At 46.0% G+C, this 66,169-nt stretch overlaps 2 protein-coding genes across 2 annotated transcripts in view; both read right to left on the minus strand.

The window, feature by feature from the left end:
- KLF11 (Kruppel like factor 11) overlaps positions 1-5,042 on the minus strand; it is a 13,191-nt gene extending 8,149 nt beyond the window's left edge. Inside the window, exons 1-2 of the mRNA XM_027690154.1 lie at positions 4,921-5,042; positions 2,345-2,599 (exon numbers count right to left, since the gene is read on the minus strand). Of these exons, the coding sequence (XP_027545955.1) occupies positions 2,345-2,599; positions 4,921-4,962 (297 nt within the window). The 5' untranslated portion in view covers positions 4,963-5,042. The remainder of the gene's footprint in view (positions 1-2,344; positions 2,600-4,920) is intronic.
- A 16,321-nt stretch (positions 5,043-21,363) lies between these two features.
- On the minus strand, positions 21,364-60,506 carry GRHL1 (grainyhead like transcription factor 1). The gene is made up of 16 exons (XM_027690152.1): positions 60,398-60,506; positions 56,663-56,849; positions 53,560-53,630; positions 51,677-52,067; positions 50,800-50,876; positions 49,841-49,997; positions 49,254-49,365; positions 48,246-48,340; positions 36,011-36,169; positions 30,144-30,231; positions 27,758-27,897; positions 26,873-26,910; positions 26,688-26,776; positions 24,841-24,926; positions 23,160-23,224; positions 21,364-22,017 (listed from the first exon to the last, which is right to left on the minus strand). The coding sequence occupies exons 1-16, from the start codon at positions 60,415-60,417 to the stop codon at positions 21,903-21,905; spliced, it is 1,890 nt and encodes a 629-aa protein (XP_027545953.1). The 5' UTR covers positions 60,418-60,506; the 3' UTR covers positions 21,364-21,902.
- Between the last annotated feature and the right edge of the window lie 5,663 nt (positions 60,507-66,169).

The following is a 66,169-nucleotide window of genomic DNA, read 5'->3' on the forward strand; positions in this document are numbered from 1 at the left end:
AGTTCTTGTGATGGCTCTTTACTAAACGAACTGACTTTCATGTCCATTTCTTCTAGTGTACAGGGACAACTGATAGCAGCACAGGCTCATCCTCTGGTTCGGCTGCATCATCCATCACCAGGGTCTGAGTAGTCACAGTGCCTGTCACCAGGGTCTGAGTAGCCACAAATAGCTGCTTAACCCTAAACTAGACCTGAACCACATTCACAGCTCCTGGTAATTCACAGACCATGCTAGTTTCAATATCCCAAGAATATTCAGAATTTTCAAAATTCCTAAACACAATTAATTAGCCTGGAGAAGGGGAAGATGCAGAAAGATGTCTTCTCCACAGATTGGCTCTCCGAGGAGAAAAGGTAAAAGGTGTAATTATTAGAAGTTTCTAACAGATGGCTCACCAAGTACAGAGGTGACGACAATGCTGAGTATGAAAACCAGATTAATTTCAAGACCAGCAATTCTATGCTATCATAATCCAGTGTTACAAAGTACAATAAAATGATAACCTTAGCCCAACCCTCAGAGATGATAAACACCACAACGGGGAACATACACAGCAAGCAAGGTGTTACATAACACAACAACTCTGAGAGCAAATAATTCAACACTGTGATCAACAACTATTAAATTAATAAAATGAATGCTGATAACAAATTTGTTTCAACACGCTCTGGTCAGATCTGTTACGGAGGAGAATCAAAAGATAAAACCCACGGGTTGAGATAAGAGCAAGTTCGTAACTGAAATAAAGCAAAATATAACAACGATAATAAAAACTGTAACAAAATGGAAGATAACAAAAAGAGAGAGAGGAATAAAACCCAAGAGAAACAAGTGATACACAGTACTACTGCTCACCACCCACTGATCAATACCCAGCGAGTCCCCAAGCAGTACTGGTCCTCCCAGTTTTGATGCTCTATGGTATGGAATATCCCCTTGGCCAGTTTGGTCAGTAGTGTCCTGGCCATGCTCCCTCATGGCTTCTTGTGCACTGGCAGCACACGGGAAACTGGAAAGTCCTGGAGTTGGGGTAAGCACTGCTCAGCATCAACTAGAACATCAGTCTGTTATCAACATTATTCTCATCCTAATTCTCAAACACAGCACTGTGCCACCTGCTAGGAAGAAAGTTAACTCTATCCCAGCCAAAACCAGGACACGTACATTGCCTCATCTCATGGTCATTTTGATCTTGCTTAAAAGCATATTAATAAAAGGGAGGCAATGAGGCAGCTGTAAATCTGCATAAAACACTGCAAGTCTGCTTACTGCACTACAAAAAGGATTCATTCCTTTCTCCTCAGCAATGAGCACAGCTATGAGAGGTTATGAGCACTCTGCTGTTCACAGAAAACAGACTAGCAATAGGTAGCAATACTGTACCTTTTCATTTCAAGCTCCCAGAAAGCCCTAGATCTTTTCTCAATGATTACCTTGTCAACTTGTGGCTACTTCTAAAATAAAGACAAATGGAACTGCTCTCTCCCTTCTTATTCACCCATTTCTCTCTATGATCTCTTCCTGCACCACCTCTCCTTCCTCCTTTACCAATGAAAACTATGTCCTGTGCTGCTCAAGAGACAGTGCTAACAGTGAGTGGCAGGAGATGAGAGCAGCCCATCATGATGAGAGCTGCCATACTATCTCAGCCTCTTTCCTCCATTTCTCTCTCTTTTCTCAACATAACTGCATACTAGAAGCCTCCTAGTTGAAATGGGCCTTAACCATCTAAAATCTGAATGACACCAAGCCCTTTTTTAATACCTACTTTTGTTGCAACATAAATTGCAACAAAAGAAAAAAAATTTGGATTCAACTGACATTAGTCAGCTGGAATAGACCAGTGTCTGGAGAAATAACAGACTACATGTACAAACACATAGCACAGAAACTAATTAAATTGTCTATTTCATAATGGTAATGTGTACTTTCTCTTATAATGACCAAAGTGAAGCCCAATGTCATCAAGAGTCTTTTTTCATACAGCATTTGCAGATACATTGATGCCAAATCACCGAGGCTCACTCTGCCATTCTTAGTCAAAGTGCTCCAAGAAACCTACAGCAGTCATCCTGACATCCCTGTCAAGTCAAATAACAAGTCAACAAGGGCTTTCACATCTACATTTAACAAGGGATCAACCCCTTACATTTGCCAAATCAGAGACGGTAGAAAAACCCAAGCTCAACATGCTCACCTCACTACTCTGAGCACACACAGAGAGCACAGGCTGTGCTGTAGGGACACCTGAGCAAGCTTATCTTTTCAAGAAGCTAAGGGACTGCAGAGATGTAACATCCAAGTGTTGGGCATATTTATTTTGTATTCATGTTTTCCTTACCAGTGTCGATAGGTAGTCCTTTGGTAACTCAGACGTAGCCTCGGTGTGCATTGTGAAATCCCCAGAATCCGAGAAGGGCGTGAGTGGCCTTATCTTTAATATGTCACCTTTCTGCGATCTTTGACCCCAGGAGCTCATACAAACAAGTGCTTCAACGGCTTCAATGTCGTTCTGCTCCAAGGTGCTGCAGGTAGACCTTTCACTGTCATGACGCTGCCTTTCACGGATAGACTCATAGATGTCCACAATGTCAACCTGAATGTAATCGGATTACTGGCCATCAGGACAAGTCAGAATACAAAGCCGACACCACCCACACGCTGTCTGCTCATGATGAAGGTCATCTGAAACAGATCCCATGCCAGTGGAAAGACTTTTACCAACTGGCTCCACTCTCACTCTCTCTTCTTTTAAAAAAAAAAATTAAAATAAAAAAAAAGAATGAAGTGTGATTTGCAGGAAAAGAACAGATATGTGTGTGTGGCTTACATTTCCAAAGCTACTTTCCTGGATTACACTACTCTGAATAAACACATCCCGTGCTTGCATAGAAGCAAAAAAGAGGAAAATCCTGACTTCCAACCTTGTTTAGACAAGGCTGTTCCCTAGACCCAAAAGACAACTGCTATTCAGCACTAATCTCATTCTGGTAACATCCAGAAGATAAAATTCAGCTGACAGTAGGATGCTTTAAGGTATGATCATTGACTTGGAGTACCACACCTTGCAAAAGCATTTTTGTCTTATTTTACCAACAGGGAAGCCAGGATGGGGGAAAGGATGGAAAATAGTCTTCAAAGTGCAGTAAGAACTGTTTGCATCATATGATCTGATAATACATGGGTGCTAGGTATCCAAAAGGCACTATGAGTAACATGAAGACAAACATAATCATATTGATTTGTTTCCAATTGCAAGCATCACAGAAAAGTCTTGTGTGCATACGTATGCATGCATGCAAAACACTTCACTTCTCTGCAGAAGGATGTCCAAAATTCACAAAGCTCTCACAGTGCTTGGCAGTGGCTCCAAAAGCTATGCTGCGCTCATAGTTCATTGCCCATGTGCCAGCTCATTCTCAACTAGGCCTCCAAACTCTTCCAGTCTTTACACACACCAACTAACTCAAAGGCTGGGAATCAGAAGCATGGATCATGATTCTTGAGCCTGCTGTTATTATAAAGAGTATATAAATACTGCAGCAAAAGCATTCTAATTTAGAAAGCACTACGACACTGCCAGCATGGCCTTGATCCCTAGAAGGAGCTCTACTCATTGGGTCACAGAACTCACACACCTTAGCCAATGAGTTTTGTTACTGAGTTAAGTATTGTGGAATGATACTCAACAGTGTCTCAAAGATGACTCTGTCTCTGCTATAGGGATGTGCAGGCAAACATGCTAAACATAAGGGGTCCAAAATGCCCGTACTGCACTCATAAAGGATTTTCACCTAAAACATGAGCTACCAGGCATGGAGATGTCAAGACTGGGGGCCAGGAAGGGGTTAAAGTACTCTAAAGCAATTAACTGCTCAGAGATCGACTTTTAAGAATTTCCCCTGAAAAAAAAATGAGAGTGGGAATGTGAGAATGAGGGCAAGACGGGCAGGGCCACACCAGGTGAGGCTCTGTACTGAGCAGACACAGAGACTGCAAATGTTCCTCAAAGTGTGTAGGCAAACAAGCCAGTAGGGTTTATTTTTTCCAACCCTACGTTTCAGGAGAGTAGTATTCCCCAAACAAACACGAAAAAAATATATACCTCCCTCCAAAAAAAACCCCAAACCCCACTAAAAAAGCCCTTTCTGCAGGCGAGCACTGCAGCCCGGGCTCCCTGGCTGCTGCCAGGGAAATGGCCAACCGCGTCGGCTGCCTGTCCTCACATCACCCCGCCGGGAACTACGTGCACGGGCTGCGCAGAATGGGGAGCGGGCAGGGAGGTGCGGGCAGGGAGGATGGGGAGCGGGCAGGGAGGTGCGGGCAGGTGCAGGCAGCCAGGATGGGAAGAGGGTCGGAGATGAGGGCAGAGAGGATGGGTCGCGAGTAGGGACGATGGGGAGAGGGCAGGAGATGCGGGCAGCGCGGGCTGCGGGCAGGATGGAGCGGGCGGGCAGTGCCGCGCTGGCCCCGCGGGTCCCCCCTCCAGGCAGCACCTCTTCCCGCCCGGAGGGGCCGCACCGCCCCCGCCCCTCTCCGCCCCACGGCGGCTGCCCCTGGCCGGGCGGCGCCGCCGAAGGGCGGATGGCGGGAAGGGAAGAAGGAGGAGGAGACGGAGGGCAGCTCCTACCCTGCCGCCGCCCCGCACGGCCGCTGCAGGAGGGCCGCTCCCCCCTTCTCCCCGCAGGTGTCCGGGGCAGCCCCCACCTCCGGGGGCTCTGCCCGGGCACGGCCGCCCTGTCCCCGCGGCCCCACCGACCCGCTCCCCGCGGGGTAAGCAGCGGTCCCCGCCGGCGGTCCCCGCGCCCTGCCCGCCGCCGAGCACGTGCCCGGCCCGGCCCGGCGCCGGCTGCCCCCGCCGCCCCCTCCTCCTTCCCTCCCTCCCTTCCTCCTTCCATCCGCCCGCCCGGTGCTCACCGTGGGCGCATCTCCCATGTCCGAGCAGGGCGAGCCGTGCATGGCGCGGCTGCGGCGGGTGGTGCTGGCGGCGGTGCTCCCGGGGAGCGGCAGCGGGAGCAGCAGCGGTGGACACAGCGGGATCGGCGGGCACAGCGGGATCGGCGCGCGCACGGCGGCGGGAACAGCGGGAGCGGCCCCGGCGGCACCGCCCCCTCGAGCCCCGCCCGGCGGGAGCGGCGCGGCCGCGCTAGGGGAGCGCTCCGAGCGCTCCAGCGCCAGGCAGCGCCGGGGGGGGGCCCAGCCAATCAGCGCCCGCCGCGGCCCGCGCCCGGCCAATGAGCGGCGGCGGGCGGCGTGATCGCGGCGTGCCCGCGGGAAGGGCGGCGCGTGGGCTCGGCCGGCGGGCGGGCGGGGAGGGGGCGGGGCCGGGGCGGGGGAGCGCGCGCTGGAAACTGGGGGAAAGGTCGAGGGCGGGGCGGCGGCCGGGAATGCCCCGCGCGCGCGGGGGGGCGGGGCCGGCGTGTGTTCTCCGTTCGTCCGCGGTGCGTGCGGAGCGGCACGCGCGCTCCCGCCAACCCCCGTCCGCGTGCGCGGGGAACGTCCTTGTTCTCGCAGCTTCCCGACACCGGCCTGCAGCTCTCCTGGTCTGGGGAACCGTCCCTGTTCTTGAAGCTTCCCGACACTCGCCTACAGCTCTCCCGTCGAGATCCCGCCAGCCACGTGCAGCGGGGAAGGCGCTCTTCCGCCCGCCTGATTATCCGGCCTTAAAAATAACCCTAAACCCCCACCCCAAAACCACGAAGGGTCGTTATTGTGGATTATTGGATTCAACCCAGCAAGCGTCTTTTAAATGGTCACAACATGTATTCTATGAAACAATGTGTGTTCTTCGGTTTTTCATCTTCCCCAGCCCCTTGTTTCCATTTTCCAATGGCAGCTGGAGTGTATCAGCCCTGTGGTTTCCAGCAGGGTTTGTGGTTGTACTGGGCGGCATCGAGTGTTGGTAGTGGCAGCACCGACCCCTTGTCTGTGGCCACAGCCAGGGCAGCTCTGGATGGGGCAGACTTCGGTCCCCTGGGATGGGACAGACATCGGTCCTGTGGGCCTCTGTTGGCTGCTGGCCATGCCAGCGTTTTCTCAGCCCAGCTCTCCCCCGAGCACCTCTCCTGACACAGAATGCACACAGTAAAAAGCATCCTGCTGAGTTATCTCTACTTGTTCCTTCCCCGGTTTCTCAAGATGTGACATCCCCAGTGTCCATGTAGAGGACATGGGAGGGATCACCTTGAATTTCCTCGCTCCTTTTGCTGTCAGCTTCACTTGGCCACCAGAGTTATCTTTTCCATTACAGCTCTTCTGTATCACCGTCCTTCCCTGCTGTCCACATGGTTTCTAAAGCTTCATTGTCCTGTGCTCATTCCTGATGCCTGTTACTTCACGTTTCGTGTACTTTAGCTTTCCCACCACTAGCACTTCCCAGCCCATCAAGCATCAAATTAAAAGGATCTCCCTGGCCAGCGCCTCATGCTGTTTATAGGTTACCAGCAGCTTTCTCGCTATGTTTGTGTGGTACCTGCCGTCCTGGAGCCCCAGTCTCTGCTGTGTGATGGTAAGGAAATAATAACAATTCAAAAAATTCAAACTGCAAATTGAGCTCTAACGTTAAAAAGTTGTGGTCAGAAAAGGGAATCAGTTGTGTGACATGGACTGAAACAAATTTTGGGAAAATGCTGTTGGTGACTAAAAAGCACTGTGGGGACACAGGGTTTGTGCCTCTCCTATAAATCACTAGTTTTACACTACATCCTTGTAAAACCAGAGCCGATTGCATAGACCCATTTCAAGGAAAACCTTTAGAGAATTGTAAAACTAGGAATATACCATGCTGTTCTATTTTGCATGTTCTCCAGTTCCACTGTAGTTGAGAAGTGACTTACGTTTGTCTCTTTGCTGCCTGTTGTAACATATGCAGTTTCTGCTCAGAGCACTTACACACACAGCCTTAGTCACTGACAGCATGGACTTTTAATTGAGTAAGAGCATCTGAAGGCAGCACAGCAACCTTACCAGGGAAGAAGCAGTTGCAGGAAAGAAGAGTGGATCACTTCTCCTCCCAACTCCCAGCAGGATATTTTCCCATGGCATGTACCACAGACCGCCTACATGTTCCAAGTCACCCAGGGGTCCTCACAGAATCACAGAATATGCTGAGTTAAAAGGGACCCACAAGGATCATCCAGTCCACCTCCTGGCCCTGCACAGGACCATCCCCAAGAGTCACACCACGTGCCTGAGAGTATTGTCCAAATGCTTCTTGAACTCTGTCAGGCTTGGTGCTGTGACCACTTCCCTGGGGACCCTGTTCCAGTGCCCAACCACTCTCTGGATGAAGAACCTTTTTCTAATATCCAACCTAAACCTCCCCTGACACAACTTCAGGCCATTCCCTCAGGTCCTGCCACTGGTCACCACAGAGAAGAGATCAGTGTCTGTCCCTCCTCTTCCCCTTACGAGGAAGTTGTAACTGCAATGAGGTCTTCCCTCAGTCTCCTCTTCTCCAGGCTGAACAGACCAAGTGCCCTCAGCTGCTCCTCATATGGCTTCCCCTCAAAGCCCTTCACGATCCTTGTTGCCCTCCTTTGGATGCTCTCCAATAACTTTATATTTTTCTTTTATTGCAGTGCCCAAACCTGCACTATTCCAGGTGAGGCCACACCAGTGCAGAGCAGAGCAGGACAATCACCTCGCTCCACCCCCTGGCGATGCTGTGCCTGGTGCCCCTCAGGACACAGTTGGCCCTCCTGGCTGCCAGGGCACTGCTGACTCATATTCAACTTGCCATTGACCATGACCCCCAGGTCCCTTTCTGTGGCACTGCTTTCCAGCATCTCATTCCCCAGTTTGTCCGTACATCCCAGGTTGTCCCATCCCAGGTGCAGAATCTGGCACTTTCCCATGTTAAACTTTATATGGCCCAGTCCTCTTAATTTGTCGAGGTCTCTCTGCAGGGCCTCCCTGCCTTTGAGGGAGTCAACAGCTCCTCCCAGTTTTGTGTCATCTGCCAAATTGCTTAGTATCCCTTCCAGTTCTGCATCCAAGTCATTTATGAAGATGTTGAAGAGCACAGGGCCCGAGATGGATCCCTGTGGAACCCCACTGGTGACAGGTCACCAGTCTGATGTTACCCCACTCACTGTTACCCTCTGTGCTCAACTCGTGAGCCAATTGCTCACCCAGCCCATGATGTGTTTATCCAGCTGTGTGCTGGACATTTTGTCCAGAAAGATCCTGTGAGAGACAGTATCAAAAACTTTACTGAAATCCAAAAAGATTACATCAGCTGGCTTCCCTTGATCAGTTAGGTGGGTTACCTTGTCATAAAAGGAAATCAGGTTTGATAAGCAGGACTTTCCTCTCATGAAGTCATGCTGGCTGTGACCAATGACTGCATTGTCTTTCAGGTGTTTTTCAGTAGTTCCCAGAATAATCTTCTCCATAACTTTACCAGGCACTGAAATTCATGGATGCAAGACCAGTTATAAGAAGTGATGTTACACATCAGTACTCCAACTTGTGCCATAGGGAAAATATATTTGATTATGTTCCCCTTCCTGAGCTAAAAATGGCAACTAAAGTTTTAAAATAAATCCTCAGAACTCTTACCAAAACCACCTTGTCTGCTTTGTTCTGCCACTACCAGCTGAGGCAGTGTTAGCTGAGAAACGAGCATCTTCATCCTCACATCGGATCTCTGTGGCAGAGCACGGGTCTGAACCCCATGGAGCCTGAGCCTCCAGCCTTGGCAGCCTAGAACTTCTCCTCTCCCCACTCTTACTTCTCCCTCCTCTCTTTCCCTTCCTGAGGCTGCACCAAGGTGAATAACAAAGCAGTTAACATTATCCTGCTTCTTTGTACTTGTGCTTACACCCACCGACTTCCCCATGGGTTCCAGCCAGCAGCTGGAACCAGCAGCTTCCTGAGCAGTGCATGAGTGAGCTCATCAGGATTATCCACGCTGGCTGTGGTTTCCCTCCTGAAGCTAGTAATCTGGAACAAGGCCCAGATATCCTCAAAGAGGATATCCAAAGAGCTTGGAGGAGCCTACTCATGTCGGTGGCTGCAGGATGCTGGTGTCCCTGCCCTGCCTGGCTGTGGCAGCGTGCTCCCCATCCTATCAGAGCCACCCTGTGCCAGCCTGCTCCTCCAGTGCTGCTGCTGCTCTGGTATCCTCTGGATTGGGCTCTCTGGGGACCGTTTGATTTTATAAAGGCCTGTTTAACTCAGACTGCTGGCAAACACTTCAGAGAAAAGCTTTCTTTGTTGGAGATAGACAATGTCTTTGTTCCAACCTGGGAAGGAGCAGATGTAAGAGGCTGCAGTAGAGGGTTGAGAAGGCTCTGCTCTGGTTATCTTATCCTTTCAGCTGGGATGACAAGAAAGAATCAAATGAATGTGAGTAGGAGGGAAAATATTTAGTACTGTAGACTGAAAACAACAAAAGGTCATGCAGGCAGCTCTCCCCCATTCCCTTTTTGCAGCTAATTATGCCATAAACAATTCAAAAGAGACTAGAAGGAGAATATTATGGGCTCAGACAGTTTCCCTAATATTTACCAGCAGTTAAAAATAGACCAAAGCAGTTGTCTGGGGTGCAGCTCTACAGTTAGTGCAATTTGGCAGCGGCATCTGGTCTGGCTGAATACAGCAGCGGGCTAGTGTAGCAAACACATAGAGCCTAGCAAATAGGACAGGATTAAATAAATATAGATAATTACAATCACAGCTCCTGTGCAGAGTATGTGAGAAGATACATGGGAAGAAATGAAAGACTGTGATATGTGTGTGTGAGGATGCATCTCTGTCCGCTCCTCCTCCTCTGTTGTGAAGGACAGAGCAGTCAGAGCTGCCATAGCCCCAGATTATCCCAAAATACACTTGCTTGGCCGACAGCAGCAGACAGAGGAGAAACTCCCCACCATGGAGGAAACTAAGGAGTTCTGCTAGGTGGTGTCTGTCACCAGCTGATGGAAATGGCTGCAGCAGCCCTTGGTCAAGGGCAGGAGCAGGACCAAAGGGATTCATCCAGAGGGTGAATGCACTGACATCAGTGGAAAGGTATTTATAGTCAGAGGGTATCTGTCAAGAAGAGTGGGGGGAAACGAGTATAAGGGATAACTATGAAGAATAGAGATGGGAAGAAAAAAGGGAATAAAAGAAAGCAGACAGGCTAACAAGGAGTATTTCTTGGTAGAATAATTCCTGAATGCAAAGTGATGATAAATCCATGGGGTTTTACACAGACTTTGGCCCAGCTGACATTGAATGTGTGTGTGAGGGATGTTTTGAGGGATTACCTCTTTCCTATGGAGTGAGCAGGTACAGCCATACAGACCATCCAGCCTTTGCTCCTCCTGCCTGTGACCATGCCCAGCAGCATCGCGGAGCTGGAGGGACACACTCCCAATGTGCCGAGAGAGGCGAGTGCGGTGCTAGACAGGGTGTCACAGGGAAGGGGGGTGCAGACGTGCCGTCCCCCGCACTGTCACGCTGCTTGTGGGCCAGCTGCCGATGGGGAGATCTCATTTATCACTGCAGGCTATCGGATAGCACAGCAAATCCCCCTCCCAGTCCTCCCCGGCAAACTGCCTACGTGTCTGCTAGCAGGGACAGGCTGTGACACAGCAGCCTTTGCCCACAGGGAGGACAAAACTCACAGTCCTCACGTGCCATCCCCAATTGGTTGAGTCAAAAGTCAAATTCTTCCTCGCCTGCATCTTTCATATTCATTTTCAGAAGCAGACTGAGCTTTCGGTGTGTGGATAAGCATCCAAGGAGTGGGTTAGCAGCCATCACAGCATAAGGAAACATAGCCAGGTTACAACAAAAGGAAGAGCTTTAAGTGAAGAGACACAAAAACTGTTTCCCACTCTATTTTGGACCCACAGTGCTTATAGAATAAACACACACTGCTAATTTTATTTTTTTTCTTCGCTCCCCAAAATATGTATCTACCTGAAAAAAGATTGACTGCATCAAACACTTTGTGAGATGTGGCAGTACTACAGGGAGAAATTACTACTCAAACAGATTTGCTACGAGTATGTAAAACATAGTGTTTACTGAATTAAAAAAAATGCAATCCACGAATATTGATTACAGGTGTGGACTGTCCACAGATCCACTGTAATAGAAATAATAAAGTGACAGTAATAAGTATGGTATGCTAGTGCACCATCTGCTCATTCTAGTGCACCATCTGGTTTTTCTACTGCTATTTGTGCCCTGATCCTATTTTAGTGGCACCAGGAGATGGATTCAAATACCAGCAAAAATTGAAATTACATGCTATTTATTTATTGTTCCGCTTAAGTGGATGTCTTCATCATTTTCACTGTTCCCTTGACCTCAGTATTACTGTTAGCTGAGCCCACGCGTATTTTCTGACACACAGTATATTAAAGCATTAGCAATGCTGATGGATGTTCCCCTCTTTTGGTCAACTCAGGACTTGCTGGGACAGGTATCAAGCCTTGTGCAAACGTGTTTCATCTTGAATCATCTTTCACATATTAACAACTCTGCAGTGTTTTCGTGCAGCGCTTAGATGCTGGAAAGACATCCTGTGCCACCAGGGACTGACTTCTGGACCATCAGGCATTGTTCCCAGCTGGGGGTGACTGGTTCCACAGAGTTCTAATGGCACAGCAGTGGCCCACACACAGCATTAGCAGTAACTCCTCCAGCACCAACACTGGCATCTCCTCTGGGATGTTGTCTATGTGCATCTGAGTACTTGTGCAGCACTGAGCACAGAACGGTGCCAAGCTCAAGGGAGGTCTGTGGGGCATGGTGGGGATTTTGGCTGATGGCAGGCGCCCAGATGTCTTCTCATATGTGTTCAGTTTTCTCTTCGCTGGCTCTTGGCCAAGGTCCATATGTGGTCAGAAGAGGTGGTCAATGTGTTCTTAACCACTGCAGGCAGCTCACTAAGGGTCATCTTTTTTGACACCAGATGGGGTTTGTTTAAGATCCTGTCACTTTTTCCTGTTCTTCACACACTGCTTCTGGATTACCTGGCTGATATCAGAGGGACTCTCTGCATAGTTCAGATGTATGATCTCTGTACCCTGTCATGTTTGATAATGTGAGACACTATGGAGCACCTTCAAAAGCTTCCCCCAACACCCCTTTCTGGGAATGGGCCCTTCTTATGTGCCTGAGAGGGGCCAAGACATCCTAGACCTTGTTGTACAATGAAAGGTTGCTGCCACTTGAGGTCACATCTCTAAGCAGACCTAAAAATAAGAGTCCATGTAACTTCTGGTCTACTGCCTTACCTGTATCCTTGCCCCCCTACCCACTCCCTGGGACCCCATCTTCAGGGTGAACTCCTAACCCTGCACTTCCTGGGGAATTAATCATTCACATATCCCTGGTCCACACTGTCCATTTTGCAGCCTCCCCTCCTCCTCCTCCTCCCTGGAGCTACGTGTCTCACCCTTTCCTTCCCCAGCCCTGTACAATGAGCCTCTCCCTCTCCTTTCTTGGCTCTATCTTGGCAAAATATTCAGAATAAGGAACATCTCTGTAAAAATATAACTATCTTGGTTTGCAGTTAATGACTATCACTGAAAATCAAACAGTTGAGGGGGCTGAGGAGGGGCAGGAGACTAGCCAGAGCAACTTTGAACAGAGCTTGTGTGGAAGAGAAGGGGAAAAATGAGACAGCCACCTTCAAGGGACTGACCTTGGCACCAAGCATGACTCTACTGCTGCACATGGATCTCCTCATGGACACTCAGGCTCAGCCCTGCTTTTCTCCAGATGTGTTCTGGCCAGGGGTGAAGAACCTGGCTGTGGGGCCAACAGCACAGTGGGACCATGGCCTGCCCCACCTTGCTACTCACAGATGCACAGGGTCTGGAGGAGTAGATGAGCAAGAGACAAAAGCTGAGGTACCCCTGTTCTGAACACTCAGCTTCACTTGCTGCTTCCTACAACAACATAAACGCCTGAAATTATGTCAGAGTGAGTGTCACTGAGTTTTGCTGTACAAAATCCTCCCTGTGACAGCTAGCTACACACATCCAAACAGACATGAGATTGCTAACTTATCATGTTTATAAATGAACTCCTCAACAAACACTATGGCTATGACATCACCTTCTTCAGTCTCCTTGGGCTCTGCTGTGCCCACTCATTTCTGCTCCTCATCGCAGGGTCTCTGTTCACGCTCACCTGACACCTTCCTTTGCCTCCCCAGATGCTGCTCAGTGGGCACAACAGCAGTGCTCTTATAAAAGCACGTTGTCTCCAGCTAAGTCAGCCCATGCTCCCTCATGGGTGATGGGGTTTCTGTGCCCCTCTCCAAAGCCACATTTCTGCTGGGGGGCTGGAGAAGAGCTGCACCTGGCAGGACAGACACCAAAGCCAGGGACAGCCAAAGCAAAGGAGGGCATGAGCTGAGGAGATTGCTTACAAGGGTCATTTCCCCCCCGCATAGTTGTTGCACTCAAACTATGCCACTAATGATTATATACTCTGAGCACCCCTCCTTTATAACTACATATTAAAAGGACATGGTCAAGTTTAAGATTTTACTACTGACAAATACATTTTCCACTAAGAGCTAAATAAATAAAAGAGCCACCTCTGTTCTTCTGAGTTTTTGGGGGTTGAGGGGGGAAAGTCAGTAGCAATTGGCATTTTTAATCCTTGTCCTACTGTCTAAGGAGGGGTGTCTCACCCCATCAATGCCCACATCCCATCCCTGCTCCAGCTAAGGAGACGGAAAACTGCAATTCCTGCTGTTGTGATTCCTCCTTAGCAGTACTTCTGGTCATACATGACTCAGTCGGCTCCACCCACTTGCTCAGAAGCAGAGCAGACCCTGCTTGTTGTTTGGATAAGCTATCCCACCAGGCTGGGCTGCTGAACATGGCTTGATGCTTTTTATCATAACTGGTGCTTTCTTGGACTTACTCACTGCTAGTTCCCTTGCACAGTGGGGATCCTAATTCCTCCCTTCAGAGGCACTTTCCTACTTAGTTTTACACTGTTTACATTAAAAGGACAAGGAGTCCTCATTTTTTCCCAGCATGGGTAAATCCTTACATCAGCCTTGGGTGTGCACTTCCTCTCCACTGCTGCAGTTCTTCAGGATGTTAAGAGATGCAAAAAGATGACTAATGTGAAATAAACTCAGGTTCCAGTTGTGGGGCTGCAGCTCTTCTGGTTCGTAGCTGTGCTGTCTTTCCTTTGTGAGTACAGGCAATGCTGTTTACACTCAATTTCTTTCCCCTTGGGCATCCTTCCATGGTGCCAACAGAGCAGAGAAATGAGGTGGTGCCACGCCTTGCAGTGCTTTTCCAAGGGGTGAATGTTGTCCAGGGATGCCCCCAGCTGCACGCCCCACTTTAGGCTGCTCCACCTCTCTTCTCCATGGCTGCAGCTCATCTGAAGCAGCCCAAAATCACCACTTCATCTCTGATCTCTTGGTACCATTTCCTTCAGGAGATCCACCACGTACCTTCACAAGACAAAAGGCACAAACTGAAACACAGGAGTTTCTGAACATCAGGAAATACTTCTTCACTTTGAGGGCACTGGCACAGGTTGCCCAGGGAGGCTGTGGAATCTCTGTCCCTAGGGATATTCAGAAGTCATCTGGACAACTGACTGCAGGTGGCCCTGCTCAAGCAAAGAGGTTGGACCAGATGCCCTCCAGACATCCCTTCTGACCCCAACAATGCAGTGACCTGTGAAGAGCAGTCTGAGGCTGAACTTTCAAAGTTATGCTGGATGGGAAAGGCCCTGGACTGGGAGAAACACTGCTTTTACCCCAAAACCTTCCCCACACACCCAGTAATTTCCAGCCTTATGGTTGAGCCCTGGCCACAGCTCCTTCCGCTCTACAAGCACCACCTCTCCTTTTCTCCTGAGTGATTGACTGAAGTAAGCTGAGCTGTGAATACCCTGCCTGGATACTTAACCTGAAGGTTTGGGCTTCCATTCAGTGCCAAACACAGACTTGCCCAGTCGACAACTTAGTTTTTGCCCCAGCTCAGGTCAGGTCCTCCTTCTTCCTTCAGCAGGGGATGACATCCCAGCACCACTGCAGCCAGGCAGGTCCCCCCAGCCAGATTTCCACCTGCTATCTCTGCACTTTATGGCATTCACATGGTCCGTCACTCTGTATTACATCTACCCAAGCGCTGTCGCCAGGGAGCTCAAATATACTTCATAAAAGCCTCAAGATGTACCTTTGGAGCAAAATAACAGCGGAGTAATGGATAGATGTAATGCAGCATGAAGAAAACCTTGAGGAGAAAGAGGGTTTTCAAAGCTGGGCAACAGGGGGAAATTCCACCAAGAAGTTAAATATTGCACAATTTGATGGTGTTGAAGAGCATCATTAACCCCGAGCACTTAAGAATTGAAAGATGGACCTGAAGGGGAAATAAAAAACCAAAGGGAAGTGATTTAGGATCAAAATCATCATAATTTTTCTTCCTCTTGAGACATCTTTCAAATTTCCTCTGCAGTTCCTGAAGGGATGCTTAAAATTTTGAAGCAATGAAAAGCAATGAAAGTCAGCATGGGGTCTTAGGTGTGCTGCTAGCCATGGGTGTGGGGCACTGTTGTGGTCCCTGGCCCCACAGCACATACAGATGAGCAGGAACGAGCTGTGTCTCTACAGAGATGTGCTGGATTTGGGCCCTTCTCTCATCAAAACCATCACCCCTGCTGAGCCGGGGCAGCCCACAGGCAGCATCCCCACAGGAACAGCTCAGCCCCTGCTAAGGCCAGGTGGGGGGTCACTTGCAGGCAAAGCTCTGGACAGGACTGCCAGGAGGTGCCAGCTCATTTGGCAATGGCCACATAGCACAGCAAGAGGTGATTTAAGCAGTAATGGATTTTTTTTTTAGCTTGCTATCACTGATTTTATAACTGTCTCCTTTTGTCTCATGACCTGGGGCTTTGTAGGCAGCAAGCCTTGACCAGCCTCTTCCCTGCAGCCTGGGCTCTTCTTTAAGCACGCAGAGCAGAAGCAAATGGGGAGAGCAAGGGCAAGGTTTGGGGCCATTTAGGACACCCACAAGATGGGGGACCCAGCACTGCTGCCTCCCAGAAACCCTTGGCCAGCGCTAGCTGACAGGCTCAAAGCATTTCAAGTGAGAAGGAGCAGAGCTGACCACTGTGTGATCACTTTTCCTTTACTTATTCTTAATTTACAAAGGTCATGCAATTATTTAAGAAAAAATATCACAACAAGATTAGAAGCATCATCAAACCAAGCACTGGCAACAACCCCCGTGCCACTGGCACAGCTGCCTGGCAGAGCCAGTACCAATCCCTGCACTCCTGTGCCCTGATTCCAGGCACCTGTCACCCTCTGAGGAGGGCTGAGCATTGTCTCCAGAGCAGTCCCTGTGGACAGCAGCTGCTCCAGCCAACATGCCTCTCCAGGCAGGGGACTGGGCTCTGCCTGGGCACATGCCAATGCCTGGAGCAGGCAAGTTGGCTGAATCCAAACTCCTGGGCAGTGGCAGCAGGACTGCACCCTCTTTGCCCCAAATCACCAAGCTCAGAAGCTGGGGGTGCAGATTCAACAGGCTGGCAGGGGCAGTGCTGCCCAGCTGGGGCTCCATCCAGCTCTCTTCACCCACGGGGCACTGAGGAACCATGGGACTTGATTTCCCTGGTGCTGGGAACCACAGGATTCTTATCACCTGCCTTTCCCCATGTCACTTCCCCCCTCTCCAAATTTCATTCCAATTTACACTATCTTTACCAGCCTGGTAGCAGGAGCCACCCACCCAGCATGCTCCATCATTCCTCACTGCCATCAATCCCTGAGACCAGGGCTGTCCCCACCTCCAGGTATCAAATCCCCAAACACATTTCTCCACTGTGTTTCCACTCATTAGAGCTGCTGCCAGGCTCAGCCACACACCTTTCCTCTGCCTCGTGCCAGGCTCAGGATGCTCCCTGAGACGACCAACACTGCAGCAGGGGCACACAAATTCAACATTGTTGACACTGGTCACCAGCTGGTATTTGCACGTGCACCTGCAGCCTGCGGGATGGCCACGCTGGACGTGGCAAAATAAATAATGCTTGAGGCAGCAGGCACACTGGCCATCTCATGACCTGTGTGTGCAGGCAAACAGCTCAGTGGGGCAGTGGAGCACTGCCCTAAGCAAACAAGAAACTGAGATGTGCCAAAAACCCTGCAATCACCCCAGCCACAGCAGCTACTGAAAAGCCAAGGAGAAAAAAAAAAAAGGCCAAATATCCCCTCTACAGCATTGTGAACTATGCTACCCAGTGAAAAAGGTAGGGTAGTCCAAGGACAAACAGCAAAACAAGTATAAGAACTCATATATTGGACCAATTCATCTAGTTGAGGTGTTGTCTAAATATTGTCTAATATTTAATAACTTAATTATAAGTCAAATGATCTTAAGTACAAACAAACCAAAGAGAGGAGCATCTAAGTTCCATGCTCTTAGAAAAAGGTTTTGCAATTAATAGACAAAGCCCCATCATGAAGCTGGAGACTAATGCGAATTCAGCTTTCCTATAAGGAAAGTCAGATCTTAAAAGCCTAACTAAATGTTTGCAATAGTACAGCCCCAAGTCACGCCACAGGGAAGAGGCACAGATCTCCATGGAAGCCTGCCTGCCTTGAGAGTTCAAAGCTGCATCTCTGGGGGCTCACCTTCACGTCCTTTAAACTCACTTGAATAGAAAAGGGCTGACAGTGTCTCAGGAGGAGGGAGGGCTGGCACAGACATACACGTGCACACCACGTAAAGGCTGAGGAAAATGATGTCACATGCCCATGGGAGAGGAAGTTGCAGCCGTTTCACAGCTGGCCCTGCAGCCCATCCAGCCTCATGCTGAGGTTTGCTGTGTGAAGGCCACCATGCCACACGCCAACTTTATGAGGGCAACACCCTGCTCAGTCTTTCAGTGACACAGACTCAGGTGGAGATGACACAGAGCATCCCCCAGCACTTGTGCACCACCCAAGGCATGCCATGACTCGCCAGGTTACACGCTGCAGCATATTCCTACATCTGGGACACAGAACTACAGCACAGCCTGCATAGGAACTAGGAATAAATAAGGAAATAAATAAAAGTTTTACCTGCCTTTTTCTACCCCAGAAATCTTCTGCCACCCACACTGCTCCCCACCCAGCCCTGGGCATGTCGATGCAAACCCAGAGCTGGGAAGGTGCCAGCACAGAATCTGCCCCAGGACAGCACCCGCTGCAGGGGCTGGGAAGCCAGCTGGAGCCAAAGCTTGTTGAGACATTTCCTGACAGTGAAAAAGAGGAGGTGAACACCCCTCAAGACACCATGGCATTAGGGTTATCCTGCAGATATTAGCATGAACTTTGTTTTCAGCTTGGGAAAGTCAGTACCTGCAGCTTCACCAGTGGTCCCCGCGCCTCCCAGGAAGTGCCCATTACAACCAGCTCCTCCTGGAAGGACATCCAATACTCCCTGTAGCAATTGTGAGCTGGAAGTTACACGAAGCACCATGGACTGGCAGCCAGGGACAGCTGCCAGCACCACTATGAGCCCACACCTCACCTTCCACATCTACAGAGATAGCAGAGCCCATCCACTGCTGCACAGGGCCCAGAAGGTGGCAATGCCCCTCCAGCAGAGGCCACCAGGCATCACCGACCCAGCTGCACACCTGAGCTGGATGTTTTGCTCTCCTGCCAAAGGGTCCTATGGAAACAAAATACTGCACAGATTCCTCACATGCAAAATGAATTGAAAGGAATGTGTTGAAATAAAGCAGGGAGTGAGAATAGGAGTGACTATTTCTTATGCAGGAACAGCAGCAAGGCTGGCACTGGGATTATTTTTTTTTGGAAAAAAAACAAGGAAATGATCACTGAGGTTTTACAGATTCCCTGTCAAAGGAAAAACAAAGGGATAAGAGCAGATGCATTTGTTATATAAAAGACTCATCATTAGAAATGAACATAAAAAATTTAATAGCTTGGTTTAAAATACATTTTCAATTAAAAAACAGCAGGCAAAACAAAAAAATCAGTTTCATAAAACATACATGACATTGCTGCTACTGTTATAAGACCCGTGTCCCAGAGTATCTTATAGTGGAAAACAATTGTCAGATTTAGTTCACATACTTCATTAAGCAGTAAAAAGAAATAACATTCATGTCAATCTTACCTCTATGGAGATTCTAAATCTATTTCCCTGACCCTAGACCAAGTTTCTGTAATAAAACTTCCATTTTCAATAAAAATGTGTAAATATATATATGTATTCTATATATCAGGTTTTTAAAAAAATTCCCTTGCCATAGTAACATTATTCCCATGACTGATGAAGGGAAGCCCAAGCGGCGGGTTGGTGAGTCCCGTGGCTGCTCTGCAGGCGGTGGATTCCTGTATGGGGTGGCATGTGTTGGCCAAGTCTCTGCATGTTGTGCTGCACATCAGCTTCTCTCCTTCAGCTTTGAGCCCATGGGTTCTGTCCACATACTGCCATAGATGCATCCATGTGGAGTTTGCCCAACTCCAGCCACAGAGCAAAGAGGGGAGCACGTGGTGCCCAGAGTATTGTCAGCCCTCTGTTGGGTCCATCAACAGAGGAGAAGGAAGGAGGGGGGAATGGAGTAGTCCATGAACCAGCTCAGGATTAATACAAATCTCAAAATACTGTATTTCATATAAATCATGAAAAGATAAGATGGGGAGGGACTTGAAGTGGTCACCTGGTTTCAGCACCAAGGGACAATCAATTATACCTGACAGTCCAGAGATATCTTTGCCCAGCCTGGCTCTGAAGACCTCCAATGCCAAACCACCACCTTCCTGAGCAACCTGCTCTTCTCACTAGAGGAAACTGCCTGGACACCTGACCTGAATTTCTGCAATTCACACCCACTACTTGTGCTTGCAATGGATGAGGAGAACACTTCCACAGGTTGGGAGACTGCTCCCATCAACTGAACATGACCCTTCACTAGCCAAATCATCCAGCCCTTCCGCTTCAGAAGCCACAAGCTCTGGCTGAAGGACCGGATGGTCTGGCCTCTCTGAGACATCCACTAGGACCAGGCTCTGCTGGCAGGGCACCACTCTCCAGCAGAGGCCTCAGCAATGCAAAAGGTGCATCTCAGATTTCCTGCAGGCCATGTTCCTGTTGATCAACTCAATGTGGTATTTGCCTCCCTCTTCCAAACAGAACCACGAAAGAGCTGAACAATTTAAGTTATGATTCATTAACTACCAAGTAGAATTCTTAATTATTAAACAGATTCATATCCTACTTTTCTGGACTATTTCTCCAGGCTTTAAAGGTTGGCCTTCATGTCCTAAGTGAGGCATGTGCAGCTTTGTGCCATCCAAAAACATTATAAACCTTTTTTCATTATCCAGATCCCTAATAAAATCTCTAACACTGGACATGGCACTCACATTCATCTGCTCACCATGTAATGCAGGTTTTTGTCTTAGAGCCAAGTGCTGCTGTTTAAATGCTCCTCCCTCACTTGCTACTAACCAGAGGGTGCCTTTCCTTCATAAGCACATGCACACAACAAGTAAATAGTGCAGAGCAGTAAATTTTGGAGGTGTTTGGCACTCCCAGCTGGTTCTAGGCTCAAGATGCCTGCTGCCTGTGTGGTCTCTCCAGCTCTTCAGTGGGTCCATGTGATGCACAGACACCAAGAATGTGTAACCTGCTTGCAGGCCCTACTCCCTGCTAACACTTGGTCCGCTGAGCCATGATGCCACCTTCCTCTCTCAAAAACCTTGCCTGTGCATTTCCAGTTGTTGACATCCTAGGACTCCGCAAGCTGGCACCAGCCCATGGGTTCATCCAGCTTGAGCTGCTGGTGTGGGCAGCATCCAGCTGAGCCTTAAGTACACTGCCACAGGAAAAAAATCCACCTTCCTGACCCCTAGAAGTGAGACTTCAAGGGAACTGCATCTGTTCAGCTCCTCCTCAGATTCAACTCTCAAACTTGGCCCAAATTACCTCCCAGGGCAGCAGTACCCAGCTGTTTCAAAGTGGCAGTTCTTAAGAGAAGCCAGGACTGCCATCCTGGCTGTGCAGGAGGGTTTAGGAGAGAGCCAGTACCGTTTTCCTCCCACACAGGAAGATCCATGTTGAACAAGCAGGTCCCTTGTGCCTCCTATGACCGTACAAACGTGTGCTCACCTTTGGTGCATGTTAAGGGTTTGTCCATTTTTAAATATCTATGTTAAATATGTTTTCTCTGTATATGGCATCCTTTTAGATGGGCTTCGTTGCATATATTCACGGTATATACAGAACACCATATTTTATATATATATTATATATCACTTGTATGTACACATTTACAAACCTTCAAAAATATATTGCACTTATATACAATATAGCTTCATCTGATGAGAGTTCACACAGTTACTAAGGCGAGTTCTTCATAAGCAAGGCAGTTTTATGTTTCCCCCAAATGACACAAATGATTTCAACAGTCTGCCCTGGTCACAAGTAAACATTATAAAGACTTTTGTCCAACCTGCATGCAACTCCTACTAGTATCAATTAGTAGTTGTGCAGCTCTACCTAGCAGAAAACAGTCTAGTAAAATGGTATTAGCTGATAATGGGCTCAAACATGGTTACTGAATAGATAAATAAGATATCACCAGTCTAAAAGGCCACCTTGCAGGAGTGTTATCCTCCTCTATTTACTAGTGTTTTATACACTAGTATAAATATATACATGCTCCCCATTTAATTGCAGATCTTTGCTCGCTCATTTCAAGTGCAAATAAGGTCATGAGCAAAACCAGAAACACAAATGTACTAAGCAAAACCACTGCTCTGCTCCCCAGAACAAGTCAACACATGGCTTTTTTCTGGAGAAGGTCATTAGTGTTTTGCCCAATGTACTGAATTATGAGAAAATGTTCACTTGAGACCTTTGTTTAGAATCCACAGAGGATCTGTGATCTTAGATCTCAGTCAGAGTGAGCTTATAAGATCCTCCAACTTCTTCAATCTGCAACTGGAAGGTATCTTCATTAGAATAGTGTTTCACAATGTTATCATCCATGTTGACCAGAATTCTGGAAAAATAAAACATATCAGATATATTACAGTTTTAAATGCGAAAGATAGCAAAGGCACCCTCAAACCTCAGAAAGCCTGGACTATGCAGGGGTAACACTGGATCCCTGCTCACCTCTCTCTGACTCATCGGTTCCTACAGCAGATCTGGCTGTCCTTACCCAAACCTGCCATCAAGGCTTGCAACCACACTTTTAGGGTCTGAATGGAAGGATTAAATCTGGCTCCTGAACCAGAAAGGGAGAGAGATCTTGGCAGAAATCCTTCTGAAGCTGCAGACACTTGGGGCTCTTAATGGGTTTGCTTGACAGTTTATAAACCATCAGTACAAAACCCTACAGAGTTTGCAGGGAAGAAACCACCAATACTTGGCCACTTCTTCTATTTGCCAGAAAGGTTGATATCTGCGTGTTTGTGGGCACACACACATACAAAGCTGTGCTTAGCAGTGATTTAGGCACCATAAATTCCAAACTTTTGCAGCTATTCTGGTGGGGTAATTCTGCTATAAAAGCACAACCCTCGAAAGATGTAATTTTCTGGCCAGAAAGTCTTTGGTGACTTTAGAGAAAACCCCCAAAAATTACTGAGAAATTGAAAAGGAAAAGCAGAAGTGAACTCAATTATTTATGCTACAAAATAAAAACATGGTGAAGTGTGGCCTCTGTGAGAAACATACACTTCACAATAAAGTTCTCTTCAATTTAGCCCACAAAAAGACAACCAGGTGTAGTAATTGTAGCCAAATGCAGATATAGTGAGCACAGTCAACCACCGGAACAATTTAACATGGCTTTAAGGAGGTTCTTCATCACTGTGAGTCTTTAAACAAACTGAACTCTTCTTCCTCTGACATGATCAACTTCAGTTCAAGTAACAATTAGCTCAGAGAGGTTCCATGACTTGTATTTACCCAGGAAGTTAAACTACATATTTCTATAGGACCCTTCCTATAGTCTTCCAGTCTTCAGCTCTATGAATGATGTTGAAATGTGTGTATGTTGTGTACACACACACACACATAACTGCATATGGCTTTCATATATGTGCAGTGTATGAGGAATTATAAAGCAGACCTGCCTACAGGTTTGAAAAAAGGTGTTCATATTCTTAGGCAGTTTTTGCACAGGTACATACTCACCCTTTTTTACACTTTTTGAAGATTTTTCCTATTTTATCAAAAGGAACATCGTACTTGTCAGATATCTAGAATGAAAGACAGCGATCATTGGTAAGGCAAGGAGACTGCTGGCACCATCCTCCCCTTCCTATTTTACAGAAAGGAACAAAAAAAAAAAAAGCCTGCAAATGAAGACAACTGCTCTGCTCCATAAAGGCAACACTAAATCCTGACCTATAACATAAGCCTACAGATGAGAAATTCCCCTCTGCTGTTTGCCAACTTCTGTGAAAAAAATTTAATTATCTTTGAAACCTGGCCACTGACTTCTCATACAGCAACCTCCTGCCTCTACGCCCAAAAACCAACGCATTAAAAACCCATTCCATACCCTGACTCTCATTCTCTCTTGGCTGTTCTCTTAGCACACTGAAACACATTTTTAAATTCAGTGCCAGAGGGATCAAGTGAAAACTAGTCATGACAGTGGGTGATGCAAGAAGAAAATAGCAATGGAGTGAAGCTCTCTGCTGCTAAGGGCACAAGGTGATCAGAAACATTCCCCTTACCCAGCAAGGTGATGTCAATGTGAAACCACAGCCACTGACCACAGCACCTCACTGCACTCCAGAAAGTCAGAAAGTCAGTAACCTAAACCTAGTTTACTTTGGCAAATTGCTCTATCACACCAACAGCAAGTACCAAACCAATACGCTGTTTCAGCATGTAGAAAAAGCACACAGTTTCCCCCAAGCTACAGCTGTGAGCTCTTGGTTCCTTGCTTTAAGAAATCCAAGACTAACAACAAAGGTGCAGTTTCATTTCAGAATCACGGAGAAAGGGAGGATTTCACAGCCTTCAATCCCTCTTTCCGTTAGCCCCCCACCTCCAGCTCTCTGTGCTGGCAAAGCCTCAAAACCAGGAAGAGATAAAGATTCTGGTTACAGAACCATCTCTGGGTCCCAGAGTTAATGGCAAGACCTGTCTGTACAGCCCCAAGCTCCTGTGCTCTGAGCATCAACAAGGCATTAGTCACAGAAAGAGACAGACAGAAACGTCAGTTTTGAGCTCCTGCCAAACATTACACCATTCCTTGGACTTAAACTCTGGATTTCCCTTGCACTGCAGCAGCAGGGGTAGTGGAAGGTTGTTTTGGAAGTCAGGTATCAGAGAGCAATTTCACACATGTGCAGAGATATATAAAAGTCTTCAAGCACACACAGAAGCTGGGACTAGGAGCTCTGCATAACTGCTTATGAAACGAGAGGGGAGGCTCCCAAATAAGGCTTTGAAAGACTGAAACAAACCCAAACCACTGAACACATTCTGGGAATCACTCCATCTTCTGACTAAAATACCCTCTCTGACAAGAGGAACATCCAGTCATCAAGTTTGACACACCTAGTTTTTCAGGAAGGTTTCTTACACTCAGACCCCACAGATGTGGGACAAGGTGCTTAAAAGAGAAGCTTCCTGAAGTCTCTTAATAATGAATTAAAGCATTATTTAAATTAATTTCCATGTTATTGAAAGGAAATCAGCCTTATGTTTCTTATCCAGAAGAGCAGAAATATGTGGACACAAGCTGTGATTGAGAGTCTGACTTCTGTGACTGTCCAGTGTGTCAGCACTGGGTAGCCAGGGCTACACTTGCTCTTTCTCAAGTGGGAGGCAAGGACTATAAAACAACCTCATCACTCACCGCTTCCATTAGGCCTTTCAGAGATGGTGTCTTTAACATGAGTGCATCAAAGACTTCCTCTGACTCTTTTCGCACATACAGCAACACTGAAAAGCAATTTGGAGAGAGGAATTAACTGCATAATTGGTCCTCAAAAAGATCTGTATCCCATAGTGGCTAAGCACACAGTGACACACTCTGAGGATCTTATGAAGAGATGGACATACATATGTTCAATACACATTGCAGACTGCATCACAGACATACACAGCTAGGTTAACTCAAAACATACTTTTTTTGCACATAAAGCTATTGTATGCTCAAGCATCTTTATTGTCAAAATACTTTAATATTTTCTCTATTTGGTATTTTCTCTATTATTTGAAAAAAGGTCATACTTGAAACACAGAAAGGAGGAAGACAAAACACAAACCTTTGAGACTCTTGGGTTCCTCTATATCTCACAGGTTATTTGCCATAAGACTTTGCACAATCAAATGATCTGACAGATGCTACCACACCAGGTGAAGCCCATCCTGGACACCTTTTAAATTTTAAATAATTTATTTGTACAGTCCTCTGCTCCTCCTAGCTGTCTCATCTCTCTTCCAATCCCTTGCTGCGTTTCAGTAATGCTCATACCACCACAGCTGAAAGACAATACAGGCTTGGTCTCCTGCTAGGAGGGCAATGAAGGAGTAAGAAGCCCAATTAGGTGAGCATCCCTAGCGTTCTCAAGCTAGCACAGAGTCATTATATGTAACATCAGCCTCATTAAAAACTGCATTAAGGTTGAGGAATAAGCCAGGAAAGCAAGAAAGCTTGGCCTTTAACAGCTTTGCTGTCTTTAATCCATCTTCTAATGAATAGGTATTGGAGCCTGGATTCTTTGCAGGGGTTTATCAGCCACAGTTTTGACACACCTGCAACACGGAACAACTACTGGCATTTCTAATTGAACAAGGTCAACTCAGGACAGCACAGCACCCGGATGCATTTCCTCTGCTAAAGGCATTTCCTTCTTAAAAAAGAAGGACTGTAGATCTAAAAAAAGGAAGACAGCACACATGCTCTCAGTTACAGCACAGGTCAGATGACACCCAGTCAAAGGAGAAAGAATCCCATGGGTCTTGTCTTATGGTATACAGAAACTTGAAAAAACAAGAAGTCTAATTTCCTTTTATAAAATCCATCCTTCCTTACTAATGTATTCAGACTACAGAAGTGCAGCCCCATTATGGTCAGACTTGCTAGACTAAACCTTTGCTGCAATACAGGTTTAATATTTCAAGCTTTGTTTTGGTCCTTCCACACGACTGTCATCAGGCAAATACACCATGTCCACCACCCCAAAGGGACCTCTTATCTCCTTCCACAACACCACAGCAACATCCAGTCCCACGTGAAATTGCAACGATTGAAACACAGCTAAAATTAGCAGAATATTCTCTTAGCCCATTTTCTGGCACCACCAAAGATGCAACAATCTTATACCTAGAACCAGTTCTTGAGTATTGCTTTAAGTCCTAGAGCAGATTTCCAGATTTTGTAGTGGGTTACATGATAAATTCTCTTCCCCAATCCACTAGGGAGACTGGTAAGCTGCTCACCTTCTCTTGACTTTCTTTCCTTACAGGTTCAGAGCCAATTAGTGTCTGAGTTGGCAGAATACCCCAAACATTCTGACACTAAAAGATTTGCAGAGCTGAACTATATCCTGACACACAAACTCTGTCACTACTCAAAGCCAGAGAAATCAGGCTGAAGTATACACCAACATAAATTAAAACACTCTTTAACCTCAGATGCATCTCTCTATCATGATAGACAAATACTCCAACCATTCAGTCACTGAAAGAAGAAAATACCTCTTTTTGGCTCTTCTATTCTGGCCATCTTATTTGGAGTAGCAATGAAGTCCTCTTCACCAATATAAGCTCCTCTCTTCAGGTTGGAGCTGTCATTGACAGGGCAAAAAGTTAGCAGTTGTACAGGGACTTACTCCTCTGTCTGAGAGCAAGACATCAGTAGCTTGAAGAAGGGCAGCTCTTACCTTTCACCCTCTAGTTCTTCTGAAGCAACAGGAAGGACCTTTCAAAACAAAGGAGAAATTTTGTGAAAATTTTATCCAGAACTAGAATTCATTTCTTCTTATAATCTTTCAACCCTGTATCAAATGACACTTTAAATCAATATTCCAAAAGCCAGTAAAAGCATCTTCTTTACCCTTTTTCATAAAAAGGATTAAAGGATCTCAAATGAGAGAGACAGGAACAAAGAATAGCTAACCAGCTTTCTACCTGGACTGATGTAGAGTCTGACAGACCTCAGCACTAGGGCCTTTGTAGAAAAACATGCAGAAGTTTATTCTCCATCCCTGCTAGGAGTCTAGACAATGCTCTTAAAAAAGTATAGTTTAGATTATGTTAGAGCACACCAGAACTCCTGGCTCAGGAAAGTCCAAGATTTTGAAACCTGGTTGCACACTATTTTTTTCCCTTCCGGTTTCCTGTAAGCTGGAACTTTCCAGGAACACTGAGGCAGGGTGCTCTGGCAGTGGATCACAGAGCTGACACGTGTGCCAGTTCCACAGGATGGATTCTCACCCTGCAGCAGGTGGGTGGAGCAGCCCACGCTGTACAACAGCGCACCAGGATCCCAATGGGCATTACAAGGGAAAACCAGCCTGCAGTTCAATCAGTGGAGATCCTATGTAAAAATCCTTTCAGATTCACGGAAACTGGACTTCGTAGGAAACCAATTGGATAGGAAAACATCCCCCATTAACTCTCGCCAATGCAGCTTGGAGCAACAACCCTTGCTCACATGAGACTCAGCCTGTATTTGATTACAGCATTGATGCAGACAGTCTGACATTTCATGTGCACACACAGCATCCCAGAGCCTCTTCATCCCCACACCCATGAACTTTACTTACATGAGCTCCACGCTGGAGGTTTGCAAAGTGAACGTCAGGAATGAAAAGGACAGGCTGAGTGTCCAGATCCATGAAGGGCTTGAAGATGGTGATGTCCGTACGTTTGTGTGAGGGAAGCATGGGCACTTTAACATCAGAAACTGCAGAGATGAAGATCAGAAGAAAGGATAGTGAAGGCCCTGATGGGGCTGTGGCTTTCCTCCATCATTTAAAAGGCACGTGTGCTATTGAACAAGGGTGCTCTGTAGTCAGGGTCAAAGCAAAAACCTTCTGTAGTGAGGGAGTTTGAACTTGGATTGTCTACCTCTCAACTGAGGGACTGGGCCCTAAAGAAACAGCTTGCTTCACAGAGTAGTAAAAGTTTTCTCTATCTCTCCAATTGAGCTGCTTGACTTTGTTCAGATATTAAGCAGGATGGAGAATAACCTGGCCACTCACCCCAACAGAGGAACCTAGGTCTTCCATGTACCAAGCAAACCATGCAAACAGAGGGCAAAAACTAGTCCATGCCCCATCTATTCCCTCAAAAGCTTGCTGGTGTTCCCATACCAGGAAGGCAGAAAGAAGACAAGGGGACAACTTGCAACTCATGTGGTCCCAGTTGGGAACCTCCCAGGGAGACAGCACCACAGGAGCACTACCTCCTACAGACGCAGTACAAATTGTGTGGTTTCCAAGTTGCTACATTGAGAGTTACGTTTTGATTCCACACTTTCAAGTTTCACATTTTGGTTCATCTCATTGTTCATTCTGGTCACCTCAAGCTGTCAGATCCTAGTCCACCTCCTCCAAGGACCAGCACTGTCTCCCACGGAGCACTTTGGCTCTCACAATGCATCAGCTGACGTGACACAAGCCACCAAGAGGGCAGACTTCAACCACAAAGACCCACTTGGGAGAAAGTGAAGACAGGAGGTGCCTTGAACTGCACTTCGGACGTGTTTATGTCAAACTACCACAGCTGATGACTTCATTTTACCCAGTGGAAACATATAAATTTGGGGTCAAACCAACTGCAAACAAAAAAAGTGTCTTGCAAAAAAACCCACTTCATTTCTCGTGTCCTCAGTAGAAAATACACATTTTTCTCCTTGCAAAACTGAGTTTCCTAAAGAAACTTGAGCAATCCCTGCAAAAGTAACTTTGACCAAAAGCCACCAACTATTTCTATGCTATTGATGAGTTCATGCACACATGGCATTTGTGATCCTGCAGGTGGGTATAACAGCTTATGGCTTAAAGGAATCAAAAACTTCCAACACAAGAACTAAAAAGCAAAGGATTGTACTTTCAAGGAAAATAAGGGTCACGTCAGGCTAAGTCCAAGCCTAGAAAATTAATAATGGAAAATAGCTTTTGTAAAATCATAAGATCCTGGAAAGGAGTATTGAAATTGTCCTCCCTTTCCAGTGATTATGCAAAGGGCTGTGTGCAGTAATCTTTTGGGAGCCTCTGGGGCTACTTCATTTGTGAAATGCTAAGTGTGCTAAACCTACCTCTCACCATGTACTTCGGGGAAAAAACAAAACCCCAGCCCTTTCCACAACTGCCCTCGAGCAAATAGGTTCCCTTACAGCATTATCTTCTTCTGAAGCTGCTCCAGCAACCTGTACCTGCTGCGTCAGGAAAATCCTGCCCGACAAGCTGTGAGGCGCCTGCTTGTTGAACCAGTTGGGCTGTTAATAGCACACGGCACAGAGCAAGTGAGAGCATGCACCTGGCCCGTGCAAACAAAGAACAGGGAGATATTTTCCTCTAAGCAGCTCTGCTAGTGAATAACTAGTCATCCAAATACAGGATCTGTCATCTGCAGCAGCTAAAGGAAGATGCTCAGCAGAAAGAAAATCATCAGCCCTTATATACTACAGTGCTGAGGTCTCCACATCCTTCACACTGCAGAAACTTTGAAATTATTTACTAAGGACCACTTTTCTCTAGAAGAGTGAGAGGGCTGGGAGGCTGAAGGCTCAGCCCCAAGGCTGCCGCTGCTTTGCTGAGGAGTTGTAAAATATTTTTAATGTTAGTTAAAGCCTAAGTTTAGGATCAAGCTGGAAACACTTGGAACAGATACAGTTCTCGCTGCCACCTGGATCTGCAGAGGCTCCAGCAGTGCACAAGAATCCCACCTGCACCCTCTCACTTCAATTGCTACAACCCATACCTGATTGAATACATAGCAGGACCCTGTCTAGGACAGAAAGAACTATGCAGAACAAAGGCCTAAGTGACCCAGTGTGTTGCAGAACATGACGACTCCATCCGCAACTGCTTAAAATAAGCACTATTCCATATGGGAAAAATTGACTTTAGAGTTCTACTGCACAACATATTTGTAGACAAAATCAAAACTGGTATTTAAAACACTGATGGAATAATTTCTACTTACAGGCATTCAACTGAGAGCTGGGGTCAGTGCACTTGCCTTTTCTTTTGCTTTGCTTTCGCTCTTCATCCCTGATCTTCCTCTCTGCTCCCTGTCAGACAAGAGATTAAGGGAAAGGGGGGAGAGAGAAAGGAGAGAAAGAGAGGGATGGAGGGGGAAAGAAAGAGAGTCACTTTTATTTTTTTTTATTTTTTTCTCAGCTGCAGAGGCAGGAACACCAATTATCCCAGAACTGTGTTTGTGGAGGTCAGCTCCACAGTACCCGAGCTCTAGGTTTGTCAGTGAGTGCCAACTCTGAGATCTGCTTACTTTTGAGTCCTAGCATCTAATGAAATCCAACAACCATACCCAAGATGCAAATACTTGCTTTTCTTTTAAGTCAGATGGGGATATGATGACAAAAGATATCCACATCTAGAACAATTGTATAAAGTGTGAGATAAAAATATAGGTTAAATGTTTAAGACAATAAAAAAATTGCACATTCTCTCAGTTCACTTGATAGATCCTGATTTATAGAAGTCACACCATGCTTGGATCACCAAGTGTAAAATACCTTCCTACACATTTCACATCAAGCCTGCAGCAGTTATACCAGCCTCCACTCATCTCAAGCTGCAGACATGCATCCTTTTAAAGCAGGTATTACTTCTTCTCTTTTCATCAGGGCCAGGCCATGGTGGAATATACAGATCCCCAACTTCATGCCTGCACTGTTCCTGGCCTTCCAAACCAAGTAGATGTGGGGACAGTGTCATATTTTCTGCAAGGTGCAAGCAACTATGATAGAGAGGGAGAAGGAAGGAAGAAAGTTTGTACTGGAATAGTGTTAATTCATCCACCTCTGCCCAGACCTCACATGTGACTGTGGGTTACGTCAGGTATGTCACATTGCCAGTTCCATGAGGTGATAAACCCACAGTAGATCCCCAACACTCAGTCCTGGTGCTACCATCAGATTATTGCCCAAACTGGTATACTCAAGTTCTACCTGTCTCTCAACACCCTCTTGCAAAGCAGGGTAAAAGATAACAGTTATCTGACCATAGGAAGCCATTATTTCTCATTCCTACTCCTGCAAAGATGACAAAACACACCCACATCCTCACACAGTGCTGGGGGAAGAAGAGATCAGCTATGACAAACACGATGTCAAAAAACACGTGGCCATGGGATCGGAATTGGTGCCTAACGGTGCACTGCATGGGAGAAGGGGAACAGCCCTCCTTACCTCCCACTAAATCAATGCTCTATAGGAGTCAGGCTGCCTATGCCTGCTAGGTAGCAATGGGAACATCTGCACTAGCAATAAGAAGGAAAGTTAGCCAAGATATTGGATGCACATTAACATGTATCATCTTTTCTCCCACCTAATGACAGGGACACAAGCAGCTTCAGGCAGTTACTGTGAAAAAGAGAAAAAAATTACACATGAAGACACAGGCATTGCCAGCTCTGCTTGACCCCATAAAGATGATACAGCTACTACAGTGAAGACATCCCACCTAAACCTCAGCAGAGCTAGACCCACACCCCTCTGTGACTTCCCTTACCAGAATAGTCACAACATCTCAGCTTGAGAGCAGAAAGATCAGATTGGCTCCAGATCTGATTTTTACCTTTCATGTGGAAATAATAAAGTTCTGCTACTCAAACACTGTGCTACAGAACAGCACCTGCTTCCACGTGGAGAACATGCTGATCCAACAAGAGCACACATTCTGAGAAAACCTCTGCCTTCCCGTTCCCTGCTTGAAAGTCAACTTGATCCAAGCTACTGGGGCCCAGGTAAACACATCTCAAATCCCACATAAAAAAAACAAGTTATGTCTTGATAACAGGCTTTTCTGCCTTGCCAGCAGAGCTCAGGGAGAGATAGTTTTAAACTGAAAGAGGGTAGATTTATATTGGACAAAAGGAGGAAATTTTTTTATGATGAAGGTGATAAGACACTGGAACAGGTTACCCATGAGAAACTGTGGATGCCCCATCCCTAGAAGTCTTCAAGGCCAGGTTAGACAGGGCTTTGAGCAACCTGGTTTAGCGGAAGGTATCCCTGCCAACGGCAGAGGTCTGGGCTAGATGACCTTTAAGAGCCCTGTACAATCCAAAACATCCTGTGATCATGCAATTAAAGGAACAGTCTCTGTGTTGCTGCCCACTCTGCCCCCAGCCGCCTTGCATCCACTCCCTCCTTCCAGCAGCACCTCACTCACTTCTTCCTACCATCCCACAAAAGCCTTCACACAGCACTGCCCATCGGTACCAGAGTAACAGTAGATCCCAGAGGACAACACTAGCTATAATCTATGAAACCCTGTATTTCATCTTCCTCATGTGGATGCGTAGCTGAGGTACCGTTTACAGCAGAAAAGGTCTTCTTCCTCTAGGACAGGTCAGCCCCATCCCTGCACAGCCCAAATACTGCTAGGCCAAGCCTGAATGAAGCTTGTACCATAACGTGCAATAGGATGACATCATTACACCCATACTGCTTTACTCAGGTCTTGAAACCACATAGGATTAGATAAAAACCAAACATCCTGGGCATCTGTGGACACCCTTTCCACAGAGAGAGCACAAAGGAGAAGACAGAAACACAGGAAGAAACTTGTCTGAGAGGCAGCAGATAATAAGTAGAAACATGTATCAGGAGCTTTCCCTTCCACCCAAGCATGGGAACCCTCCTCTTTCACTGCTTCCCTGTGTGAAGGCCCCCCCCATAACATCAACTAAACCGTTTGACCTTCCGTAGGATATCTATTGATTTGTACAAAGAAAAAAAGAGACAGCAGAGGATTGCCATGCCACTATCTGGGTTCAAAGTCAGTTCAGCTGTGCAGTGCAAGCACAGTCTTAACAGACAAAGGAATTGAGGACACGTACACAGAGCTGTCACTGTTAGGAGGCAACAGCATCACAATTTGCTGCTTTTTTTCCAGCACACCTCCACACTATAGGCTTGGACCTACACAGAATAAACATGGATAACAGAACTTCTACAGGTAAGAGTGGCCACACAAGGACAAACACATTCAGGACTGCAACAGGTGTGGGTACTATAGTAACAATGGTCCTGTAAACATTCAAAACCAGCTGACTGATTACCCAAGATTCAATGCAGAAAATAGGCACCCTTTCCGAAACGCCAGTGCTCTTACAGGAGCCTGGAGCAAGCAGCCAGCATCAGGTTCAATGAGTATACTGGGTTTGTGGGGCAAGGTTTTGGTGTGGCAGTTTGGGGGGCGTTACAGGGGTGGCTTCTCTGAGATGTTTATTTTAAGAAGCAACTTGCCCCATGCCCAACAGAGCCGATGCCAGTTGACTCCAAGACAGACCTGCCTCTGGCCAAGGCCCATCAGCAACAGTGGTAGTGCCTCTGGGCTAATGAATTTAAAAAAGGGAGAAAACCCTCTGTGCAGCAGCTGTCAGAAGAGACAAGGGAGAATATGTGAGAGAAACAGTTCGGCAGACACAAAGGTCAGTGAAGGAAGGGGAGAAGGTGCTCCAGGCTCTGGAGCTGAGGTTCCCCTGCAGCCTGTGGTACAATCCATGGTGAGCAGGCTGTCCCCCTGCAGCCCATGAAGGACCCCCAGACCAGAGCAGGTGGATGCCCAAAGGAAGCTGTGATTCCATGGGAAGCCCCTGCTGGAGCAGGCAGGGTCCTGGTAGGACCTGTGGCCCCATGGAGAGAGCAGCCCACACTGGAGCAGGTTTGCTGGCAGGACTTGTGACCCCATGGGGGACCTACAATGGAGCAGTTTGTGAAGAACTGCAATCTTTGGGATGAACTCATGTTGGAGGATTGTCTCCTGTGGGAGGGACCCACAGTGGAGCAGCAGGGGAATAGTGTGAGGAGTCCTCCTGCTGAGGAGGAAGGAGCAGAAGACAACATGTGATGAACTGACTGCAACCTCCATTCCCTGTTCCCGTGTGCTGCTGTGGGGAGGAGGAAGATAATTAGGAAGTGAAGTTGAGCCCAGGAAGAAGGGGGGGAGAGGGAAGGTGCTTTAAGATTAGATTCAGTCTTATTTTTTATTATCCTGTTCTGATATTGATTGGCATTTCTCCTTCCTTCCCTCCTCTTTTAATTCAGGTACAATTTGCAGTGTCTAGAGGAATAAAGCAGGAGAATAAGTCAAAATCTCAAAAGAAAATACAACTTGCACTGCCATTTCTGTACTACTAGATTTGCTGAAATTTCCAACAGACTCCAGTGGTCTCCAAGTTATGTGCTGAGTACACATCTGCCTTTTTATTAACTGATTTGTCTTATTAGCAGTAGCACAAGCCTGTCAGTAATTTTAGCATGGTGTCAGTAATTGACTGAACAACTTATGAGTAAAAGATCCCCCCCTACCCTGCAGCAAGTTCATATCCCCTGTATTGTAGAGAATACAGGTTGATAACACACAAGACTACAAGATTACTTTAATGAAAGAATTTTAGATGGCATGCTTGCCTCAGTCTCATCTTAAAGAAGAAAATTAAAAAAAGGAGGAGGAAAAAAAAATACCTGAAGAAAGCCCATGAGACAAGCTTCTTAGGCTTACTGGCAAGTCTTTAAGATGCCTCTGGAAAGCCTATGCTATTTCCCTGTAAATTCTTTGCTGAAAACATCACAGTGGGAGCAGCTACAGGCAGCTCTCCTAGCCACGCAGGAAAGTAGAAGGGCCTATTTAAAGGCATACAGATGGACAACAGAACATGGCAGGATGAGTCAATGGGATGCTACAGCAAGGGGACAGTGCAGAGGGCTCTGCATATTTTGTGCAGTACATGGAGGCAGAACAGTGGTGCATGAGATGAATCTTTGGGTCAGTGTCCTGGGCAATCATCAGGCAAGACCACACAGTGTGACCAGGGAAAAGCCAGCACAGGACTAAAGAGTGAGGGTTACAAGCCCATCTCAGACCTGCAGCTGCACAGAGGTATTTGAGATATCACTTGTAAAAGTTCGTCCTATGAAGACAGAGTCTGGATGCAAAGAATGAGAGGTCCTAATCAAGTAGGATACCTGCAAAATAGGAAGTCCACATGGTTCACAGCAATCAAAGGAAGGACTGAGGAAGTCCAGGAAGCATTTATCTCTGCCTAGGACAATCTCGGTCACTCTGGAAATAGCAACATTGCACATTACTTGCCCTGGTCCTTCAAAAGACTGCTGAGGCAGCAACAGATTACAAATATTGGGAAATACCCTTTATTTGCAGACAAGCCTTTACAGCGGCTTCCAGCTCAGCTCCTAGTGTTTCTTTCACAGCTTCTGGTGAGCAGTGGCTTTGGGACAGGCATCAATTCCCTGTGTGCTAAATTCGAAAGGCAGAGCAGTCAAACCACAGCACCCATCCAGCTTGTAAAGGGGCTTTGCTAAACTGATGTATCGCACAGTGATACATTTTCTGCTCACAAGATATGCAAGTTATTGGTTTGTTGTTTTTTTTTTTTTTATTACAAGTGCAGGAAGAACACGCAAAGAAATTTAAAAGGACCAAGACAATACAGCCGGGGCAAAAAGACAAGCCTTCTCTTGCTCCAATCATTGGCAATGATTTCTCCTGCTGAAGGCACTCTGCAGGACTTCCCAGTGTCAGTCTGCCACTGACTGACCTTTCTCCAAAGTCAATGCTCAGGAACACTTCTCAGCACTCCAGCATTTTGAGAGCAGCAAATTTATCTGAGGTCATCACAACATTTATGAGCCAAGTAGAAGGGGTTGAAATTTTTTCCTTGCAAAGGCTAGATACAGACAGGACTTTTCAGTGAGTCAAAATAGCAAGTGACAGAATTAGGGGGAGGAAAAAAAAAAGCTGCTAAGCTGTGGAACAGCCTTTCCCAAACAGTCACTTGGCACAGTGACCCAACCTTACCTTGTCGCAGAAGACTTTAATTTGACAGTAGGCTCTGTGGACAGGTTTGTTACTCCTATTATTGTAGCTGTAGGTGTCAATCTGAAGATTCAGGGGCAGGCCTTTAACTCCCTTCTGAGAGGAGAAATCTGTGCTGAGGCAGTTCACAGAAATGAAAACCTGCAGAAGAAGAAAGCAGAACCCATCAGTAGTGATACATGGACTTCTGGCTGACCAGTGAGCGAGGGACTACTCGGTGACTGCTGAGACCTAAATGCTGGTCCTTGCCACTACAAGCAGGACCTTCTTTCTTCTGAGACATCAGGTAAAATCCCCAAGCACCACAACATTCTTAAGTCTTTATATAAGCCATTAGAGGGGACAAAGCCACTTTATCCAGAATACATTTCAACAAACTCTCCCAACTTTAGGAAGACTCCACCCATCTTTCCCAGATTTTTCCACCCAAGAAATCTCAAATATCATCAAATTTTTAGCAGAAGGAATCGTCCTATACTCAATCCTCACTGCTCAGTGTTTATCACCCTGGTAAGGACACAACTATGCTTCAAAAAATTTATGCTACTTTGGGCAAGTTAAAACAAATCTTTTCCTGAGTTTTACATAAGCTGCTGCTACCGCAGCTTATGCTTGAAACTACTTGGTTGAAGAGGTTTTATGTTGTTTTTTGTAAATGTTATTAAAAGCTTTTCAAAAATATTAGGGAACATGTTATCTTTAAACACAGGAATAATGCCATTATTTCAGTAAAAGTTTCTGGGCTTCATACTAAGAAGTTGAACACTACTTTGAATATTCCTCAATAAGACCTGCAATATCCTGTTAACATTCAGATTGAAAGGGAAAGAGAAATATTTGTATTATTCTTATAAAAAACTTAATTACAGGGGAAATTAACTGTGATTTTGAACATATCTAATTTAATTTTCATAATGGTCTAAAAAACCAAGAAAAACCAAAGAAGCCAAAACACACACGCAGGCAGAGAACAAGTCCAATGTTGCTTAACAGAAGGAAGAAATATCCTTATGTGGGTATGAACAGATAGACCAGAGTATTTTGTATCCAGAAAAAGGGCTTGCAGCGTGCCAGGCTTTTCTACAGGCACAATGCCCATTACCGGCACATCTCAGAAGAAGCTGCAAGGATTAATTACCAGGAATTTACGAGCCATCAAGACCTGCAATGACTCCTCTCCTCTCTGCCTCAAGAATAAAGGCTGGGAGCTCACTGCTTCACAAAATAATCAAAAGCCTTGGGAGCCAGAAGCACCTTCCCGGAGATCTTGCGGCAGCACCATCCCACGACCCGATGGCTCAGCGGTGCTTCCGGGAAGCGCCATTCCAGCCTCCGCAGTGAGCTGGTGCCACCTCCCGGAGCTGCAAAGGCTCACGCCAGGCTTGGAAAAGCTTATGGCCTTTGGTTTTGCTGAGTGCCACTTATCGTGGTCCTCTTCGCACAGGTTCTGCAACACCCTTCAGTAGTTTTAATGAAAGAGGGGAAATGGAAATTTTGTAACTATCACCAGATTAGGGTAACAAAGTAATTGTTTTTTCCCCACCATGGATGTTTTTTCCATCTTTTTGCTGTATAAAAAGACAGGGCAGGGAGGAAGAATAGTGCAATTAAGTGACTGCTCTCTCTTCTCCCAAACCTGTGCTGTTACACGACAACTTTTTGTGACAGCGTTATATACATCTCAAATCACAGCCAGGAAAATTATTTTAAAATAAACTCTTCTCCGTCTTCCCCAGACCAACTCAAAGGATGGCTTTGCCAGCTTTTATCCACCTGCTTCCCTTTTTGCTACCTTTGGCTTTACAAGGGCATTTTGCCTGCAGCACTGGCACACCCCAGGGGGAAGCTTCAAGGAGTTTGAAGAGCTGCTCTCACCGGCTTAGGAGCTAGGTAATCAGATGTATGCACAGCCTGAATAATTGCGTTCCCTGAGTAGGGGTTTTGTTTTTAAAAAGACCCTCAGCTCTGGTGTTTGCATATTTTTACATTTTAAATTTTAATTTTAAATTTACCTACACTGAATATTCATGCATAACTTATTTCTGTATTAAAGTTACTTCATTCCTTAAGGAAAACATGCCCAAGCAACCATGTCAGCAGGTCCACCACCGCCTCAAAATTTCTGTGAAATCCCTCAACTGAGTTTCACATCACTGGACTCCAGCAGTGTTGAACACAAGTCACCAGTTCTCCAGCATATGTTGTCACTTCTCTTTTGAGACTTCAGGTCTGTTTTCAGTTTTTATGGCTTACCAGCCACACAAAGCCTATGCACCACACTGGGCTGAAGGTCAAAGAGTCTCTGCATGACAGATGCATGTTACTACAGTCGAGCTGCATGGGCATCTCATGGGAATTTAGGATTGCCTGTCAGATGACAAAGATTATCCTCCTGCTTTAGAGTCTCCTCATTAGATTAGCTTTGGCTTTAAGCAGCTGACTTCATTTTCATACCATTTAAGTCTTCAGGACTCTAGGCAGGAGATGACAACTAAAACCTAATCACCTCTCTGAAGCTACAGGAAGCCACTAGCCTGTCTTCTGTTTGTACTGAGCCAGTACAAAAGGACCATATACTTCTCCCTACTCATCCTGTAACTCCCATTTTTGAGCAACTTCAGGATGCCTCAAGTTTCACAAAACAAGAGTTTTAGCAAACAGCTCTTCCAGTTTGGGCTAAAACAGTTTCAGTCAGGTGCTTTTTGTTCATGAAGATTTTACTTGCCTTCGAAAAGGAACATAAGGCAAAGTGACTGCGCCAGCTACATCCCCACCCCAAAATTGCCAGAAGAAAGAAAAACATAACCGCAGAAGTTGCTCTGCGTCTTCAGCCTGCTGAGCAAGATTCCTTTTCATGTGTTCAACCTATTTTTCTAAAGGCAGTTCCGCATTCTCAGCTATATTAAGATTTGTTGTTACTTAAAAAAAAAAACAAACCCAAACCATTTTCATCTTGCCTCCCAAGATTCAACATAAAGACAGCACTTAAAAATAGAGCGCTGTCAAGCCTGGGCACTTACAAACATGAGTAAAGCCCTCAAAAGTTACCCAGATTTTCTTTAAAACTGAGATTTCTAAAGGGATTAGAAACCTGTTCTCAAGTAATTTTGCTTGCTCGGCAGTTAAGCTTTTAGTCTATATTTGAATCATATATCTAGGCTTTTCTCTCCAGCAAACTCAGGCTTTATTTTAATTTTACTTTTTGTTAATTTTTTTCCATGATTTTTCTAACTCTTGCTCACAAAAGCCAAGATACTCATTGAGACAAATGGCCTCCACAATAGTGGGGTCTCAGATGAAACACCGAACAGCACAAAAAGTGTGAGCTGGTATGAATTGCTAACCCCCCACACCTGGCATTCGCCCCAATACACTAGAGTCTCCTTTCCCCAACACCAGGCTGGGATTTCTGCAGCCTTTGGGGCAGATGAGCAGTGGCCCAGCTGCACACAACAAAAGACTGAAGGCAGAAGAATTAAAGCGCCTCCTCTGAGATCATGCTGGAAGCTAACGTGGGAAGAAGTCAGACCTCATGACTTCCCAGCCTGCTTTAACCACCTGACCCCTCACGCCCCTCCTCACCTAAGTTGGGAGGAACACACCGTGCCTACGTTTAAATCTACAAGAAACAATCTTCCATTTTAATAATGCAGAAAAAAAAATTAATCCGACAGCTCTGCTGTGTGCCCTCAAGGAAGGGCAGCAGAGACAGCCAAGTTCTTTCCGCACAGCACCTTTTTCTAACAAGATCTGCCTTTCAAACAAACCAGGAAAAACAGACATAATTAAAGGGCAATCAAAGCCCTGCAGGAACCTCACTGTCAGCGAGATGAAAGATGCCTTTTTTAAATGAAGGCTTGCATACCCAGATCTCTTCTCCTTGGTTTATCTTGGATGCCGTACTCTTTTGTCACACAAAAAGCACCAGCAATTTTGTTAGTCCAAAGGCTACATATGCAGCAGCTTTAGATGAAATGTCACCTTGTACAGCCTCATCTGACTCACTGCAGAGCACAGTTGAAAAGCAGCGGTATGTAGGTACACACCAGTGACATTTGGGGCTGCCATAGGTAATGGTGAGCAATTCCACTGGGTACGAGCACACCATGAGCTCTGACCAGTCCCCAGACACAGGCATGGGTCAGTCTATTATGCAAAGTCCTGTACATCCTTCTGGATAAGGCCTTCCACAGGCAGACTTGGGATTTTTCCCAGTCTAATCACCTTGCTCCACATGGCTTTCATTTCAAGAGAAGACAGGCAAATTATATTTATCTTCTCCTATTTATGCTCTGTTATATTTTTGTACTCAAAGGATTAAGACATTACTCACCAATCCAAGTCCATTGGATATTTTTTTCTCTACTGAAAATTCAGATAAAAACTTTAACTTTTCTGACACTAGTAGGCAAAAGCCACTCATTTTAACCACAGAATGGCTTGGGTTGAAGTGACCCTAAAGATCATCTAGTCCAACCCCCCTGCCATGGGCAGGGTCACTTTCTACTAGATCACCTTGCTCAAAACCCCATCAAACCTGGCCTTGAACACACCCAGGGATGGGACATCCACAACTTCTCTGGGCAACCTGTTCTAGTCCCTCACAGTAAAGATTTCTTCCTAATATCTAATCTAAATCTGTCAGTTTAAAGCCATTCCCCTTTGCTCTGTATCACTTCAAGCCCCCGTAAAAAGTCCCTCTCCAGCTTTCCTTCTGGTCTTCTTTAGGTACTGGAAGGTGCTCTAAGGTCTCTCCAGAGCCGTCTCTTCCCCAGGCTGTACAACCCCAACTCTTCAGCCTGTCTTCATAGAAGCAATGCTCCAGTCTATGTTACATTCAACTTATATTATATTCAGTCTATGTTATATTCAACTTGAAATTGTCAGGATGCTTTTCATTTTGGATTACTGTGTTTGTAAAGAGTACAGAGTTTGGAGCCTACACTACCAACAACCAGAGACAGATTAAACTGCGATGAGCTTCTTTCCAGGGAATGCAGTTTGATATTGTTTTTCTTGACCTTGGCTAAATAGTTTCAATGTTCTGCCCAAAACACAGCAGACAAAGGGATTCCAGTGGGTCCTGAGACCATTTCCCTGACACAAAGGCAGTGTCTTCCCCTCCTGTAAAGAAAAATTACCCAGAACCTCGAAGTTCATTATTTCAATGCTGATAGCTGAAAGCATGTGATTTCTCTAAATGCTTGGACAAATATAAAAGGAAAAAATAAAGGACCTTTTCTAAACATTTGTCCACATATGTTTCACCTATGCTGCAAACTGGTTGGATACAAAACATCTCCAGTCTAAAACCCTTTTAAATTACACCAGCACAGTTCCAAGCCCTTCCAAGAGGCAGAGCTGTCAGCCCGGGCACTGTCTTGTGCCAATCCAGCTACATGGCTTCCAGGATTGGCTCTGGGTCAGAGCCAGGGGGCTTGGAGTGCAGGCAGGCAAGCACAGGTCTGCCTGCACACATCACGAAGGCATGTCCTAGAAAAGCAATGCTGGGAAGACTCTTCAGTCTTTAAAAGAAAAAAACCCAAACCCACACTTGGGTACAGATCACCTGAGAGGTGCCTCATCTTACTGCTCTCACATTCGTTTCTTCACCTCCCACATGCACCACAGGTTTTGCATCAGCAGGAGGTGAGCCAGGAGAGAAAGATAAAAAAATTGGGCAATTCATGCACCTGTGGGCTCCTCAGCCACCTCCTGCCTTTGGGATCGGACACTCCAAATAAGGCTTGTCTGGCAGATGTGCAATAGGGCTGCATCCGTTCCAGCTTCACTCAGTCAGACCCAGAACCATCCTGCTCGCAGCCCAAGGAAGTTAGTTTGCATTCAAACCTACCAAGCCCAATTTGGGTGACTGACACAGAGCCTACCATGGGTCCCACACCACACCAAGGAATGACAAGTGGGAAATATCACCCAGTTCCAGATAAGAGAACATCCTCCTAGCAAGTTCACCCCATCAACAAAACAAAAATGCATGGTAATGAAAGGAAAATACATATTCCTGCTCACAAAGAACAATGCTGATTGTTATTCCAACCTGTTCCAAGGCAAGGAAATATAGCAATGTCTCTGCTCACAACATATGGGAAACCTGGGGATAGAGGTTCCCAGTCATACTAATGCTTCCTCCCATCCCGTGCTTTGATAAGATAAAGGTGTGGGGCCAGGTTTTGTTAGGTTAGTTGGAAAGAAAGTAAAAATAGCAGTTTGGCAAAAAAGTGGCAATATGGAGAGAAAAAAAACCACCACGCAAACAAACAAAAAACCCCACAGAAAACCAACTCACGCTTCCAAACCACCACCACCAATAAAAGCCCCCTAAAAACCAAAAAAACCCAAAACCCTGACAAAACCAAGAATTAAGTCTACAAAGGCACAAAAATGGCTGAAAAGGAAGAGTTACCATCAGGTATAAAAGGAAAGCAAAGCAAAGGAAAAAAAAAAATCACCCTAATTTTCTCTATAGAGAAGCTAATGTCAGGAGATTTTTCATTCAGCTTTAGGAAATACATCATGAGCCCCATAGCTGGAAGGACCAGACAATGGCAGAACTTAGGACACCAAGTTTGAAAGAAATACAGTGAGTTGAAAACTTGGCTCTAGCTGACAATGCTTAAAATCAAGGGCAGCATATGCCTGTTTTTCAGAAAATCCATGACAGAGCAGGGAGAGGTGTGTGTTAAGAGGCAGGTAAGCAATACTTGCTATGACTTTCCTATGTCACTGCTCCAAAGGCTGTGTGTACTTGTGCCTCAAAGTATTTGTGGTCTGCAGCCTTGGCTTCCCACCAATCTGTTCCCTTTAAGTATGTTTGACTCATCACATTTCATAGTTTCATTTCCAACTAGCCAAACCTGTACCTCCTCAATGCTGCTGAAGGTGGCAACACCTTCTTTAATGAGGCATATGACTGCTGCTTCATTACAATGGCATCCATATAAATGTATGCAATATTCATCAATCAAAAAAGTTGAAATTCTTCCTACAGTGAACACCAAGAGAGGATTACGCTAGAATAAACTCTTAAAATAAATCAGCATACAGCCCAGCCTCACTTCAAGTTGTAGCAAGAGATCCGCCCTCTCCACAAACTGAGCTCATCTGAACAAAAAAATCCTGCCAAGACAAGAGAATATATGCCAAGAAGACCACCCTCATTGCCCAGTTTGCTATTTCGAAAAGCCATCCCAAATTAGACGCAAATGACTGTAATATAGGACCATTCAACTCTTCCTAGACAAAAAAAAAAGCAGCATTGATTAATTGCTCTGTCATTCAGGGCATCACTTAAGAGATAATACAGCACCTTCCATTTGTGAAAAGGCAGCAAAAAGCTCTACCATGATATTCTCCAGCTCAAAATGCTTGTTACACTAACACCCTTCTTAGTAGAAAGGGTCTTTTCACATGGAGCATCTAGCTTACAATGCCTTTTTTTTGGAGAGAAAGAGTAGGAGGACAATAGAACCCTTAATGTGCAGTGACATCATTTTTGGCTACAGTCCCACCATCCAGCCTTAAGCAAGCCAGACAGAAGACCTCCACGGGGCCCTTCTCTGGGAGCTGCTGGAAGCAATGCTGTGTTTCAGAAGAAACCCATTGGGAAGCACTGAAGGGGTGCCCCAGCACAACAGCAGGGTCCTTGCACTGCTAGAGCTACAAAAACAGGGCAAGGAAGATCTCGCAATCACCACACACACAACTCGCTCTGTTCAGACAGGAGGCCCCAACCCTTCTGCTCCACAGGGCAAGAGCTCAGACAAGATTTGTGCAAAGCAGGATCCAGCAAAGCCAGTTAACCCTGGGTAAACCAATCTGTCCAGATTGTTCAACTGCCACTGACCTGAGAGCAGGCCATGTCCCCAGGCCACAGTTAAGGGACAGAGAATTTGCTTCGCAGCCTAACGGGTAACACAACAGAGGTAACAGAACAACAGCCAGCAGTATGAAGAGCAGCATGAAATGTGCATTTAACCATGCACATAATGGCAATTTTCATTAAAAGACCTGTAATGGGGAACCAGGTGTGTTGTACCTGGGAATAGATGGCTCCCAACCTCAAAAACTCATGATCTGAATCTATAAACGCTTCTCCTGATTGACATACAGAGGTCAAAGACACAAAAAGGGCTGCAAGGACATGACTTCTCTTCCCTACCTTTAAAATCCCCATTTTAAAGATGGCCAGGCCTGCTTAGTCAACAAGGGGCAGGCACCTCCAGAGAAAGCTCCATCCCAGCTCCAGACACCCTGTCCCTAATGAAGTCATAGATGTGAAAGATGACGAGCATGTGCTCAGACATCTAAAAGCTTCTTTGCAGGAGAAGAACCCCACCTCGACTGTCTGCCAAACCCGGCAGACATCCAGGATGGGGTGGGAAACTGTTTGAAGTCTCCACAAGCCTCAGGGTAACTCCAGCGCTACCTGTTGCGTGCAAGTGAGTATCAGCTACACATCTTTGTCAGACTCATCGAATCACGCTTCCACCCAAGCAGGATGGCTGAGCAGCTACACTGGCTTTCTTAAATATCCCATTCAACAACTTACTAGTTCATCTAACATTAATTTTCCAGTTCGCCATCTTCCCTTTCCTTCTCACAAAGTGTGATTGTCTCCTCATCCAATTATTCCCCTTCCCTGGTCTGTGAGGTGATGGGATCAGACCTCACCCCTAACACAGACACCTGAAAGCCCATCTGAATTACCACTTCATCACTCCACAGTGCTTCCTGACAATCTTTCTAACCCTGACCACACTCTCCTTTTAATCTCAACAGCACCACTTCAGGGCAGTTTGCCTTTTCCTCTCAGAGCCTGGCCTTCCTCCCCCCACCCTCAGCTCCCTTCACTGTCTCAGAGCAAGGAGCCTTTGGATCCTGGGCCCTTTTCCAGCTTAAATACACTCTTGCAAAGGTCAGAGAATACTTAACCCAGCCTCTTCTATAAAGCAGCTGCTTCCAGCAGATCCTGTGATGTCCCAAAACAACAGAAGAGGGCAGAGGGGAGCTGCCGGAGAAGCGAATTTGCTCTGAAATTTATGGATACGGTCTGGGTCCCAGGGTGGGAAGCATCTGTCATGCATGAAATCCTCCTGGTTCCTACACCCACAGGCTCACAAAACAGCACAACGCTGCAGCCAGCTGTGTGACAATCCCATCCATGCAGAGCCAGGTATGTCCGATGCATCCAGTGACCAAAGCCCTGGCCTTGCTCTCAGCTCTCCCAGCACAATGCAACTGGGAAATGGGAAATACTTGTTGTTGAGGGCATCTCAAACTTCTTTTTTCCATCCCACAACTCCACAGCTACAAAACCCACACATTTTCCTTGCTACAGAGGAAGCACATGACTCACTGTGTTAAAGGAGCGTTTCTTCACCAGAAAGGTGTAGTTTACTAAATCCCCATAGTGCCCTAAGGGGACCAGCAAAGCACTCTGTCTGACAGGTGACACCCTCCTGAACAGACACAGTGGCAGAGGCACAATATCCCCGTACATGCCCACAAGAAGGCAAGAACTTGGTCCCAGAGCTGCTAGGGGCAACTCCTTGTGATAATATGCTACTTCTACATTAAATATGACACGCATCCAGAGTCCTGGGTGCTTAAATGAATAACTACATCAGAAATCCCAGACACAGAGCCTCATCACCTCCCACTTGACACTGCTGCAATGCTGCTTGACACTGGGATCAAATCATTCCCACAGCAAACTGGAAGCAAAAGCAAGAGAAGGAAACAGGAGAAGGATCAAGCCCAGAAGAATCACCTGGCTCTGGTCCAGGTAACTCCAGGGCTCAGGAAGCAAATTTCTAATAATCAAGGCTTGCTGGCTGGTTAAACATACCATCTATGCAGCACTTCTGCTGTTATTAAACATAAAACACTATTTATTACTGCGAAGGACTTTCTGCAGCATTAGAAACTCAGCTCTGTCTAATCTTTGCTCTCTTCATACACTTTAAGACTACTGTTGGGGGGGCAGCGGGGGAGGGAAAGGAGAGAGCAAGAGCATGCAAGGTAAATGAACCATGCAATAAAAATTGTTGAAATTGGCTCAGACATCTCCTGATAAGATCACAGAAGTTGAGAAAGAATTGCAGCTCTACTGGTGAGAAATTCAACCATTGACAAAAGACATCCACTCAGGAAAATACTGAAGTTAAACGGACACTTAAACACACAGAGCACTTACTAAAAATGCCAATTCTTTAAACACTGAAGTCGAGATTATTTTTGTCTTAATATGATTCTGATACCAGGAGCCAAGGCTTGCACATTTGGTATCAACAGTCCCCTCTGCAGGTTCATACAAACCAGTACTCACAGTACATGGATCTCACACACTAAGGCTGTGAATCTGGAAGAAAATTTGTCTCTCTAGCTACCAAACCAGTCTGTCTCACACCCCCCCCCACCACTTCATCCCATGAAGTTCAGTCCTGAGATGAAGTATCATCATAAGGGTCCTTAGAACTTTACAAGATGCTATACCATAGATTGAAACTACTCATTCAGGGCTCTGTACAGTGGCTGGGCAATAACTACCTGGTAGGAAGGGATGGCTTTCCTTGGGGCAGCCACAGGGTTCTCAGCACCATCTCTAAGCCCTGCTCCTGGGTTAGTGACCCATCCCTACTACTGCAGAATGGCTCAGCCAGTAGTGAGGCAGTTGCAGAAAGTGCTTCCATCTTCCCGAGGACTTGAATTGCTCTGTCTCCATGATCCACCTCTGCGTGCAAATCCTAAGCCTTTGTGTACCTTGCAGACACTGACTACCCAGGTTTGTTAAACGTCTGACTGGCTATGGCAGCAGGATAACACTTCGGGAATATTTACTGACTCCTTTTGACAGCCCTTCTGAAGCATCATCTGCTTGTTCACATGGTGAAGTGCTTCACGTTTCAGAAATCATGTCAGCCTTTTAGCATTCTCCAGCAGGTAAGGCCCTCCCTGCCAGCCCTCTCCACCAGGTTTGGCTTCAGTCAGGTTAACAGGGAAGCCTGGCACTCAACACCAGCTTCACAAGCAATGTCACACATGGTACAAGGCAGCACTTTCAGCAGCAGCACACACAGCTCCTCAGTGCTGCCTGCCAAGCATCCTAAACGTCTCCCACAGAGCTGAAACCCAACAGCACTCCCCATATAACCTTTTCTCCACAGTCATTGTGTAGCACAGAGCAAAGCTCATGGTGAGAGCGAGCTCTGTGCAGTGACACCAGCTTTTGTTCCTCCTGCAGAGCACACTGGCACACAGCTCCAGAGAAGGACCTGTGTCCTCTACTGAGAGTTCCCACGTCCCCCAAGCCAGGCTCTCCGTAGACATGGCACTCTGCAGCCATCAGTAGTTTTCCCCATGATGCTGGTGACTAGCACATAACATACTAGCAAGGGAACAGCCAGTCTCCAAAAACTGAAGAAAAATCATTCCCAATCTTTCAAGAAAATCCAAGCAGTAATGAAACTCTCCAAAGAAAGCTTCTGCTCTTTGACTCCAGTAACAAACTGGTGGGAAATGCCTTTAGAACTGAGTTAACTCGACTCTGACCTGCTGTGCTTGCACCTGAAGATATACAGGCCTTTTCCAAAAGCTGGAGTGGCTCAAACAGCTGCAGTTAGCTACTAGCTAGGGATGCTGCCCCTACCTACACACCTTCCATAGTGCCCACAGTTCTGAGAAAAGATCAAACCAGGGTTCACCAGGAGGCTGCTCTACTTTGAAATAGGTCACTGGGTGTTGGGATCTGTGGTTTAAGCAACACATGCTTTGGGAGCTCAGAGGCAGCTGCTACTCCCTCTTCTGCTGAAGGCAAGCCCATTGCTACAGCCTTAACTCCCTCAGAAGCTGCCCCTGCCTCCCACCGGGATCCTTCAAGAGCCTGTGCTCACTGCCAAGCCCAGCTATGCTCCATCACACCTCCCGCACCACCTCATCAGCTCTGGAAACGCTCAGTGCTTCCTTCTGTCAGTACTTGTCTGTCAGGCAGGCGGTTCTGCCAAGAACCTTCAAGCAGTTGCAAAGCTCTCCCAGTTGCACATCCAAACCCTCTTAAGAAATAGCCAGAAGGTTTTGCCTAATGTAAGAGCGTAAACAAACTTGTTACATGCTAATCACCAGGTAGGCCACACACCCTTCCCCTCCCCCAGCCCCTGAATCTGCTAAAAGGACAGGAAATATAATCGTGGTCACATACCTTCGCTTCCTCATTGATGTCCCAAGTGAAGGATATGGCATTGTAAGCGATCTCCTCGATGTTACTGATGGTGTTAAAGCTCTCCTTGTAGTCAGCTGTTAGAAAGAAGGATTCATGAGGGAGAGGAAGAAGAGATACTGTGTAAAGTCCTTAATCACACAAAGCAGCCAGAAACTGCAACTCTTCAGCAAAGGAAGCTGAACTGTACTTAGGAATGGATCATTAAAAAGCCTGGAAATGGTTCTTGTGCAAAACAACCCCAACAAACATGAGGAAGGAGGAAAATGGGACTTGTAGAAATTCTAAACTCCAGTGAGAAAGGAAGACATCCCAAATATCAGGTGTTCTGTGCTATGTGCAGGAAACTGTACCCTGCACAGCAAGGACATAAGCTCTCAATAAACTCCTTCAATAACAAACAAAGATTTGCATGCGCGTCTGCTTTAAGTGCCAGGTGATTAATCCCTGCTTTGATTCACAGAAGGAAGGGACGAGGAGTACAACCCAGCCTTCAGCCAGAGAAGGCTGGAAGTCAGCCAGCCCCAGCCTTGTCTGGAGGCAAGTGGAAATTTGCAGTGTTTTCTTTTTTCACATGTACCAAAGACCAGTTGTGAGCAAAGTTGTGGGAAGGAGGATCATTAGTGTTGAGGTACTTCTATGAGGATCTTGTCCTTTGAAGAAATCCAATATTTAGGACAGACACTGAGACTACAAGCTGTGATTTAGCTGCAAGCGCCAGGATATGCCAAAGCAACTGTTGTTTGGAAGGGGGGGTTAGATTTCCTAATGCAAACGCCTAAAGCCCACCAACCAAAATCCTCCAAAGATCAGCTTCTTTAAGGAGTCCTAAAAACTGCATTAGCTCCAAGCAATCAAAAGCTCTCTGGGCCTTCAGCAAGCCCACGGATAGCAGAGAGTGTTCCTTAAAATAACAAAGCTTTAGCAGAAAGCCAAACCTTGCCAAGGAATTAGGCATGAAGTTTGACATCAGCAATGAGTGTTCCTTACCTATGTCAATGCATCTTTGTTTGGCTGTGTGCTGTCTTGAGTGCCAGTATTTCCAGTGCCTGAGCTGATCTTCCCTTGTTTTGTCTTCAGCAAACACGACCATAATGACACTCTGAAAGGAGAGGGAGAGAAAGATTAAAAAAAATAAATAACAAAAATGTGAAAGATAAAGGCCAGAGAATACATTTGTTTTGGAAGTTCTCATCGGTATCAGGTTTTCTGCTTTAGGCTTTCCCACTTGAGGCATCACAGTGTACCTGCCACACTGCTGCCAAACTGGAAGGCAGACAGCATCACTTTCTGGGTCATAAACAGAGCAGAGCTGCTCTCCTAACTAGAATTCAGGGATCTCATTCCAGGTGTTGCATCACCTTTACACAAGTGCTGACACCACTTCTTAACAGACTGAGCCAGGATGGGCTGGTCTGGAAGTAGGTGGACAGCAAAGGAACGAACGTTGACGTAAGAGCGCGGGTAAGCTGGCCTTAGTGCTGATCCTCCAGTTTAGATTACTGCACTTTGGGAGAGTTTAAGGCCACCACTGTACACACCCTCTTTCCCAAGAAACCACAAAAGCTGCCACTCACTCGGACTTTACTGATGGGGTGATGGATTCCTTCACTGCTGCTGACTTCTTTCAGCGTGATGGGGTAAAATTGACCTTTGTTCAAGTAAGTCATTGTGCTGTCCCCAGGCTTCTGTCGGAGGGACTTGGAGGCTTCCAGAGTGTATTCAAAGTTATTCCTATAGAGCAAAGAGGGTAGCGATTGCTAAGGCATTTTCCTGGAAAGCCGACTAAACATTCCACATTTAATTTGGAGAAATTCCAAAGTCATTAGTTGACTCATTAAGCCATCAACAGGCAAGGAAGTTGGAAAACAGGATGAGCCCCTTTTTCAACCATTTCCTTCATGAATGAACATTTAAGAGAAGTTCTTGGTAAGCTAAATCCCAAGACACATCAGCAGGCAAGACTGGAAGGTCCCTATTCAGGCTGAGAGCAGCAAGCTGCTCTCACAGAACAGAAAAGTATCTATTAGCAATTTAATTAAATTCACAAGCTAATAAGCTATTCAGTGGCCATGGCCCTCTTGGTCAACTGCAACTAATCAAACAACTAATTTGCTCCCCTTCCTTGGAATTCAGATGAGCTCCTATTTCTGCTGTAGATTTCCAGCAGAGAGAAAACAAGACAAGCTGACCAGGGAGAGGAACACAGCTGGAAGCAAACTCCCAGACCACCAAAAAGCTCACAGACAGCACTGCACCTTCCCATGGGACAGGGCGCTGGTGCAAGGACAGTGACCGAAGCTGGGTGTATTTCCAACCCTGCAAGTAGTTTTCCTGAAAGTAGTTTTCTTTAAAGACAAAGGTAGGATTTTCAGCTGTGAAATTCAAATGAGCAGACACCGTTGTGGTTTTGAGATCCACAGCACCTCCAGTATCTGACAGACTTGGTGCAGAATGGCATGAGCTGTACTGTTTGCTTGTGGACAACTGTAAGAGAATGGGAAGATAGGGGCAAATGGGGGCCTTAAAGCATTACCCAGAAATGCTGTCAAAAACATAATCTTCTGAATTCATGTTGGCCATTCGCAGATTCAGTTCAGTAGGAAAGAAAACCTGGGGTAGACACAAAACAAAACACAACAATTAACACAAATGCAACAAGAAAAGTCAAGATTAAACTGATACTCATTACCACAGAACTTCTGGCAAGCAAATTGATCATCAGATAACAACTGATTTTTTGTCTGTACAAACAGGACACTTGAGCAGTGTTTTAATCCAAACTTCTGGGTGTCAACTAAGAACAACATCTGACAAGCCTTCTGAGTCAGCTTAGGGCAACATTTTAAAGCTTTCCCAAATCTCAAAGAAAGGGCATAGCTACGTAGCTCTTTAAGGTTTGGCTTAAAAATCAAACACAGTAACACTGTTGTTTTCAATTGGTACCATAAAACAAACCCCACAGATTTTCAACCAGGTTTAACTCTCACTCAAGGCCCCTACATAATCCAACTGTTTTCCACTGATACACACCACACCTAGAAACTGGTAGTAAGGAAGCTTACAGACATAGTCACTTCAGTTTGGCACCTGCAAAGGCACCACAGAGTGCTAAACTCTTGCAAAACCTGGCTCAGTGCTGTGGATCGATAACCATTTCCACAGTATGCAAGCCAAAGCCTCTGTCACTGGTAAGATTAGTCATTTGCTTTTGATAATAATTTCATGTCATGGAGGTTTTATTTTAAGTTCTAAACCTTTCTAAGAAAGTCTTCTATTCCTAAACCACTGGACAGATTTCTAACTCATGTAACAAGAACAGTTAAAGGTGGAACTGGATCTCTCCATCCAGATCAAGACACGTGCAGGCACACACACACAGACATACACAGGGCAACTGCCTCTCTTGGTACCTCTTGTACGCCCTCCTTGAAAGTCTCCGAGAAGGTGGAGTCTGGTGTTCGCCTCTGGGAGTTTTGGGGCTGGGTATTGGAACTGAACTGGTCAGGATTGAGGTTCCTGTCAAAGACCACCACTCGCTCAGGGGGCTCGGGGTGGTAGACGCTCGGTGGGATGCCCACGGCAAAGCCATGGGGCTGCGTCTCCGTTTTGATGGAATGGGTGGGCATCGTGGCAATCGAAACGGTGACTGTTGTGTCAGGGGTTGTGAGGTGGCCTCGCTTGTCCATGCCCATCTGGGGCGTGTGTGGAAGGACAATATTGAAAGGCACATTTTTCAGAACCTGGACTCTGTTTTCTCCAGCAGAAATGAGTGACTGTTCTGTCACATTTGGGATGCTGTTCCTAAAAAGGGCAAAAAGAAATCATGCATAAGTTATACAGCTTATTTTCTCATTAAACAAGAGCTAGAAATACTTTTTGGCCTTTTAGACAAGGATATCTGACACCAACTCTCCTGCTTGTGCAGAATAGCTCAATCCTAACCTGAAAAGCTGATAAACTCATTAAAAACGAAAAACTCCTCACCCACTGCTAACCAGCCCACCTTGGAGATTAATTACCCCGGAGCAAAGGGTGAGGGTTCACAGCCCAGATCCTCACTGCTTGGAAAACAGCAGTCCAAAACTAAGTGCTTCGAGGCCCTTCCCACCACGCATCGGCACACAAGGCTCATGGAACTGCTCTTTGGCAGACAGAGAAGGACTGAGAGCAAGGTTGCTGCTTCTCTGCCCCAGGACTGCGCACCACTCGAGAAGCACTAATAGGGAAATTACACCCCTCTCTCATGCACAAACCCCGGGGAAAATCCACACTGAGACTCCTGGGAGTGGTTTGCATAACTTGCCGCTCTCCACCCCACCACACTCATTTCTGCCAGGACAACACTGAGATCTGTGGCTGAGCTGACCTCACAGCTAGTAGCCACTAACTCAGCCTGCCCTCCCTTTCTCCCTCCCCATAAAGTGGTCCTGCCTGCTCCCTTGCACCAATTCTGATGCTCCCCTGCCTCTCTGATGAACCAGTTCAGCTTGTTCTGCTGGAACAAGCCACCTTTTTTTCCCCTGTTTGGTGATGGGTCAGTGTAAGACCAGAGCTGGTACAAGGGGAGCAGTGGGAACCAGATTGCTCTTCTAAACAACAGGGTATTCAATCAGCTCAGCCAGATCACAAAACCTCACCTTGGGACCTTAAAGCATTCTAATCTGTCCAAAAGAAAAGGATGGTAGAAGTGGGAGCCTGGCTTGAGTGAACCTCACATTGGTAATATTCACTTAATCAATATCATTTTCTGCTTGAGAGGGAGGGCAGAAAGGGGAAGAAAGAAAGGAGTTCCAGAGGATACAAAGGAAGTCCAAGCAATACCAACCCAAAACTAAATGACAAGCACTTTGAAGTCCTTCCCTACGAGCCCAATGCATGAAACAGCAATGCTGTTAGTACCCAAGAGCAACATCTGCAGAGAGTAACTGAAGTAACCTCATGCAAAAATAAAAGGGTCACCAGTGACCTCCACAGCCTGGGGAAGGGGTGCCTGTGCTACCAGACTGTGTCTAATGTCAGAGAGAGCAGCTTTTGCTATGCTGACTGCGTGACACTAGTACACAAAAAGCAGAAGGATGGCAACAAGAAGCAGTTTGAGCCTCAGCTCTCCACACTGTTCTCCAATCCCCATCCTGTTCCTGGGACAACATAGGAATCTGAGGCACAGAGTAAAAGCAAACAATCTCTCTCTTCCAGCACAACACAATAGTGCAGCAAGTTACCTTCTTTCAGCAGCTTTGGTGGTCTAGGAGAGAAGGGAGATAAGCAGAGAAGCAATAACAAAAAATAATACCTTTTGCTATGATCTTGTTCAGGATGTTCTACCTCTGGTTTAGCTGTTGAAGATCTCCTCTCCCTTGGAACCTGGGAAATTTAAGACATATTATAATTCAATTCTTACTCCCATAAAAAAAAACAACCTCCTTAAAACAGAGCCTTTTGGTCAAATTATGAAAGTGTTACTCTCTGATGGCCAGTCATTATTAACATTACCGCTTGACCAGTATTCGCAGGGTTTGGGGATGCCAGGCCCACCCCAGGAGATGCCCCACGGATCCCCCTGCAGCTGACTTGGTCAGCTGTGTCAGCCCCGGGCTCCTGTCGGCACCAAGTGGTGGGAAAATCAGTGCAGAAAGCCATCCATCCTTGGCTGGATCATCAGCACCAGGGTGAGCAGGACCAGATTTCCCAAGGTTTGTGCTGGCAGTGCAGGTTTACTCTTCCGCAGGCTGGCAGAGTTCAGTTTGCTGGATGAACTCAAAGCTTGTGAAAGGACACTGCTCCATAGCCACTTCCCCAGGAACACATGCTCTCTAGGTCATCCCGCTAAGACCACTTGAGGCTCTCCTTTCTTCTCGGACACCAGGGGATTTGTGGAGGACCAGGTCCAATAAGCATATTGGGATGTTACAGCTCATATTTGTGCACGGCCACACACAACACACTGGCCCAAGCTATACTAAATATTTTATAAACAAAAGGTAACAACCAGTGCTCTGGATTTAAGACAGCTCAATACTGCTCCTCATATTTTATGCCAGGGACATGATTTGCCCTGAAAACACAAACACCGATCACACAAGTCACCTCATCCACACACATGCACACCCATTTTTCTGGCTGCCCTGCAAGGCCAAGGCACACAGACCGTGAACTCTTGGAGCTGTGGTGGCTCAGTTTCTTGCATGGAGCACACAGCCAGTGCCTCAGCAACCCAAACAGCTCTTGCAACCACTGGCACAAGCCCATGGTGCTCAGGTCCCCTCAGCCACACAGCAAGTCCACACAAGCTCCCCTGCCAACCCACACGTAGGGCCCAGGACTTTTGCCACCCTCAACACGCCTCCTGAACAGGGAAAGCAAACACCTTCTGGTGTATGGACAAGTGAACTCCCACCACTCTCCTTTGTTGAAGCCTGTTCAGATCCTGCCTCTGTTTGCCAGCTTAGGTCCAGTATGGAGAATTACCACTTCAGTGCTAACTCAAAGGCTGATGGAATACTTGCATGAACAGCATACTATTTTAAACAGTCCCCAAGCGAAAACTAAGTCCTCATTCTTCCACATAACCATGAATCTCCAATAACACCAGAATTCTAAGATTTTCTGTGGTAACCAGCAAAATTTGGAGAATATCTAGCTGGAGACTGCTGGGAGACCAGCACTAGCTAGTCTGAAAAACAAGGGTCTTCCAAGCTGCATTTGGCCAGTGCTCCCAAATGATAGATTTCTCTCAAAATTTGTTGCCTATAAGGCCTTATTAAGCACAGTTGAGCAATCAAGGTAGCCCAGAAGTCAAATGGAAGGAAATGAAAGTTGTTTAGTTTTGCGGGTTTGGGGTTTTTTTAATACAAAAGTGATCTCATCAGCTGCCTTTAATATTGCAGAGGGGGCATACTAGAACTGCCTAGACATCATCTCTCCAACATTGCTCCATAACAGCCCACAATAAATCTTTCAACCTCTAACTATTTTGCTTCACCCAGGTGTGCAGCATACCTGTTCTTCCACTGATTTTTTTCTGTACACCCACTGATACCCAAACATAAGAGGAAACCCTGAATTAGGCATTTATGTACAGCAAATCTCTTCTGCTTTGCTGAGCATGAAGGATCAACATCAACGTTCCTTTTGTAATCTACAGGTTTAGAGATCAAAATTGATTTTGTGGATTAAAATTGTTCCAGTGAAAGCATGTTGTTGTTTCTTCTTTTTTTCCCCCCAAAAGCATAGCAAGCACAGGCACAAAGCAGAAAGCCAGTTTTCTCACAAAACTAGTTGAATAACATCCACATCAGTGAGTCTGTGGCATTCTGTCGTGTGTGTGTAGAGTGTTAATCTCCATATTAAGCATTACAAGAATATTTTGATACGTAAGACGTGTTCAACTTTTAAAAAGGGCAGGCAAGGATTTTGTCTGCACCAGGCAACCTCTCCTTGTGCTTGAAGAACATACTGAGGCTGGCAACTCCACTCACTACTGCTGAAAGGCACTAGCCAAAATGCCAGGCACGAGGGCCAAGTCAAACTCCTACATGCTCAGCAAAGAAAAAACAGGCATCTCCACCCAGTAAGCCAGGCCACCATAACACAGGTGTCTTAACACAAGCAGGACCCCTCCCTGCCTGGAAATGCCTGTTGGTCTCTTCTGACCTGGACCAGAGACTACCCTGGCCTATACTTTTGGTATTTAGGAAAGAAAGCTCAGCAAAATGCACCCCATGCAGACCAGAATCTGTTTGACTGCTTAACTCAGCTGTGAGCAACTAGGAAGGCACATGTCTTCAAGAAGACCATGAGCACTGGGGAAGAGAACCACAATTGCCAAAGGATTAACAGATTACAGCAGCTGAAGCTCACTGAGGGTTAGAGAGATGCAGATAGCAACTCCTTCAGGTGGACACTTCTGCCTCACACACCACCCAAAATCTGTAGTTATAGCTTAGTATCAGCTGAGACTAAGGTAACACAACAAAGCCCCAGCCAAAGCTAACAGTCCACCACATGAGCAAAAGAAGAGAAGTTTCGTTCTCCATGTATATTTACATTCAGACGGGGATATGGTACCAAAGTGTCATTCTTCATGACTATTTCTATAACTCATTGCCTTCTGCAGAGCCCAGGGTCAAGAGGCAAGGAAAGCGCTGCGGAAGCTGAAAAGCAGCAAAGTGCTACCGAACCTTTACATTAAGATCCAGGGGATCTTATTTTACTGAGCTAAAAATAAACCACATTTCAGAAAGAGAGATGTGGAATTTTTTCCCTTTGAAAACCACATAGTTTAAAGTCCTCATGATCTATTCATAGATTCTGTAAAATCCTCTAGCAAATGACACCTTTCCTACAGGTGGAACAAGAGCTCCTCCGGCTGCCAGAGCGTACCCACGCCAATCTACCTTGTAGTAATCATACAGCAGTCCCAGGGCAGCTGCACTGTCTTCATCCCCATTGATGCTCATCATAGCTTTGGTAGCTGCTGTAAGGGGATTTTCAAGAAAGGTTTTCCAGGCCTCATCTTCATTGGTGTAAGGACGTCTCTGAGAGTAGAGAGAATCATTCTGAAGAACCAACACGGGTCTTTTACTTGAATCATAAAAAAAAAAGAAGAAATAAAAAAAGCCACCTGTTAGAACACATGAAAAACATTCCTGAAGTTCTTCAAAATAAGCTGCCCCAGTTTCACAGGGTTCACACTCTGATTCAGTGTACTACAAGGATTAGTCAACACAAAAGCCCAGAAACCTAATTCTGATCTCACTCATGCTCGGTGTAAATCAGGATTAATTTGACCAAACTCAGATGGATTACACCAGCCGATATAAAAAGACAAAGCCGTTTAAGACCGCACCTGACCTGCTCATGCTCTGAATCCAACCCAGAAAGAGTTACACACACACTAGCCTACCACTTACCAAGCCTCCTATGTAATACTGCCAAGCTGAAATCTGTTTCAGTTACCACGTGGAACTAGAAAATGTGAATTAACAAAACATCTCTTTCCTCCAGCACTTTCAAGTGTCTTCGCTCCCAGAATATATCTAAAAACACCACCTAGAAGCTACCCATTAGTTACAGACTATGCAGGGAAACTGGCCAAGGGGACTTGAAATCAACATGGAAGTGTTTTTCTCTGACAAGAAACAAAAAGATTTACTGCCTGGTTACCGTTGAAATAATCCATGACACTAGTTTGAAACACCCTCAATAGATAAGTGAAGAAAAAAAAAAGAAAAAAACTGAGTTATTCCCTTTATGTTGCAATATATAAAAAAGAAATTATTTTTACTCTGAACATTTTGAGATTGTTGAGAACAGGAAAGCTCCAACATAACTTGGACCTTCTGCCCACAGGCAAAAGTGGGACATGTGCAGAAAATGCTGTCCTGCCAGCCCACACAACTTAGTATTTTTTTTTGTTCTATTGGTAAAATATATGCTGCTTCTTCCAAGTCAGCTCAAGATAATGTTTAAATCTGACTTTTAAGCCAGTTCAAACAGTTCTCTTTCCGGTGCAAGTGTAATATTAATTTACTGCAGATTGGTTGAGGGAGAAGGGGAGGCCTCTTTATTTTCTTAAATAATCCCAAACTTGTCATTTTTAATGAATTGGTAATAGTTTAAAATAAATAAATAATTGTTTAAAAACAATTAACCCCATAAAAAGCAGTTCCCCACCACCATCACACGCTTTCCCTGGTAGATAAGCATTCTTTGCATCTATTTACCCAGATGCATTCAGGGACTGAAATATACTACAAGTACAAAACGTTGTGAAATAGAAAGTTGTGAAATACCCTAATCACTATAATCAGCTTAGCAGTATCCTACATTTATCACCACCTTCTACCAAAAAGATTGCAAAGCATATTACGCGTTCGATGCTTTATCAGTTACACAAGTCATCTTGCTGAGCTTCCATCGGACAGCTTGGCTGAGCTGAAGACACTGAAAGCAAGTGGGAGTTTCCAGGACTTGTAAGAGCACTTTCTGGCTATAAATCAGTATTATATAGTTCGCAAAAAGCAAACAACGATGACAAAGGAGACAAGCTCTTGCACCATGCCCTTTCTTTAGGTCTTCACACATATTTGTGTACGCAACAGAATGCAGATACCTCTGGTATTGAGGACATCTTTCTATCAAAGTCGGGGAGCAGCAGAAGCCAAAGCAGAATTTTTCTTCAGGGACATGATACAAACTCCTATTCTTATACAATGTGATAAAAGAAGCCTCCAATATCCATTGCAAATGGGTAAATCCTCCAGTTACACTCTCATAGAGAAAAAGTAACTGGAAGTAACCTGGGTGCAGTTCACTTTATCCATCCCTGCAAAGCTGAAGGGGTAAGAGCCTTGCTAGAACTCACAGCACTAAGCTGATTCCCTCCAGCAAAGCAACTCACATGCGAAGAGAGAACCAAGGAAGAACCAAAAACACTGAGAACTAAAACAGCAACTAATCAGAAACATAGCAAATGCAAAACCTACATATTTTTGTGTGATTTCTTTGTCATTGAAACACACAAATATAATGCACATTGCCCTACAGGTAACCCACCCCACTACAAACAATGCTGAAAAAATTAATTGCAGAATTATCAGGAGAAGTGCAGGGTTTGGCAGGAACTTAATCCTTTAGGAGAAATACAGCTTCTTTCACGAAAACAAGAATATATTAATAAGAGAAGGCAAACATATTTTTCCTAAGTTTTAAAATATAACTGGCATGTGGATCTGCTCACAGAGTAGTAGATGTGTCCAGCAAAGGCTGAAATTAAGTTTCTTACTGCAGTTTTAATAATTTCTGAATTTTATTTTCTACGTGAATGCAGTGGGAGCAGAGAAATATTACAAAAAGCAGATACTCTCTCTTTGCCTGCGAGGATCGCCCAGCCCTCAACACTCTGTGTTCAGATCACAGAAACTATTCCTACTTACTTTGCTGATCCAGGATCCTGCCGCCTTCTCCCTTACCCTGCAATTTACCTGGCGACACTCAGGGCTGCCCAGCCGTGCTGTAGCTGCTCCTGCTCAGCGCACACCTTTAATGCTGAGGCAGCACCAAAGATTTCTTTCACCGTCTCCTGCGTGCCAGAACAGCGAAGTGCACGTAACTAAATTGCTACGGCCTTATCTACTAAGTGTCACTGGAAATAAGAACATCTATGAAAAATCCTAATCACAGAGACGAGTTAGCAAGCTGCTGCACTGGAGTCCTCTTTATAGGGTAACATACTGAAATAAAAACTTTGGTAAAAACATATGCTTTCCCTAGTAAAGGAATGCGTTGAGTCACCAACCATTCAAAGTATAGAAATTTTATAATCGGTTCTTCAATTCAAATCAGTTCAGAGTTACCCCATTTTCCGGCATTCAAGCGTCCACGGCCACCGTCTACAGACGGACACAGTGACAAGTGCAGGAACAGACCGGAATCTTTAAACACCGCCCGGGATCCGCTTGAAGGCGACGTCTCGCATTCAACACCACGGAGTTACAGCACACACACCTCGAGCTCAGTTTAACTCTTTCCACACCCAGTTTCGGCTACTCCGGGCATCGCCGCAGCCGAGCTCGGCAGGAGCTCCCCTTACCTGCCGAAGTCCACCTTGCCGGAGGGATGCGCCTCGTAGAAGTCCATGGGGGCCGCTGCGGCCGCCGGGCAGCGGCGCAGGGGCTCGGCCCGGTCCCTCGGCCCCAGCACAGGGGGCTCCCGGCGCTGCTCCGCGCCCGCTGCTCCGGACGGCGCGGCCGCCGCCGCTGCCGCCCGCATTTAAGGCGCGGCCCCGCGGGGCGGGGGGCGGCCCCACGCCTCGCTGCAGGGATCGGGTTTCAAAGCCGTCCCGGCCTCGCCGCTCGCCCCGCGGGGCGGGGTGGCCGCCGGGGTCGCCCCGCGGCGCCGCAGGACCCCCCTCGGGGCTCAGCCCCCCCTTCGCCCCCCGCCATTTCGCACCGCCCCGCCGCAGCCTCCGGTCACTCCCCCGCAAGGAGGACGAAGGGGGGCGGACCCCGGCAGAGCGGCTCCCCCGGCCCGGCCCCGGGCGGCGAGCCCCTCTCGCCGCAGCCCCCCGGCGGGGCGGCGGCACCGGTCGGACCGGCCGCGGTGGTTCTTCCCCCGCCCGGCTCACTCACTTGTCGTAGTCCTGTGTCATGTCTGGCGGAGGCAGCGGGCGGCAGAACTGGCCGGGCGGGTCGGGAGGAGCAGCGCCGCGCACCCGCCGCTCCCACGGCTTTTGTCGGCTGCTCTCGCCCGCTCAGGTGCTCCCGCAGCCGCAGGTGGCCGCGCGCCTCGCCGCGCCCCCATTGGCTGCTGCGGGCCGAGGGGCGGGGCCGCCGCGCCCGCATTGGGTGGCTGGGCGCGGGGGGGCGGGGCCGGCGCGCGTGCGGGGCCGGGACAGCGCCGAGGGAGCGGGACGAGCGGCGGGAGAGATCCCCCGGAACGGGGTGACCGGGGGTTCCTCGGCGCCGCCTGAGAGGGGCCGTCACCCCCCGGGACCCGCCCCTGCATTGGGGCTCACGCTGGGGGACGCGGGAAGTACTCTTTCTCCCGCGGGATCTTTCTCGCGCTAAAAATATGTTTCCCTTCTCTCTCTCTCCCGTCCCATATAACTATTTTTTTTCATGTACTACAGCCACTTTTAGGAAAATCTAAACCAAACACAATTGTATGAATTGTCTTTAATGTATATCTTAATCTGCGCGAGGGGAAATTCTGATTGAACGTTTGGGGTCATTTCTTCATAGAAAGACTGATTAGACATTGGAAGGGGCTGCCCAGGAAGTGGCTGCCCAGGGAGGTGGTGGGCTCACCGTTCCTGGAGGTGTTCAGGGACAGACTGGACGAGGCACGCGGTGCCATGGTCTAGTTGACATGGTGGTGATTGCTCATAGGTTGGACTCAATGACCTCAGAGGTCTTTTCCAACCTGATTGATTCCGTGATTCTGTGCATTTGCACAAGCACTACAGCAGCTGCCGAAGGGCAGTAGATCCATGTGTCGTTTGATGCCTTACAGATGAACCCAGCTTTGTGGAGAAAGGGAGGTTTACAATGCAGTTACTGCTGCAAATGCATCGAAATCCTCCAGTTTAACACCAGCAGCAACATCATAAACACACCAGATATATCCAAAGTGGCATGCATGAAGTTAAATCAGAAAGATCTTCAGCTTCTCCTTGAGAAATAAGGGTGGGAGGTTGCTTGTTTAAGTAACAAGTTGAATCAAACCCATACAGCAATGATACTATCTATCATATGTCAAGATGCTTCAGATAGCTACTGTAATTTAAAAGTATGCTCACTAATAAGAGGTCTCTCCTTCTAGGTCAAAATCTCTTCCCTATTTGTACAGGATATACTCCAATGCAAAACTATAGAAGGACAATTCAAGCAGCCGACAGAAGGAAATATGAAACTGAAGAGAACAAACTTTAACTAAGGGTCTAATCCTGGAAGTTGCTTAATATCCTCTGACTGGATTACAACTAGCATTCTAGAAACAAAATGCTTTGTTTAGATCTGCAAACATTGCCACTAGGATGACAAAAGATAAATATCATTCATTACTGAAGTAGGATCTCGCTTTACAAAGTGAAATGAACTGATGTAAATTGTTCTTTATGACATGCAGTAAAAGGTATTCTACATTTTTAAACAGTTTTACAAAATCTAATTCAAGATTACACAGAAAAAAATTTCTTACCTGTCCTCACATATGATAAAAATACTATAATCTGATGAAGATGTCAGAAAGTTACATTTTTCCAAACAAGTATAACTCGCTTTGCTTCCAATACAAATTACAAAACTAGCTCCAAATCACAAGCTCTGGGAAGGACTGCTGACTTTGTTAGGTGTCATTCAGTCCTCACATTCCCTGCATCTGTTCATAGAATTCTGGGATATGCAGACACAATTGCTGCTTTTTGGCACAGGTGCAAACTTTTCATTAACAATAAAATATAATACTGCCCTGTAGCCGTAGGTGATCCAGATGCAGTATGTGCTGGAGTTCAATTGCACCCAAATTGCTAAAATCTTAGTAATGTGCCACACTTGGTATTCCTACTTAATTTGAGTTTACTATTTTATTCCAAATAACTCAAAGCTGTTTGCCTTTGCAAAAGGGATGGCTTTTCTTAACAGCCTGATACACCAATGAAAACTTGGTTATCGCCATAGCAATCACTTCCACATTCAGGAGACAATGATATAAACACCGGATTGTGACACCACTGACTAATCTGCCGGTCACAATCTAGACTCTGCAACACCACTGGTAGGTGTATTTATGTGATGTCACTAACTGGGTTGCATCATCACCAAGTAAAATCAGGGAAGAAGCACAAAGGGATTTAGCAGAGCTTTGGCTGGGGCATAAAGCCATGCCAGCCTGGTGTGGCAGCGCTCTGGCAGGACTCCCCTTGCTCTGCACTGGTTGGTGTTCCCTACAACTTCTTCCCTCGCTCAGCCTTTTCACCTCAATCCACTGCTCCTCTCCACCTTTCATGCCCTTCCCTTTACCTTTCCTTCTGCCTCTGTCCTGCCTTCAGCATTCTCCTTCCCTTCTTCACGCATTCATTTCCTTTTAAACAAATTCCACTAAAAACATGTAAGGAACCCCACCGTAATTGTACAGCATTGGAAGCCATCTGGCCGAGCACTGTCTCGTTCATGCTTGCCCCTCTTCCTAGACTGTCTTTTGACATTACCATCTAGAAAAACTGGGATTTATTCTGGACAAGAATTAGCGACTGTTATGACTTACTTAACAAATATGGTTTTAAAATCTCATACCTGATAATTACCATCTATGCGCACTGGTCATTCACACCTGTGTAATAAACAAACAAGTTGCATCAGGTTTGTAGCAGTACTTTTGATTTCACAAAATGTGCCAGAGAGTCAAAACAAGGTACTTTCTGCCTAATCTTAAGCCCGTAAGATACAAGGGCCAGGCTTCAGAGTTGGCTGTAAAGAGCAGCGAAGCTTCTATACCCTCCATTACACACCATGCCAGGAAGGCTTTCCTTCTCTGCAACAGGCCTGTGGTCACTAAGGGTAGAGCTGGAAAAGTGAGCCCAAAGCTGATTGCTGATCCCTGCAGAATAAACCTGAAGGCATCAAAGGGCTTAAAAAGAAAAAAAAAAAAAGAAAAGCTCAGAGTTTTCTTGAACTCACTAGAAACTGAGGTGAAAGCAGGCATAGTGGAAAGGAACAGACAAGTGACAGCAGAAAACGAAGCAGGAAATGCCTTGTAGGAAAGAGATGGAAAAGCTGGGGGTGGGGGGAAGGATGAAGAAATAAATGAAAGCACAATGTGTGAAATATGGAACAGTTTGCTCTTCAGTCATATCCCTGTATGAAATCTTGCAGACATTCCTTAAAGATTCCCCTTTTGATTCTGTACTTATCTCTAAAGATAATGTAGACACTGTTGCAAGCATACAGACTATTCAGGGACAGGAGATGCAGTTCCATCAGCTGGACTGAGGACACTCTGAAATGACTACAATGTAAATTAATCAATTTTGCAGCAGCCTATATATTAAAAAAAGTCAGCCTGAAACCTGAAGTTTTATTGACGATAAAATCTTTAGCATGTCATCCAGTCTCACTGAGCATTTATTGTCTTTACTCAGCATGGCGCTTTCTGTAGGACTGACTGCTGTGTCCATAGGTCTTGCCACATGGGCTGACACTGGTGCAGCAAGAGAGCAGCATGTGCAGGTCATTCACTGCACACTGTGCCCTGCCCTGATCCGCTTTGTTCCGCAGCACGGAAACCACCTAGCTGTCCAGTCAGGAGTTACAAATGCCCTGGGTCCCAGTTCAGCAAATAAAAATGGTTTGCTACAATTTTATACCGACACAGCATGACAGAAGCATCCCAGCATCCAGACCAAGCTCTAAGATCACAACACAGGCACTGAACACACTCAGTGGCATTGTCATGACGCAGTGGCAAGGGCTGCAGCCACTGCTGGGACAACAAGGTGGTCTATGAGCAGGCACAGAATGCTTCTAGAATAGAGCAGCCATGTGAGACTTAGAAGAAAATACAAGCACATTCCTCTGGTACAATACCTGATGTACTGGTGGAGGCAGAGTGTAGATGCTGAGGACTGGGGAGGTGTGTTCTGGCTCTGGAAAGGTTGCCATTAGCAGTTGTACTAGGGCAGCAATAACCTCATGTGAGGACACAAGCATCCATCTCCTGTTCTGCTAATCCTTACTCTTGTTCACTATTTCAGCAGCATCCTAGCAGAAACAGCAGTGAAAGGTCCTTCACATATGCCTCTTTCCACTCTTGGCATCCCCTTTATGCTCTCCCTCATCTAATCTGGCCAGGAACCAAGGAGCTTCACACATGAGGAGCAACAAAACCAGTAACTGTGGAGGAGATGCTGCAAAGAAAGCATCCTGCATGCAGCAAGAGACACTGCTTTGACCAATCCGCACACTAACATGCTCAGCCAGGAAATATGTGCTGGGAAGCCCATCTCATTTTGGATCAAAATAGGAGACTCATTACGCAGTTATCCTGACTTTTCTTTGCCTGTGAAGCAGAATAAAATTGACATGGGGAAAGGACAGATGAACTAAGGGCAGACATCTTATTCAGGGATTTAACATTTTCAGACTTTACTTGTTCCAGAGGCCCTGTGGGTGCTGTTTCTTTTGCTCCTGACCCTGCAAAAGCATTCTCTTGACAATTTACCACAAATATCCTGAAATAATTTTTTATTCAGATCAAGCTAAAGTCTTTTTTGTTCATAAAGGGAGGTCATTTGAGGAAGGAACTTGTGAGCTTTCCAAGAAGTTATGATATTCATTGCAATACTGCACAAAACTCTCTCAAATCTTCTAAGCACCATTTGTGTTCCAGGGTTTGTGCTAAAGATGGATTAGGAAAGATGTAACTGCAGTGAAGCCCATGCAACTCACTACGGCCAATAAATTAGACTAGCATTGGTTGCAGGCATTGGACTTTGCTGATTCTCATTCTCTGGTTAAATCAGGTTCAGGGCCTTCACTCTGTATAAGAAGTTAAGGAGAAAGTCAAACACCTCTCCTTCATGTCTGGAAAACAGTAAAAACTTTAAAAAGAAAAATGTATTTGACTGAGACTAAGTTGATATTGAGAATGCAGACACACAGAGGTAGTGAAAGACTAGGAAGGGTAAAATACAAGGTCTGCTGAAGGCTATAACTTTAAAAAGAAAATGAGACATCTGTCATATTTCTCCACTGAAACAACAGAAAGGTTGCATTATCTAGGAGAATTCATAAAGCAAATTTACTTTTGTACTCTTAAAGATAGAAAAAAACTGTGTTAAAATATAACATTCAAACTAGCAAAACAACTAAATTCACTTTAGAAGATACATAAAGGTCTTGGAATAACTGATTTGCTATTGTCTAAGTTAATAATTAAGTGTTCTCAATATATACTGTTTCAAAAGTTTAGTCTAAAAAACTTCATTTGCCTTTATCTACATACTTAAGAACCGTCTGTCATTCAAGTTTTAGAGTAAGAAACAAAACACGGTGACCCTCTTTACTCTGCATTTCCAGAGGAGTAAGTACAAAAAAGTAGCCAGCAGAAAAACGAGCTTTACCTCGACACTTTCAGCAAATAGTTACAGAAAGGAGCTTTAGTTTCAAAATGGATAGAAGAGGTAGTTGGAAGTGCTGTCCTGTGCAGACACCCCACCCTTCAGCTATCCACAGGTAGCTGTCTGTTCCACCAGCTTGGCTCCTCCTTTGGGCTGTATTAACTGGACCCAGAGTAGCTGTCCCAAGAGAGCTCAACTACACTTCACTGAAGATAAGGCACTCCTGTGGCTCAATAGCTTCTTAAACATTATTACTCCAATGTAAGTGTTGATTGATTAAACTGGA

Source organism: Neopelma chrysocephalum, unplaced genomic scaffold (assembly GCF_003984885.1).
Source record: "Neopelma chrysocephalum unplaced genomic scaffold, ASM398488v2 Primary Assembly neopelma1_80b, whole genome shotgun sequence".
In the NCBI taxonomy this organism is placed as follows: Eukaryota; Metazoa; Chordata; class Aves; order Passeriformes; family Pipridae; genus Neopelma; species Neopelma chrysocephalum.

Coding starts and splice junctions, on each gene's coding strand:
- GRHL1 (XM_027690152.1), bottom strand. CDS start 60,417: ATGACACAGGACTACGACAA. Junction 36,170..48,245: donor ACATCAATGAGGAAGCGAAG/GTATGTGACCAC, acceptor CTTCTTCTGCAG/GTTTTCATTTCTGTGAACTG. Junction 26,911..27,757: donor ACCTCCAGCGTGGAGCTCAT/GTAAGTAAAGTT, acceptor TTGTTTTGAAAG/GTCCTTCCTGTTGCTTCAGA.